Source organism: Convolutriloba macropyga, chromosome 4 (genome assembly GCF_964194025.1).
Source record: "Convolutriloba macropyga chromosome 4, txConMacr16.3, whole genome shotgun sequence".
Lineage (NCBI taxonomy): Eukaryota > Metazoa > Xenacoelomorpha > Acoela > Convolutidae > Convolutriloba > Convolutriloba macropyga.
In genome coordinates, this window is record NC_134471.1 from 30,483,328 (window position 1) to 30,543,327 (window position 60,000).

At 36.4% G+C, this 60,000-nt stretch overlaps 2 protein-coding genes across 5 annotated transcripts; one reads left to right on the forward strand and one right to left on the reverse strand.

Annotated features, from left to right (window-relative positions):
• Nucleotides 1-6,299: 6,299 nt before the first annotated feature.
• Nucleotides 6,300-43,451, reverse strand: LOC142337606 (uncharacterized). The gene is made up of 8 exons (XM_075386954.1): nucleotides 42,218-43,451; nucleotides 41,629-41,763; nucleotides 40,912-41,273; nucleotides 19,937-20,068; nucleotides 19,346-19,570; nucleotides 19,082-19,147; nucleotides 6,885-7,135; nucleotides 6,300-6,599 (listed from the first exon to the last, which is right to left on the reverse strand). The coding sequence occupies exons 1-8, from the start codon at nucleotides 43,242-43,244 to the stop codon at nucleotides 6,383-6,385; spliced, it is 2,415 nt and encodes an 804-aa protein (XP_075243069.1). The 5' UTR covers nucleotides 43,245-43,451; the 3' UTR covers nucleotides 6,300-6,382.
• On the forward strand, nucleotides 7,611-18,748 carry LOC142338383 (uncharacterized). Of its 4 annotated transcripts, none has more exons than XM_075388116.1 (8): nucleotides 7,611-8,177; nucleotides 10,728-10,870; nucleotides 11,113-11,212; nucleotides 13,883-14,032; nucleotides 14,505-14,610; nucleotides 15,014-15,168; nucleotides 15,631-15,698; nucleotides 18,386-18,748. In XM_075388116.1, exons 1-8 carry the CDS (start codon nucleotides 8,002-8,004, stop codon nucleotides 18,652-18,654), a joined length of 1,167 nt encoding a protein of 388 aa, XP_075244231.1. In that variant the 5' UTR covers nucleotides 7,611-8,001; the 3' UTR covers nucleotides 18,655-18,748. The 4 variants fall into 4 exon arrangements, with proteins under 4 accessions (XP_075244231.1, XP_075244234.1, XP_075244232.1 ...); XM_075388119.1 differs by having other exon boundaries at nucleotides 10,795-10,870; nucleotides 11,100-11,212; XM_075388117.1 differs by having other exon boundaries at nucleotides 7,611-8,169; nucleotides 10,745-10,870; nucleotides 11,100-11,212.
• Nucleotides 43,452-60,000: the final 16,549 nt, after the last annotated feature.

The following is a 60,000-nucleotide window of genomic DNA, read 5'->3' on the forward strand; positions in this document are numbered from 1 at the left end:
AATTTCCAATTTTGAAACTATTTCATGCAATTCACCAGTTAAAACCCACCGAAAAGTCTAATATTCCTAAAAGCCCAAAATTTCACCTCTAGGGGTCAATCAGTGGTCATTCGTCCAAATTGAGGGGTCAAGTTGATAAAACTAATTACTGTCACTGAATGTTCTCTCATAGTTGCACCTACTCACAAAATTTCACTAACTCCCACTAGAACACGAGCAATAACCGCGCACACTTTTCATAGACCTCCCGAATGACCCGAAAATTGCCAAACTTAATAACTTGCGAAGTAGTGGTCAAAACGTCTTCGGATAAAGTTTTTTAATAAATATAGGCCGCCACCAACTTGCCTGCCAAGTTTCATGACCAACGGATCAGCCATTGCGAGTCGTTTGCAATTTGAAAATTTTTAACGAGTCGTGGGTGCCGAAACCCAAAAATCCGAGTTCGTCAAAATTGACCGGTGTGGTTATTTTTTGTCACTAACTGTCTCAGGTTATCATATTAATACCATTTCAAAGTCATTCAGCCGCTCAAAAAGGCCAATTTCCGGTTTTCGGCACTCGTGTCGTCCCGTAGCACCGACTTCCGTTCGGAATTTGGGAATGAAAATATCAGCGATCGAAAGCCCTTAAAAAGTTACACTAACCCTCCAAAAATCATAGGGCTACTACCAACACTCAACGAGCAATTCAAATTTTACGTTCCGCAGCACGGGCGTGCGCTTGTTCCGTGCAGGTTGGTTTGGGGTCAAATCCGACCTCAAAATTGGATTCCCCGTACCCAAATTAGTCTATCCCCCAAATTTCAGGTCAATCCGACTTCATCTTTTAGAGAAATTACTATTTCAATTTCAGTATTAACTATTTGTAGTGAAAACTGCCTATTCTTATTTCAAAATGCTAATAAATTTTTCCCACAACTTCCTAAACCCTTCCCATGATCATGCGCTACATTAATCTGGACTTAATACCCATTGCAACCCTTAGTTACCCTTGTATCATACTCGAAAAGTCATTTTGTTGCTCAAAATATCGAAAACCTTCAAATCACACCACTTGCGGTGTTAATAGCTCGGAGTTAGGTGGTCGGATTGGCCCGAAAGGTATACCAGCCTGAGAGGACTATTGGGTGTACATGCCAATAAAATTTGGTAAACGTCCGGTTAATATAACCTCCATGGGGGGCGGGAAACATCCGCTTTGTGGTATTTCGAAAAACTGATAAATTGCCTTTTTATTTACTCTTAATCAACAAAACTCTACTTAAATAACTCAGATCAAAAAAGGGTAAACTGCCGCGCGTCCCTATTATATATGGACAATCATCAGGGGAGCATCCCCACTAATTTTCAAATTCCAATGATGAGCATAACCTAAAGAGTTGAGTGTACCAAGTTTGAAGTTGCCAATAATTTTGCAAATTCTAAATCGCAATTCAATTTGGTTCAAATTGAATTTCCAATTTTGATCAAAGTATCTAGTTCACTTCAAATCTTCTCTCTCTAGTTTTCTTCTAAATTTAAATCACTCATTTGGTCTTTGGCCTGATGCACAAATACAACTTTGCTAAGTAAACGAAATATATCGACAGCTCAATATGTTTTGTTCATCAATTTGTTTGTTTAAGATATCTCACTCAAATCACCTCTCTGGCGCCTGCCAAACAATAACACTAACAAAGTACGCTTAACTCAAGCGCCTAATTAACTTGTCTAATTTGACCTAAATTATATATCTTACTCTCCATCTCCCATGTCGTTTTACAAAAATTAAGGACTACTACACAATGACATTTATAACAAATTGAGGGTATATTATCACGAATAAAATTTATTGATAAATGTAGGCAATACTCCCCTGCAATTTACCCTGGCTAAGTATGGTTATAAAATAGTTCTGGAAAGCCTAGGGCAACTAGCGCTCAAACCCGAGAGCTTACGCCCGAGGCTGAGCTCGAATTGCTAAGTATACGAGAAATATATTCTAACCCATAAAGACCTCAATTTCTAGGAGTGTATCAAAATATTGTTAGAAAATTGAGTTAACCAATATATTTTTAAGAAAAGCAAGAAAGCACGATAGAATCTCAACAACTGTTTGCTGTGCAAAATTTATTCTGCGTAATTGCAGTTCTGTAATTAAAGGGATCAGTTGAAGTGTTCAAGTTTTCTTCAGCTGGGGTACTGCAATTTTGGGCAAACAAAAAATTAATCACTTTTAATTGGCCTTGTGCAATCTCATCTATATGATCGCTTTTATTGGCAGCAAAATTGAGCATAAAAAAAAGAATTTTTACAAAAACATCATGTTAGTCTAAAAGTGTTGAAATTGAAATTTGAATTGCTCTCGAACGAAGTTTGAAGCAATAATGGTAAACGTGTTGGTCCCTTCACGACTCGAAGAGGATTATTGGTATTACACTGGTTTTTAGTACTCGAAGAGTAGCAAAAGCCGTCTATTTTTTAATTGGTGATTTCTATATCAGAGGATGAGTTTTAGAGGAAACCAAAAGCCGCACATAAAAAGAAGCGTTTATGTCAACAAAATCAATCACAGAGAGAAATTCTAGAGTGGTCTTTATTCATTTATTATTCTCCGAAAGAGCGAAAAAGAGAGGGTGTGAGAAAATTTCCGCTAAGCGAGGAAAACTTTGGACCTTATGCGGCTTTTCCAAAGAAGTTTTTCAGTTTTAATTAGATCTTATCATCGGTTAGAGGCGTTGGTCTACAATAAGTAAACAAGTATTAGTGCGTTTTGAATTAATGAAATCATCTGACCAAAATAAAATACTTTGAGAAGCATGTTGAGCTGTTTTAGGCATTTTTTTCTGCCAGACGCTTCTCTCAGCAGTTTTTGTAATCTTCTTCCATTATTTATAGCATCTGAAAAGTATTTAGGTAACAACTAAGTTATTTTACTGGTTTAGATGATCATTCAATTTGATAGATTTTAATTTTGGTTTGCATTTGTTCAGAAAACAATGGGGTGGCTGTAATCAATTTTTGACCTATTTTCGTCGATGTTAATTGTTCTGCCTATTTTAAAACTCAACTTTTGCCAACAATTTTTGTCGGTTTTTTATACTTAGTCTAGAACTTTTGGATAGGTATTGCTACCAAGAATTGACAGCTCAAGGTTATACAACGCAATTATTATTGAATGTTTTCCGGTTTTTAATTGTGCGCATCTTTTTAATGTTGTTAAAGGCTTCACTAATTGGTATTGGGTAGTTTGATGATAGAGCAAAAGGAACTTTGAAGTGATTACCAGAAAATTTATTGGAATATAGGCTATCTTATCCAATTTTTACAGCAACTGGTTACTTTTTAAATTACTTTTTACTATTTTCCTTTTTCCTGGTTTATCGCTGTTAATTACCATTTCTCTTGTTTTCTATACCAAGTAGTAGTCTGTTTTCAAAAAATTACCATTTGTAATTCAAGTTTTCCCAATGAGGGCTTCCTTAGTAAAAATGGTGAAGAAAATTTTTAAGTTGTTTTTCGCAAATATCAATTTTGTGCCTTTCACGTATTAATTCTCATTTTTGCTCAAAAATTAGCTGGCTCGTTTTTGTTCATTGTTCGGTTGGCTGAAGCCTAAAAGAATATTTAGTTCAAGTCGGTCTTCAAACCCAGAGTCCTCTGGTTGACTTGAACTTTGAGTTTTTCCGTACCTTTATTTCTGAAAGTCAACTTCTTTTTTCGAACGTTGCACTTTAACAGCAATGTATATTGTAACGTTCAGTAATTAGGAACTGCTACTAAAATTCTTATAATTAAGGTGAAGTGGTCATTTTGAGAACTTCTGATCCCACATAAGTCAATGCTACCTATCTTAGATACAGATTAACCACCTAAATAACAAACCCCATGCTTAACACGCCACCTTTCTCCTATACATATCCTCTGCCTACCCTCTTATTTCCATCTACTCCTCCTATCTACCACCTGCATACACCCCAACCAATTTACCTTACCTCACCACCCCAGCAACCTAAACTACCACCCTAACCCCTACACCCCTAGGTAAACCGGCACTTTTCCCCATTATACCTGCACCCGAACCTAACCACATTCGTAACTAAAAATTGGTTGTTTCTAACCATTTATTACTTTGTAATTGTTTCTCCGATAAGTCTTAAATAGGTATGGTTAGTTAACAATTTTTATTGCACAATTTTTTGAGTTTTTTCTAAAGGTCTATCGACCAACTTTTTTGTAAAACTTTTCATTGACCGTTTTGATTTTAGGAGTGAATCAAAGCGATTTTAGCAGTGAATCAATGGAAGCAGAGTGAAAGATATCCCAGTTTCCATTAGTTCCACTGAAGCAATTCGTCCGACGTTAGTCGCTTATTTTTCACTTTGAAAAGTTGTTTTGCTCAATGATATTAGATGCCGTTATGATTAGAGAAATGAATGTGAAACTTTAAGTTCATGCTGGTGTGCAAACGGCATATTTTATAATTTACCTCTAAAACACATCCTCTGATATGGAAATCACCAACTAAGAAATCACCGATATGGAAATCACCAATTTGATTCGAGTAGTAAAAACCAGTGTAATACCAATAATCCTCTTCGAGTCGTGAAGGGACCAACACGTTTACCATTATTGCTTCAAACTTCTTTCGAGAGCAATTCAAATTTCAATTTCAACACTTTTAGATTAACATGAAGTTTTTATAAAAATTCTTTTTTTATGCTCAATTTTGCTGCCAATAAAAGCGATCATATAGATGAGATTGCACAAGGCCAATTAAAAGTGATTAATTTTTTTTGCCCAAAATTGCAGTACCCCAGCTGAAGAAAACTTGAGCACTTCAACTGACCCCTGCAATTACAATTACAGGCCAATTAACTATTGGAAGGCTATTTCTTTCCGTTTTGTTAAAAAAATCGTTTCAAATTTTCAGAAAAACTAATAATTTATTGCTTGGTCTTTTTTAAAAGCGGTTAGAAAGAAGCATAAGAACATTTTCTTTTAAAAAGTAATTGCAAATGTTATTGTGCCATTTCGAAGGAGAAAAAGACTAAATAAACTTTAATCGTCTATTATTATTTATTCAAAACTTTTGCACAATTAACAAGAACGCAAGAGATTTAAAGACTTCCTACAACTCAAGTTCATTTTTCTGCCTGGTTAAAGGAAGGCAGAATAGAGAAAAACGAAGAAATGTTCATTAGAAAAGACATCCACCAGAAATCACACTTTAGTGATATCAATTTTTTCGTCAAAAATATTTTTCGAAAACGAGCCTCTGGTTTGTTTCGATTTCAATATTCTAGTTCCATCTCTCCAAATATAATAGAGCTTAGGAACTTTTTGCAGAGAAAAACAAAATGGTACTCATGAAAAGTTGATAACAACCATCGAAAAAAGATTTTGTACTTTATTACAGAAAAACATGGGTATTAAATCATTAAGAGCTCGAAAGCGAAGTTTGTACCAATTAAAATAGTCGTGTTGCTCTTTTTCATGTAATTTTTCGCATGACCAATTTGACAATTTTACTCTTACAGCTCACTTGTTTCAAGTATGTGATTCATAGAAACTTGTACTTATACTATGGTGTGAAGGGCGGTTCTTAGACCCCCCCCCCACCACAAACGAACCCCTCCCCCATCAGCCCCCTATCTACATCCCCCAATCCCCATCCCTGCCAGCGTTCAGGTCGTAAGGGCACCGTGCAGTCAAAGACCTCCCCCTTCTCAATGTTGCACGAAGCCAATCACTCGCTGGTCGTTTGAGAGCATTACCTTTTACTTCATTTTTCATTTCCGAGACATGCTTATATGTCACCGTTGACTCAACATGCTATTTATTTTTTGCTGCCACACTTTCGAACAAAATGTAAGCATCATACAATTGAAGTTCTTTAGGTTCCCTAAAGTGCATAAATAGCGCAACCCGTGTCGTTTATTCTCAACACTATAAAAAAGAAATTATTTGTTCACATCATAGAAAAGTGTCCCGTATTATGATCGGCGGCTCGAAGTTTTGATACAATATTATCATATCGACATTTTTCCGCACAAGCAAAGTTGATTTCCAATAATGAAATATGGATACTTCTACATTCGGTATATTTGATATTTGCAGGAAAAGCCTTTTCTTACAAATGTCTGAAAAGTAAGGCAGTTATTTTCAATTGCTCAATAGTACTAAAATTGATCGAATTTTCCCTCGATTCAAAAAAACTCAGGAAACTTTCATTACAAAAATGAGTACGTTAACTTGTGCTTTGCGTCCCTTAAAATTTTAAAGAGTCAGAGTAGCTGACACTCAATGAAGACGTAGTTAACTTGTGTAAAATATATTAGACTGAACAATTCCTATCTAATCAGTTCAATTTAATATCTGCAACTTAATCAATTGTGTTCTTAGAGTAAAAGTTTATCCTTTTCCTCCTCCTCTTTGAGAAAGTCTCTCACTGGCTGGTCTGACTGGATACACTTGAAGACAAGGAAGTCTTCCCTGCCACAGTAAGAAGCTGCAAATCGTCTCCCTGCATCGGTCGGGTCAGAAAAGGCTAGCAGCTCAGTTGAAAGCTTCCCTCTTGTTGCAAATTCCTTTTTCTCACTGTCCGAAAATTGCTTTCTGAAAGTAAAATAGAGATATCTCTGCATTGCATTTTAAATATTAAGAGCTGCTTCCTGCGAATCGGGATTTTCATTTCAAATAATAACACGGGAAAAAATAACGAGATCAAACATGTTCAAAACTCATATGAATTGAATTTATTTTGATCCGCAGCTTAAGAGGTTTAAATGATACGCTCCAAGCCAACTAAGTTTTAATTCGTGTTCAGAATTCAGAATTCAAGTTGCATCCCTGCCAGCAACTCGGGAAAAAATAAAATGTGCAATATGCGTGCATTATCACCTCAATGCATCGACCATTCTGGTAGCGATGGCCTTTCTTTTGTGCTGAGGTGCTACCCAGATTCTGCTCACACCGCAAACTGCCCTCTCCGGGGTAAGACTGCAGCTCCAGCTGGCCGGACCCGCAAACGAGTCCTCAGAAGCACAGGAATCGTTAGATGCAGCTGCATGACGACGGTAGGCTTTTGCTGGTAGGAAATTTGATGACGACTGTTCGGATGGCTCTTCTTCGTCTATCACAACTCTGTAGCCCTAAAAAGTGAACTTCTTTCAATTCGATAAGAATGATGACATTGCTCTCAAAATTTCCAATTGATGTTTCGATTCGAGTGATTAAGAAAAACAATCATGACTCCATAAAACAGTCCTTTTCTCAGGTGGAAGAGGATTAGCAATATTGATTAGCAATATTCTCTTCTCTCGTGTAATGATGGGTATTAATTTCTTTGGTCAGTATTAATTAGACTATACAGATCATTAGCATGGCGAAAACGCGCTCTAGTTTGTTCGCGCCGGCTTATGAGGGAAGTTCAGAACGCAGTAAAGTACAGAAATGGGTTCAGATCTTTTTTAGTGTAGCCAATATTGCAAAAATTTAGGTTCTTTCCCATTATAGCCCCCCTCCCACCACTATGGTGTATTTACCACGATTGGGGGGGGGGGGGGGGGGGTGGGTATAGTTTATCTGACCACCAAGCTGGGGGGGGGGGGGGGGTATAATGGGAAAAACCCAAAATTTAATTTAGTCCAGAGCAAATGTGACATCCAAATCAGATAGATTTTATAAGTTATATGTTGGGTAACGTTGAGGACAAACTCAAAATCTGTGGTATTGATAACTAATCAAAAATCACGTGCTAAAAGTTGAACAGTCAAAATGTCAGGCAATATATACTCATAAAACTGTTATGTTTCAATTAACCCTCATCCATGAGAATGATTAGCCCCGATGACCTTGCCTAATCCCTGAATTAATTCTATTCTTAGTTGTAATAATAATGTAAATAATTGATCCTCGCTTCACTTCGAGTACTTTATCAGCTTTTGATACCGAGGTCAAGTTGATTATCGTCAACATTATTAATCGACATACTATATCGTACAAAAGATAGATACGGATGATGTACAAAAGGAGAGGAACATCTTCGGGAGGCAATCAGAACCAACAGCAGGACATCATTAGTCCTCGACAGCAACAGATGAAAGACAATCAGCCCCCCATTCAGGAACAGACTAAACGTCGCACCAAAATCAGACTCAGCAAAGCACTCGAAATATTCACGATTGTCATCAGGTTACAATCACAGACATTTAACATCCGATTAAATCAAAATTCAGAAATACCATCATTTTTTGATATTGTGTTTCATTTAGAGATCTTTCTCTTCATAGCCTCCCAGTGTAGCGGGAATAGAGCTCACCTCCATTACATGAACGGGGAGCATAACGTACTGGCGGGGGGGGGGGACAACCGGAGAAGATCCCAGAATCAAAAGGGTGAAAAACTAGATATTTCGTTAACACTTGCGGAAGAGTTAGAGTGAGATTTCGCTAGAGCAACTACGTACGCCAAGAAATTCGGACAAAAGCACGGTCGAAAATTGTTTTTATTATAGATCACCATGAAGCGACAATTTTTCAAACATAGCCGGCAGATTGCCGGAATAGCTGCGAAAGAATAGACCTGCGTGCCATATAATAGAGATAGAAACAGATACAGATCTAAATTGAAAAAAAAATCGACATCGCTCAAAAAACTAGGCTAAAAAACATTCAGCGATAAATTAATCCACAGAAGCCTCTTATTAGGGACCTTTACTGCACATATGAGTTCCTTTGACCTTAAACAAATTCAAAATAAACTTAAGTTTTAAAGTGCAAAAGTCATTTTATTGAGTGAGGTAAGTCACGTATGATCAAAATCTAATAACGCAAATAACCTAAAAACTTTAGCTAAAGCGAGTGAGAAATGACGTCACGCACGCAAATGCCGTTAGTGAGAGGAAGAAGTCATTCAGAAAATTTGACTTTTCAGCTTTGCTGTGTGAACAAATGTAAAACGAAAGAGCGTCAGACGACGAAACAAAAAAACATAGCAGGACAAGTCCTGACGATTAATTCAAAGAATTTTCATTGACTAAACAGAAAAACTAGACCTAGAATGGACTATGAGTGAATTGAGAAAACCATTTTAAAAAAATCAGATCAAAAAAGAAAAAAAACAAAATATCGATGTCAAAATGCCGCATGTGAGCAAAAAAACCACTAGCGAGAAATGAAAATTTAATTCAAACAAAAAACTAGGCTTAGAATGAGCTGCGAATGGATTGGGAAAACCATTTAGAAAAAAATCCGATCCAAAAAATCGTAAAAACAGTTAAAATCAGAGTGAAATTGCCGCATGTGAACAAAAAACCACTACCGAGAAACCGAATTTTTGTTCAAACACCATTTTCGCACTCTACTTTAAAATTAGAGCAAAAAAAATTCACGCAGCAAAACCACTCGCTTTTTCGCTCCATTTCCTGTTTCGGCGTGACCAAAATCACTACAATTTGACTTCAAAAATCATGAAAATGTGTGAACAGATCTTAAAAAAAAGACAGCGCCCCAATACAATTCAAATTCTTTGAATTGTAAAGAGACAGCGCCCCAGTACAATTCAAATTCTTTGAATTGTAAAAAACCAAGAGCACCGCAATATAGCTACGCTCAGCTTACAGCTTCGCAGCTATAATCAAAAGACAGGCAAGTTGCTTAAGTTCTTTTTGCAATCAAAGTGCTTATTGACTTTTTGCTTTCCCTTCGAATATACAAACGTAGGTTTCCATTACTTCCTGATTTGAAACATTTGTATTTTCATGTATTGTTTATCTTCTACGTACGCTCAAAAGTTCAGAGTTCGAAATTGCCGTGAAACACAGAAAAAATTATGTTCATGACAATTTTGCAATGAACTTTGAAAAAGAACTAATGAAAATTACAGAAAATGTTCTATAAAATGTTCCTAAAAAGCAACACCCCCACGTTAAACAATTATGTATAGGCTACTAGAATCTAGTTGAAGTCACAGAATTTTGGCATTAAATCGAGAACTGCGTAGCGGTTCGAGATGTTAAGCCAGAAATTTGAAGTGACTGCAGCAGAGTCACGTCGCGCTGCTTGCAAGTTTAAAAAGACCACATGTTCATGCAGATCAATTTAGGGCTACGTAAATCAGCGCAACCAAAAACAGACTAAAGACAAGTGCTTCTAAAGTTTTGCCATAAAATCAAATATCTATGCTGGAAATTCTGGGTGTTTCCCAATATAGCCCCCCATTATGGTATATTTACCATGATTGGGGTCTATAGGTTATCTGGCCACTAAGCTGGAGGGGGGGGGCTATAATGGGAAAGACCCGAAATTCTTTTACCACCGATCAAAGATGAACTTTTACGACCTTAAGGCATTTCAATCTAAGCCCGTGAATAGCTCAATATATATGTAATATGAGAGCCAAATATCAACATAAAACCGTTTTTGAGGGCAAAAAAAATCAAATGATCAGGTAAAAAAAATTGGTCACGAGAAAAAACTTTCTGTTTGAGAGCATTTAAAAACTGATTATTTTTTACTTTATCAACTAGTTAACCATAAAGTAAAAGTTTCAGCTAAAATTTTGAAACATGAACCAAGAGAATTGGACAGAAAATTAGCGAGGAAAAAAAGCTTTTGAGATTCCGCAAATCGATTGTCTCGACCCCATTCTTTTTATGCCCCCAATTACCTATTGGGATGTTATATAGCACGCTACTAAAATAACACGTCCGCTCGGGGGCGCAAAAGTTAAATGCCCGCTAAGCTGGGGGGACGTTGTAGAAAGAATTGATCCGACGAACGAGCGAACTGCGGCATTGTGTTTGCTTCAGCTGTGGCGAGTGTGTGGAGTTCTTGGTATTCATAGCGTATTGGATACAGTTCAACATACAAGACCCGTTTCTTTGGGTACGCTTTACTTAATTGAATACTAAAAAAACCTACTAATTCAAATTTTGCAGCATCGGAGCTTTCGTTGAGTTCAAAGACGCAAATACGTACAATCAACAGCATTCCAGTAAATATAAAATCTTTTTTAACTCCAGCAATAATTACATTGAAAATTAAGAATAAGTTCGTCTATTTTTTCTCAGTTTAATTTTACATCTATGATTTCTTCTAAAAAAGATTTGCCTAGGCGTTGTTCACAGTTTGGCAGAATATCACAGTGCTCATCAGTCTGACCTTGTACCTGACTTTACTGGCCGTGCTCATGGGAGGAATCAGTGGCATAGTGGGTGCAGCTGCAAAGTAGTACTTATGCCACGAAAACACCAAGACAGAACAAATTGAAAATTAATCTGAGGCAGAACAAAATTATACGCCTATTTCGTTTAACCAAATTACTGCACAACTTCACGCACAAAAATTAGTTCTCCATTAAAAGTACCAAAATTAGTTCCACATTGATTACCAGTTTGTACTGTAGAATTTTGGGGAGTGCGGGGAGGTCGGAGACAAAATTGGTTTGAGAGCAAATGAAAAGCCGAGATAAAAATGGTCAACATTTTATTACTAGTGCAGTTAAAAGTCGACGACTTTGAACGAGGAAAACATTGTCAAAGATTAAGCATTCGATGCTCATGGAAAACATTACAAAAGAAAACCAATCCATAGAAACCCACTTTTTTTAACAATAATTTTACTGTGATTTTCAACCATTTATGACCAACCGCACAACTCAATATTATCTGCGTACAAACTTAACTGTACACATAACCGACTGACGTCCGTCTAATTGCTCTCAAACGACAGGCGAGCGGTTGATGTTGATTTCGGAAGTCGCCTGCTGGACCTAGGGATGCTAGCAGTAGGGGGGTGGGAGTGGGGTGCGCCCAATGGGGGATCAAGCGTCTGGGGTTGGGATTAAGCAATAAGGGGGGCGGGGGGGGGGGGGGGGGGGTAGGTGTGGTTGGGAGGGCTGGACGAGAAGGAGGTCCAAATCGCTTTAAATTAAGAGCTGCTCAGCCCCTTAATGCCCTCCGGACTTTACCTCCTTATCCCGTTTTTGAGGACGAAAAGTCAAAGTCAAAAGGATTAGACAAAAAATGGTCAAGCGAAAGAGTGCATTAAAAAAACCACAAGACAAACATATTTGCTACAAACTTCGTATAAGAGTATTAAAACAGCCGATTCAACAAAAGAAAATTAGGTGCCAAATCCCAAAGCATACATTTTTTCAAAAAAACTGCACTTCATAATTTTATTTTCTATAAGCACACTGCTCCGTTCTGTTAATCCATTTAATGCGATCAGAATTAATGTCTAAATAATTAAAAAAATTGCCCTCAAATGGTTTTCAAGATGGTATTATGAAAAATTTAGAAGCTAAAAGTACAATTTTTATACATCTCTATCAATCTAATCCAGCTACATCTCGCTTAGGGGTCATTCGTTGAATGCTTTTTATTCCTATCGTTTCACTGTGATATTGTAAATGATGAAGATGTGGAAATACATAATAATGCTAATTAAAAACATACCCGGCAGATTGCCGGAAAACAGCCGCCGTTGATTCCAATAAGCATGATTGGGATTGAAATAACAGATGATATTGAAAAAAAAAAGATTTTCGTACAAAAACATTTTTTTTAAGTCCAATTTATTTTGATGGCATTTCGTGGTTGAACATACTTCTGTTTTAGAGAGAGGCTACAGGGGCTACCATCAATAACAATAAGCATTAGAGATGGTAAATAAGACTTATAGGAACGACGTTCAAATAGCGGGCATCTAAAATTGGGCTTTATGGGTTTATCCCGTTTCTATTTCTGACATCCATTTTTGTACTAACTCTGTTCATTTTGAATTGCTTTGCTGAGCAACTGATGTTCAAAATCACTTTTAGCAGAATGAGAGAAGAGAGAAACTAGCCTAGAGAAGTCAAAAAGATTTCACACAAAATGTTGAAAAGGCGGCAAAATGAGGTAAAGCGAAACATTTTTTTATTCGACGAAGTAAAAAAACATAGCAGGACAAGTCCTGACGTACAATTCAAAGAATTTTCATTGACTAAACAGAAAAACTAGACCAAGAATGGACTATGAGTGAATTGAGAAAACCATTTTAAAAAAAAAATCAGATCAAAAATTAAGAAAAAAAAAACAGAAAATCAATGTCAAAATGCCGCATGTGAACAAAAAAACCACTAGCGAGAAATGAAAATTCAATTCAAACAAAAAACTAGGCATAGAATGAGCTGTGAATGGATTGGAAAAACCATTTAGAAAAAAATCCAATCCAAAAAATAGGAAAAACAGTAAAAATCAGAGTGAAATAGCCGCATGTGCACAAAAAACCACTACCGAGAAACCGAATTTTTGTTCAAACACCATTTTCTCACTCTACTTTGAAATTAGAGCGAAAAAAATTCACGCCGCAAAACTATTCGCTTTTTCTCTCCATTTCCTGTTTCGGCGTGACAAAAATCACTACTCCAATTTGACTTCAAAAATCATGAAAATGTGTGAACAGATCTTAAAAAAAAGACAGCTCCCCAATACAATTCAAATTCTTTGAATTGTAAAAAAAATAGGAGCGCTATAATAGCCGGCTGAGAAGATGAGGGCGGCTATTAATAAATTCAAATTTAAAAAATCTGACACTACAAAATATATTTTCTTTTATAACTATTCATAGCTAAGACTGGAAAAATCAGAGCGAATAATCGTTTTGATTTCATTGTTTTGGCAAATTTTTCCCTATAATTCATGTTTTAAAACCTCATCGTTTTGGTAAATTTTTCCCTATATTTCATCGTTTTGGCAAATTTTTTCCTATAATTCATGTTTTAAAACCTCTTATCTCTTCTTCAGATCTCATTGAAACTTTCATTTCTCCATTGATATCATTAAACCATTTTGTCTACATATGAGATTGCGGTGTGAAACTGTCTTGAATCTGTCTTGACAACATTTAAAGAAAGCCAGCTGCCGTGTTCATTAGTGCCATCTGCCACCTGGAAATCTTTCTCGGTTTGCTAGAGTTTGGCCTGATCGGTTCAATTCATCCAACCAACAGGCTCGATCAGGCCGCCATAGCACACTTAGAGGCTACCATCAGCACATTTAGGTATCTGCATCTTATTTTAAATATATTTTATTTCACGAAAAAAAAGTTTGAGGGAAATTGGAAGCAAAAATGAGTATTCGCGCACAAAACTCGCAGAATTGCTCTTGGTTATCACAATTGATGAATCGAACGTCTATCAATTGGCATAACTAAAATAAATCAAGTTTGGTTATTCTGCGATTAATTCGATATGCTTTTGCTACTTGATTCTTTGTATTTGCACAAATTCTACAGTGCGAAATTTGCCAAACACTTCCCGAATCTTAAAAGTTTCTCTTCGCCGAAAATTTGATGTTTTAAAAAACTTCCGTTTCCTAAATTACATTTCTGATAATTCTGAAATACAAAAGTAATACAAATCATTTAGTAAATGGTCATCATCGTTTACAATGATAGCAAAAAAATACCAACGCTCAGCGGAAAAATTATCCAATGTCAGATAAAATTAATGATACGTGTCATTTTAATTCAGTGAGAATGATACAGATAATGCCGATCACCAGCTGTGGGCTACAACTCAGATTAAGTTCCAGTGCTGTGGGGTCAACAGTCGACAAGTTTGGAGAGACGACAATCCCGTAAGTACAACTTAAAACACCCGACTACCCTTTCATTCATGACCATTTGTCTACATTTCCCAACAGCCAAGTAATTATTTTCCAATTTCAATATAGGTGGCTAATAACTAATCAAAACGTTTTGAGACATCGGTCAAAACTCCCTATGTCACAATTTTCAGTGGTTCAATTTATTGTTCAATTGAGAGCTTTTGTACTTGTCTAGGGAATATTGCCGATTCATTGATCCAATCACAAACAATCTGAACCTCCTTATAAAGCGTTACTAATAAGATAATCAAGGTTGAAAAACAAGTCATAACGTAAACTTTTTACAAAATACAGTAAACTGAGACCCCCTTTACCGAAATAAAAAATTTAATGGCACAGAACGGAGTCAACAATTTTTGTTAAAAATTGATAGGTGTTCACTCGAAGCAAAAAGGAGGACTCGCAGATGTTCCCCATCTCCTGCTGCAAGGACCTCTTTCAGACATCCCCTGTTCCCCTTTCTAACATTCAACTCAAAGAACAGCTCAACAAATATTACAAGGCACTCCAGCAGGAACACAGAGCCCGGTCAGTACGAGAGGTCTAGGAAATAGGTCTGTCTGCGCAGATAACCAGGACAAACTACGCAGATAGGCAAAAACTTTTTTGGTTAAAACTGGCTGAGATTTGTTCTTACAATAATAAAAGAGCCAAACTCCTTTTCCGTTTGCTCAAGTGTTATCTCCAAATGCGAGTGGTTTGTTACTGGCTTTATCGGCTAACCAACATTACCGTTGTAGTAATTCGACTCAATTTTTTGCACGTTTTTCCAAGTGCGGAGTAAGAGCCACAAAGTTCAGATTTCTACTCACTTAAATTTTACGTTATTTAGAAGACAATACAGCAAATTGTGTGAGAAAATCCGGTGGTAGCACGAGTGCTTTTCCAAACGATATTTCTATTTTCTATACTTTCAACCAATCAAAAACTCCAAGATTGATACCTGGTTCCATAATGTTTTATCTTAATCTAGACTTGGGATTGTTTCAGGTCGAAGCGAAGTGCATTAATAGCCAGCACAACACCACTCATTCCGGCGTTCATTACTTCTACTTCAAGTACAACTTCTAATATATCATTGTGGAGCAAGAGGAACTTGCTCATTTAGGGAGATCTATTCAGTTTACTCGCCTTTTCACGTTTCAAATTCGTTTAAAATGTATACTTGCAAAACATACAAGTATATTGCGAATAAGTATATTTTATAGATAGCTAACAGACCCAACAGCGTAGCTCCAAAAATAGTTCAAAGAGCTTAAAACGGATTTTATCACTATCAAAACTGAAAATAGCAGCACAGTTCTTTTTTTTTAAGAAAAATGTTTGCTCAGATATATTTGTACATTAAATTATTATAATCAGCATAAGACAACTCCTGTTATAAAACTTTCTGGGATTTGACAAATAGAAACTGCATTCAGCTCACATATTTTGCTCAGAACTTTATTTAAAAAAAAACAAACCCACTAACGTCGGATGAATTGCTCGGGGGGGGGGGGCAATTTAAATTAGGGGTGTAGCATACAAACTTTTTTAAGTCCACAAACTCAGACCTCATAGGTTAAATCCCGCGACCTTCAGGATAGCAGTGAGAAATCTTAACCACTAAGACCAAGCGTTGATACCCAAACGCTATCACTTTTATATTAGCAACAATTTTTTTTGGAATGAAAGCAATTGAAAACACTCAAAATAAAGTAATCCTGAATTCACTTGAGAAGTTCTAGAACAAAAGCGCAAAAACGGTCGAGCAAAAATTTTGCATTAAAAAAGACCAACACGTTTACAAACATACCCGGTCCCGAAGTAGAGGTTCCTTTAGTCCTCAGCCAACGATTCAGGGAATAAAATGAGCGTACCAATCGAATCTACTACACTTTCAAACAATAACAGGAAAGATAACATGAGAAATGCCAAATATGAAATCCGGAAACATTTTTGATAAAATTTCATCCCAAAACAACTCGCAACAAAAAACCTTCAAACAATTTCGTCCAACCGTTTGATAAAAAATAAGAGAAATGCTACATACAGAGAACACCGAGAAAAGGGAAAAAATGAAACAAAATTGTTACATAACTCCAAATAAGCTGAAATGCTACCAATCGACTGTTATTCTGGGAAAACATTTATAAGTTCTTCTGGTCGCGCAGTGACTACGCAACCTTAGTTAGAAAAACGCTAAACAACAAAGGCAAACAAAAAAAAATTGGAAAGAAACAACAGATTTACATAATTTATTTTTTCAGTAAAAATGCGATGGATAAAACATTGAACTGTCAAGTCTTAGCAGCAAATCCTATAGAATAGGTCTAGCTTAAAAGCTGAACAAGAGAAGCTATTGCCAACAGCTTAGTTCTGAAAAAAAAAATAGGCAAAAAGCTTAAAAGACGAAAATCGGCAAAAATTTGATTAAATTTACATTTTTTAGACAAACACAACTCAAAATTAATATCTATTAAATCGGAAGACCTCCCAAACCACTTAAGTAACAAGTTGAATAAAAAAAACTCCCCAGATGCTATCAAAAATGGAATACGATAACAAAAAATGCTAAAAAAACGTCCAGTAGGGCAAAATAGAGACTAAACGTTAATCTTTTTTGTCGGATGATCAAAAGGCTTCCGAACTAATTAATGCTAGTTTAGATAATTGAACGTTTAGTCAAAATTTCTTTTTCAAGTGTACCACCCTTCCTTCAGAACACAAACTTTTTTTGTTTGATTACCTGTTTTTTTAAGTTTCAGTCGGCCTCTAATTCCCCCGTATTTTGAAACGATCCATGAAGAGACCTTCAGCTTTCCCTTAATTGGACAGAGACTGAGGCCTAAAGTGTCAAAATTTCCACGTTGTGACCTTTTCGATATTCGATTAGATACATTCGATTAGATGCATTAATGTAAAATTTGCAGTAGCTACATCGAGAATCTAATTACATTAATTTTATGGAAATATTGGACGATGATCCAACTTCATACAGTAAATTCAGCAGCTCTTCATAGATTATGATAAAAAACAAAAGATAACCCACCTAGGTTGCATCAAAGTTCTCTCAAACGACAGGCGGGTACCAATTGCGCCGTACTTTAAAATGGGGAGGGAGGATAATGTAACTGAGGGGATTAAAAAGTATCACAGTTGATCAAAGACCACTACTGTGATTTGATATTAAACCAATTTTTGCGCACTTTTGGTTTGACTTTTAGTAGTAAACTGCCGCGAATTAAGTTAAGTGCTTAAATTCAGAAAGAGAACAGTTCAGATCACACAAAGTCAAGAAATCGGCCTGGATAAAATTCACTCTAAAAGTCAAGCATCAGACGAAAAATCGCCCAAGCTAAAAATCGGGTAAGAAGACAAACAGGACTAATATTATTGCTCACAAAATCACTAGAGAAATTAAACATTTAAGCTAATTTTTCTTAAGTTTTTGTTTCTTTCATCCAATAGTCGTATTTATCAAACTATGCGTTTTTATTCCAATGAAAATGGACTAATCAAAGCATGTGTCTGATTTGGAAATTACGGATATGTTCACATGGAACGATTACGTTTACTGATTCATCATGAAAGTTTTGAATAAGCCAACAAAAAATAGTTAAAACGGGATCTTTTCTATTTGCCCCCCCCCCCCCCCCCGCTTAGTGGGCGCATATTATTTGCTCCAATTTCAGGAGATTCATCAGTGCACCGATTTACAAATGATAATATTAGCGCAAGTTGTTCTTGATTATAACTGAACCAGAGCCGGCAACAGTTCCCTCTAGTGCCTCATTGTATGGCACAGATAGACCAGTATGCTTGCGGAAGTACACAGTGGAGGAATCAGACTTGCACTTCTTCCAACCAGGATGCAAAGAACCATTTCTCAATTGGTACAAGAAAGAAATGGATTATATATTTGAAGATCTCTTTATACTTTCATTCGTTCACTTGGTTCTTTTTGGACCGTCTATGGCCTTGTTTATACTGTATAACAAAAATTATGACGAGGATGATGAAGATTATATTTAAAACAAAACCATACGTGAGACAAATTTTTATGTATATTTTTACTTCAGATTTAATTCAAAAATTGTCATCTGTTAGCCATTTTTAATCAGTTAGCATTTCGCTAAGAGAAAAACGAATGATTTTGATTAAAATAAAATATATCCACGAGCAGGCCATTAAAGTCGACTTTCTCAAAAATCGCCTTTTATTTGCACAAAATCATATTTTTTTGCATGAGCAAATTCTTCGGCCCCAGCTCTTGGGTTAATTGCCATTTAAGTTTATGGAAATGGCTATAAAATTTTCAAGGTAAACATCAATTTATCGCCCAAATAATGAGGGCAAATTTATGAGAATTTTTACTATTTCTTGAAATTGGATTTCATTTCAACGATTTTAAGGAGGGTCATTTTGGCTATCAGCAGTTAATAAAGTGAGTTATACTTACAAATTTAATCTCTTCAGCAAGCAAATACCCAGTCAGGTAGTTATCTCGTGATATGAAAACCAGAATCTGAAACAGAAACAAATCTTAAAATCATAATCAAGATCTCCTTTTTCGAACCAATTGGAATCGCATACAAATGATGAAAAATTGCACAGTTTACTTCAAGTCAGCAGCATTTAAACGTAACTTCATGGATGCTTTTTTGAACAAAATCAGGTTAAAAGAGTTCAACCTATGCGACATGTAAAACGAGTACATCAATACCTTTGGGCTCAATCTGTCTTTTGAGTCTTCCACGAACCCCAGTTCCACATCCACCCTTTCTCTCAATTCACTCACTACTCTTTCCAAGTGCGAGCAGTTGCTTCTACTGGTAGCCGAAGAAAATGCACCACCTTGTGAATTAGGGAAAGTTTTAGTGTTGTAGTAGTCCACTTGCACAATGCAGCCATCTTCAAATGCATCCACAACTGTCTCCTCGCCCTTCAACTGCAAACAGAAAACGCGCTTTCCATTTTTAAGCCGAAAATCAAAGCGGTGCACGTTCATAACCAATTAAGAATTTATTTATGTCTCCAGAAAGCAGTACTGAAGCTGGGTCGACAAACCGTACTCTGCCGTATCGCTATTTAAAGTTGCAAAAAACGTTAATTCGGTCCAGGGTTTATCTTGTGGGGTTTTATTTCATCAAAAGGTCGTTGAGCTTCTTTTTTGATTCATGCATAATCAGACATCCTCGTTTGCTGTGTTCTTAAGTATTGAATAGAACTGCGCTTTGCTTCAATATGCATGCTTTCAGCTGACAATACAGAGTAATGACGAAAATTGCAGATAAGAAAATTGATCTTCGGTTACCGTGTACTTGAGCAGCCGGTTCTTTTTGTTGTGAAACCTCTCATGCAACTTCAAATCATCGGGGTGAGAAGGAGTGTATACAAAGCCGCAGGTCTTGCAATATTTCGCACCAAAGTCACTCTGCCCAAAATCCTACAACAGCAAGCATTTAGCGTATTATATCACTTTTAAATCTCCAAAGTATATATGTCACGCCCCTATTTCGTCCCTCATAGTTACGTGATGATATTCCTTAAAATATCCATAAAAAATTGCTATAATATTCATTTAGTTTCAGGGCCATATAGAGCTAGTATTCCCATCTAGGCCTGTAACCCCTAATTTGTTTATGTTTATGAAAAACAACCGCAGATTGACAGTTTATTGATAAATATATCAAGTGCCTAAAAGCCTCAATATTTACTTTTTTGAGTTTCTTGAAGATAAATTCGCATAGTTAGTAAATAACTTCATAAGAGATTATGTACCTGGTGAAATTATTATTCTGATAGAGTAGGTGCTAATACGGAACTTGTATATGTACTTAAAAAACATCAAGAGACGTACAAAAGCCGGAAATTGCCCAACTTATAGATCAGTAAAAATTTGCGAAGGACCAACACAACTCAAGGTACAGCCCTGCGGAACCCACGATCATCAGAACACCGGAGAACCAGCCTGACAATCAGTTGATTAATATCTTGAAAAACTTCGATAGAACTAGAAAACTTCTCGTTATTAATTGTTAACTTATTTTTGCTGAAATAATTAAAGATTGAACTGGATAAACCTTTATAAATTACTAAGTTAGATCAGGCTTCCTAAGAGCATAATTGCAAACGATTGAAACTCTGGAACACCAGGCAAACTAGTGGATATATCGCACATCCGAACCGCTCAATAAAAGGCTATCACTAGCTAAATTTATTCAAAACACATCTGCTAAAAATCGCACTGTGAAACATCTAAATAAGTCCTTGTAAAATGCTGATTATACAAGTTAATTACCTCCAATATTAACCTCAGAAAACACCATGAGGAACACGTAAAAATCAGTGCGTAACATGGTGACAGGAGTTACTAGCTGTTTCCCAGTTTTAGCGGACCAAAATTCCGAATAATTCTTTGATAAATTCGACATTTTCTTTCTTCTTTTGACACTTTCTTTATCTTCTTCCATTTCATTACCTTAAGAACCTTCAATCAGCTTCCAGCACTTCCTTTCCGAGCAGGACGATAATGCAGAAAGCAGTAACAAAGGAAAGAATGGGTGGAAACTGTGTTTGTGTCTTTGTGGACAAAATGCAACAATAATTCAAAAGTGCTTGAGTGAACGACAACTGGAACAAACTCAACCACAGCCGTCACAACGCACAAAAACGACACAGGGTATTTGCAAACGAGGATATTGTGAGTAAATGAATTTGTAAAATTAATTTTGGTGCTTTATTTATGTCAATTTATAAAGAACAAATTCTCCCCGCTATTAATAATTGCCGCGCTTCCCCCAATTTTGTTGAACATATTGAAGGAAATAACATCAACTACACACAAAACAGTAACAAAACGCAAGCTCAGAAAGTAACCGCTTTCTCTTCCGTTTATAAATCCATCGTAATTTATGTGCTAGATAAAGATGATAAACGTGTTGCAATTTATTGGACAGCGAAAATTTTAAATCAAAAAGCTCGCGAATTTGGCCTTATTCGTAACAAACTTCAATCTGATAGAGATATTAACCTTGAAAACATCATTACTGATCATCAGATAATATCAGAATAAGCTAAATTACTGAAACCATCACTTAAATATTAACTAAAAGAGGGCAAAACCTAAGTTTAAACAGAATAAAACAATTATATTTAATTTCCCCACCCAGCTCCGGATGTTAATGAATCAAACAGTGAGTTCGATCATTATGCTGTTGCCTATCTGAGTGCAGCTTCCACAAGGCCTGTGCGGTCGTGGTCCCCACGAATTTTCCCAGACTAAGGGGCACTCTTTAGAGGTGAGACCTCGGCGGCCCATACGGCTTCAACGATATAAGTCTGACGATTCGACCGGAGCTTTAGGAATAGGTTCATAAGTATCCCATCTTTATTATTTTCTGACCGAATGGTTTCAGTAGTTTCTTTTTCTGATCTCTTGTGCTACTCATTTAACTTCTTTATTGCTATTAATCAATTAATCTCTCCCATTAAGTTAAGTGTGCTATTTAATACTTTAGAACGAAAATAAGACTGATTGAACGATAATAATATAATCTAAACGGGTAAAAAGCAAAATGGCAAACGCGCAAATCAACATCACACCCTTCTCTGGATCAGAAACGGACAATTTCAACGAATTTGAACAGTTAATAACAGGTGCAATTGGAGTTGCAGCAATCACAGCCGCGCAACAAGCGAATTTTCTGCATTTACATTTAAAAGGAGATGCTTTAAGATACTTTCTAACCCTACCAGAGGCTACCAGACTAGTTTTTGCGGATAGTATAACAGCTCTAAGAAATAGATTCACAAAAGACGACTTGAGAGAGATCAGAATAATAAAGTTGGAGAACCAAAAGTTTAATCCAAAAACTGATACAGTAAAAAATTTCTTAGTAAAGTTGAGAACAGAAGCAAATAAAGCATATCCAGCACCCGAAATAGTAGTAGCGGCAGCAGGAGGAGGTGATGCTGAGGCTCGTAGATTTGAAAGAGAGACAGCAGCAAGGGAATCTGCCCTTGAAATGTCAGAAAACAGGAAAAATGAACAAATGAAGCGCTTCTTCATTAAGTCTATACCGAACTGGCTTAAGCCTAAGTTGTTAGAACGGCCAGATACTAACACAATTGAACAATTATGCACCTTAGCTAGCCAACAAATTGCAATTAGGGAGATGTGTAACAGAGAAGAGTACTTTGACGATGGATTTAACGAAATAACAGAATCAAATACAGATAAAATGTTAAAAGCAATAACTACTATCTCAAATAATCAAAGAGAACTTGAGCAAAAACTTGATCAGAGCACCTAAAGAACAACGCCCAGTAAACACCTTCACACCACATTACCCACAACAAGTCTACAGACAAAGTTATAAACAAAATTTTCGCCCCCAATATCAATATTATCAACCAAATTACCCTCAATATCAGCCCAATTATCGTCAATTTCAGCAAAAATATCGGCCTCAGCAACAGTATGCCCCCCGTGCTAATAATTACTGAGAGTTTAGACCACAATTTAATGCCCCCAGACCATTTTATCATAATGAACAGCCACAAACTCGGAATCATTGGACTGAACCTTCAAATAGCCCCCCATTTGTTCATCCAGCTTATGTTAATAGACCAAATTATCGGTTCCCTACTAAAAATACCCCTGCAAATCTTCTCCGACAGGGAATAGTTTATGATAGCCCAGCGCCAGCACAAAACCGATATAGTAGTCAACAAGCAAATCAGTTTAATCGTGCAAGTATTCCTCAAAATAGAACTATGGGAGGTGTGAATTACCCATTTAATCAACAAAAAAAATAATAAAGCCACCCAACTTTAAAAAAACAAAATAAACATTATAAAAACTCCGTTAATTATTATAACGAAAGCACGTCTAGTCCTAGTTTAGATAAAGTAATAGAACTAGTTTATAAAGAAAGTACCAAAAAGCGTAGAAAACGCAAAAGAAATAATAAAAATAAAATGAATAAATCTGTGCAACTCCCAACACAAGTACCTCAACCCACACTAAAGCCAGTAGCACATGTTCAACAATTATTTAGCATTGTCCCACTTTTAAGCAGAACATTATCCTATGTTAAAGTTAAATTTAATGGAGAATTAAAAAGACGCGCACTAATTGATACAGGAGCATTTGCAAACATGATAAGCCGCGAGTTTTACAAGGAACTTCAATAACAGTTCAATTCAATAACAAAAATAGAAAAGCCTGATCTAGATAAAGTTAAAAAGGCAAACGGAAATAGTTAAAATTGACAAAGCAATTCAAGTTACATTTAAATTGGGCACACAAACATTCACAGAAGATTTCCTTGTTTTAATTGTCACAACTCCTGTAATATTAGACAACCCATTCTTTGTTAAAAATAAAGTTAGCATCTGCCCAGGACAAAGCTACATTAAATTCCCTGACCAAACTCTGCAAATAAATGAAATCAAGCCAGAAAAGCAACCCAGAAGGGTAGTAAAGCGTAAAAAATTCGGAGTTTATACACAAAAAAAGCAAGTATTACAACCAAATCAACAAGCAGTACTAGAATGCAAGCTTCAGGACAAACTAGAATCATTCACTGATCTTTGTGGGGTAATAATTCCAAACGAAATCTTTGAAAAAGATAGCGAAGTAATATTAACGTCCTCTAAGTAAAGTTGCTGAAAAAAATATTCTTTGTATCTATGTCCTCAACATTTCTGACCATCCAATTACCATAAATTAAGGCGAAGAAATAGCCAGATTCTCATTCTTAACATTAGATCAAGCTGAAAAGTTGTTAGAAGTAGTTCCTCAATTAGCTATTGTAACCCCTAATTTGTTTATGTTTATGAAAAAAACCGCAGATTGACAGTTTATTGATAAATATATCAAGTGCCTAAAAGCCTCAATATTTTAATTTTTTTGAGTTTCTTGAAGATAAATTCGCATATTTAGTAAATAACTTCACAAGAGATTATGTACTTGGTGAAGTAATTATTCTGCTAAAGTAGGTGCTAATACGGAACTTGTATATGTACTTAACAAACATCAAGAGACGTACAAAAGCCGGAAATTTCCCAACTTATAGATCAGTAAAAATTTGCGAAGGACCAACACAACTCAAGGTACAGCCCCTAGGAACCCACGATCATCAGAACACCGGAGAACCAGCCTGACAATCAGTTGATTAATATCTTGAAAAACTTCGATAGAACTAGAAAACTTCTCGTTATTAATTGTTTTATTTTTATGTAACTTAATTTACTTTTAATGTAACTTATTTTTGCTGAAATAATTAAAGATTGAACTGGATAAATCTTTATAAATTACTAAGTTAGATTAGGCTTCCTAAGAGCATAATTGCAAACGATTAGAACTCTGGAACACAAGGCAAACTAGTGGAAATATCGCACATCCGAACCGCTCAATAAAAGGCTATCACTAGCTAAATTTATTCAAAATATATCTGCTAAAAATCGCACTGTGAGACATTTAAATAAGTCCTTGTAAAATGCTGATTATACAAGTTAATTACCTCCAATATTAACCTCAGAAAACACCATGAGGAACACGTAAAAACCAGTGCGTAACAGGGTGACAGGAGTTACTAGCTGTTTCCCAGTTTTAGCGGACCAAAATTCCGAATAATTCTTTGATAAATTCGACATTTTCTTTCTTCTTTTGACACTTTCTTTATCTTCTTCCATTTCATTACCTTAAGAACCTTCAATCAGCTTCCAGCACTTCCTTTCCGAGCAGAAAGCAGTAACAAAGGAAAGAATGGGTGGAAACTGTGTTTGTGTCTTTGTGGACAAAATGCAACAATAATTCAAAAGTGCTTGAGTGAACAACAACTGGAACAAACTCAACCACAGCCGACACAACGCACACAAACAACACAGAGTAATTGCAAACGAGGATATTGTGAGTAAATGAATTTGTAAAATTAATTTTGGTGCTTATTTATGTCAATTTATAAAGAACAAATTCTCCCCGCTATTAATAATTGCCGCGCTTCCCCCAATTTTGTTGAACATATTGAAGGAAATAACATCAACTATACACAAAACAGTAACAAAACGCAAGCTCAGATAGTAACTGCTTTCTCCTCTTCCGTTTATAAATCCATCGTAATTTATGTGCTAGATAAAGATGATAAACGTGTTGCAATTTATTGGACAGCGAAAAGTTTAAATCAAAAAGCTCGCAAATTTGGCCTTATTCGTAACAAACTTCAATCTGATAGAGATATTAACCTTGACAACATCATTACTGATTACCAGATAATATCAGAATAAGCTAAATTACTGAAACCATCGCTTAAATATTAACTAAAAGAGGGCAAAACCTAAATTTAAACAGAATAAAACAATTATATTTAATTTCCCCACCCAGCTCCGGATGTTAATGAATCAAACAGTGAGTTCGATCATTATGCTGTTGCCTATCTAAGTGCAGCTTCCACAAGGCCTGTGCGGTCGTGGTCCCCACGAATTTTCCCAGACTAAGGGGCACTCTTTAGAGGTGAAACCTCGGCGGCCCATACGGCTTCAACGATATAAGTCTGACGATTCGACCGGAGCTTTAGGAATAGGTTCATAAGTATCCCATCTTTATTATTTTCTGACCGAATGGTTTCAGTAGTTTCTTTTTCTGATCTCTTGTGCTACTCATTTAACTTCTTTATTGCTATTAATCAATTAATCTCTCCCATTAAGTTAAGTTAAGTGTGCTATTTAATACTTTAGAACGAAAATAAGACTGATTGAACGATAAGTATATAATCTAAACGGGTAAAAAGCAAAATGGCAAACGCGCAAATCAACATCACACCCTTCTCTGGATCAGAAACGGACAATTTCAACGAATTTGAACAGTTAATAACAGGTGCAATTGGAGTTGCAGCAATCACAGCCGCGCAACAAGCGAATTTTCTGCATTTACATTTAAAAGGAGATGCTTTAAGATACTTTCTAACCCTACCAGAGGCTACCAGACTAGTTTTTGCGGATAGTATAACAGCTCTAAGAAATAGATTCACACAAGACAACTTGAGAGATCAGAATAATAAAGTTGGAGAACCAAAAGTTTAATGCAAAAACTGATACAGTAAAAAATTTCTTAGTAAAGTTGAGAACAGAAGCAAATAAAGCATATCCAGCACCCGAAATAGTAGTAGCCCGCAATATCAAAATTATCAACCAAATTACCCTCAATATCAGCCCAATTATCGTCAATTTCAGCAAAACTATCGGCCCCAGCAACAGTATGCCCCCCCGTGCTAATAATTACCGAGAGTTTAGACTACAATTTAATGCCCCCAGACCATTTTATCATAATGAACAGCCACAAACTCGGAATCATTGGACTGAACCTTCAAATAGCCCCCCATTTGTTCATCCAGCTTTTGTTAATAGACCAATTTATCGGTTCCCTACTAAAAATACCCCTGCAAATCTTCTCCGACAGGGAATAGTTTATGATAGCCCAGCGCCAGCACAAAACCGATATAGTAGTCAACAAGCAAATCAGTTTAATCGTGCAAGTATTCCTCAAAATAGAACTATGGGAGGTATGAATTACCCATTTAATCAACAAAAAAACTAATAAAGCCACCCAACTTTAAAAAACAAAATAAACATTATAAAAACTCAGTTAATTAATATAACGAAAGCACGTCTAGTCCTAGTTTAGATAAAGTAATAGAACTAGTTTATAAAGAAAGTACCAAAAAGCGTAGAAAACGCAAAAGAAATAGTAATAAAAATAAAGTGAATAAATCTGTGCAACTCCGAACACAAGTACCTCAACCCACACTAAAGCCAGTAGCACATGTTCAACAATTATTTAGCATTGTCCCACTTTTAGGCAGAACATTATCCTATGTTAAAGTTGAATTTAATGGAGAATTAAAAAGACGCGCACTAATTGATACAGGAGCATTTGCAAACATGATAAGCCGCGAGTTTTACAAGGAACTTATTAACACAAATATCAATTCAATAGCAGAAATAGAAAAGCCTGATCTAGATAAAGTTAAAATGGCAAACGTAAACATAGTTAAAATTGACAAAGCAATTAAAGTTACATTTAAATTGGGCACACAAACATTCACAGAAGACTTCCTTGTTTTAATTGTCACAACTCCTGTAATATTAGGCAACCCATTCTTTGTTAAATATAAAGTTAGCATCTGCCCAGGACAAAGCTACATTAAATTCCCTGACCAAACTCTGCAAATAAATGAAATAAAGCCAGAAAAGCAACCCAGAAGGGTAGTAAAGCGTAAAAAATTCGGAGTTTAAACACAAAAAAAGCAAGTATTACAACCAATTCAACAAGCAGTACTAGAATGCAAGCTTCAGGACAAACTAGAATCATTCACTGATCTTTGTGGGGTAATAATTCCAAACCAAATATTTGAAAAAGATAGCGAAGTAATATTAACGTCCTCTTTAAGTAAAGTTGCTGAAAATAATATTCTTTATCTCTATGTCCTCAACATTACTGACCATCCAATTACCATAAATAAAGGCGAAGAAATAGCCAGATTCTCATTCTTAACATCAGATCAAGCTGAAAAGTTGTTAGAAGTAGATCCTCAATTAATAAATGTAGCGAAAATGAGTGAAAATTATTTAACAGAAATATATCAACTAATTCAAGTCACAGATACGCCAAAAAGAAAGGCCCAACCAGCAAAGTCGCCTCCAGAATATGAAAAATTGTGGTTCCCAACGCCTGAAACGTGCCCAGATCCAACAAATTTGTCGCCCTTGCAGAGAGAAATATTTGAGCAACTGCTCAAACTGCAAGAAATGGAGAAATTAGATCCAAAGGGTAATAATCAGGATAAAATCACCTTTTTGAGCAAGTTCCGTGGGAGAAATCGGCCCTTAACGATGAGCAAAAAGCTGTAGTAGGCGAATTATTAGTCGAATTCAGTGAAATTTTTGCAAAACATAGATTTGACGTCGGATATAATACAGATTTAAAAATAAAGTTAACTCCAGAAAGAAGCATACCAATTTATGAGCAAGGACCTCCAACGCCTGTCCATCTGAGAAATGATTTGCAAGTAGAATTAGCATTAATGCATTAATATGGACTGATAACAACTTTGTCTCAATCAAGATATAGTAGTCCGCTTTTCGCTCAACGGAAAAATTCAGGAAGACTTAGACTATTAATTGACTTGAGAAAAGTAAATCATTTGCTGAAAAACGATTATGTGAATAAAAATTTCCCAATTTCGAACATGAGTGATGCAATAAATTACTTTGCCGGGAAAAAGTTGTTTACAAAACTTGACTGTTCTCAAGCATTTCACTGTGTGCAAATGGCAGACGATGTATCAGTGCAACTGCTAGCATTTAACTTTGCTTCGAGAACTTATGCTCATAAATGCCTTGCCCAAGGATTGAATAAGTCAGTAACTGGATTTAGCTCTTTCATTAAACATTATTTGGACCCATGCCTAGCCTCAGGAAATTGTACCCAGTTTATGGATGATATTGGAAATGCGGTAACAAATTTTGAACAATTGGTACCCTCTTTGCGAGAAATATTTATCTGCATAAGTCAATCCGGACTGAAATTGTCACCTGAAAAGTGTGAAATAGCAACTGATACAATGAAATTTCTGGGAAATACTATTAGTGCAGAAGGAATATCACCTGAAAAGTCGAAAATCACTAAATTCCTCGATAAATTCAAAATGCCAAAAACAACAAAGCAAGTAAAGCGATTAATCGGTTTCACGCAATTCTTCAGAAATTACATCCCTAACCTAGGCGAAAAACTAATGTCACTTTACAAGCTCCTGAAGAAGGATGCAGTAATAGAAACCACAGAAGAACATGTAAAGGCATTAGAAGTAATAAAGAAGGATCTAATGGAAGCAACAAATGTAACATTGCGATTGCCAAAACCCGGCTTGCAGTATGTAATTCTTTGTGACGCTAGTTACGACTGCACAGGTTTTTTTACTAATGGTGGAAGACTATGTAAACGAAACTGGAAAGAAAGAAAAGAAAACATACGCTCCCGTATCGTTTGGATCGCATTTGTTTAATGCAACGCAATTAAAATTTTCAATTTATTACAAAGAGTTCCTAGCCTTGTACTATGCACTGGATTACTTTTCGCACTACATTTGGGGATCAAGTAAACAAGTAATTATACTCACCGACAACAAAAGCCTTACGCAATTCTTTCAGTCAAAAGTAATACCGCCATCTCTTTGGAATTGTTTAGACAGAATACTTGCCTTTAACATAGTAATTGCTCACATTCCTGGACGCGTTAACTACTCAGCAGATTTTCTCTCTAGAATGGAGACCGATAAAACAGCGACAATGTCGTTAAAGTTAACAGATAGAATTCCAGTTAGAGAAATAGAAATAGACACAGAAGCCCAGAATCCTGACATTGAACTAAATGTGTTATTTGATATTGAAAATTTCGATGACAAAATTAATAGTGCTGAACTTGACGTCCTTAACAAACTTGGAGTCTATGAAGATTACAAAAAAAAACAAAATAATTTACCAATCACAGAAAAACAAGGTCTATTAAAACTTAAGAGAAAGCAAGAAATAAATTCAATTGAGTACCCAAATCCATTAGATGAGTTCCCAGACCTTACAGACAACTTAATTAGCCTTAACTTAGCAGAAGAGCAGCAAAAGGATGCAGACATTAGAACAGTTTTAAGCTGGATTCAACAAAACAATCAACAACCAGACCTAAAGTATGCTTCAACCAACTTAAAAAAGTATCACAAACATTTAAATAGATTAATTCTTGAAGGAAATGTCTTATACCGGAATTTTTATGATGATACTGGAAAAGTACTTCATAAACAATTCTGTGTACCTAAGCATTTGTGGAAAGAGACTATATATAGGCCGCATAATTTACAAACAGCAGGTCATTTAGGCACCAAAGCAACAATTCAAGAATTTAGAAAGCGATTCTATTACCCAGGTTTTACCGAACATTTCATTAGTTTCATCAAAAATTGCCTCACTTGTCTCCAATTAAACAGAGTTCCAAAAAGCCACATTACACCAAAGTTGCAACCAGTCAGTTCACTACAATCATATCCAAGAGATATGCTCCAAATCGATTTAGTAGGCCTCCTAAAGTCCTCGCAATCTAAAGTCCTCGCAATTGGAATAGATGTTTTCACAAAGTATCTATTTGCAGTCCCACTAACAAATGGATATGCCGACACAGTGGCCCGAGAATTAGTAAAGGTGTTCTTTCAACATAGCTACATTCCTCAAACGATACTTCGTGACTTAGGAACAAATTTTACTTCAGAATTAATGTCAGAATTAGCAAGGTTACTAGAAGTAAAGTTAAAACATGCCTCAGTAAAGCACCCTCAGACCATTGGAGCAGTAGAACGATCTCACGGACCACTGAAACGATTATTGAAGCTCAATACTGAGGAACAATGGAAAGATTGGCATAAATATGTTCCATTAGCAACATTCATAATACTTCTTATCATTCAGCGACAAATTGTTGCCCTTCAACTTTATTCCATGGCAGAGAACCAATAAAACCCCTTGATATTAGATTCTCCAGAAAAGTAATGGATGCAGTAGCAGTAAATTCTGATTTTGTAAATGAACTGCAAGATGCCATGATGCAAAAGTTCGGAGAAGACAAAGAAAAACTAACGACTGCATACTTGAAGCATAAAAAGTATTATGACCAAAAAGCCTCAGCGAAACCCATTCCGGAGAAATCATTCTGTTTATTTTCAATCCCAAGCTATTAGAACAATCAACAGTAATAGCTTCTCAAGTTCAGAAATGGCTACCGCTGTATAAAGTGCAAAAAGTCCTTACTGACTCTAATTACATCATTCGAAAAGTAAACACGAATTACACACAATGTGTTCATCGCATCAGATTGAAACCAATTAAACCGAGTGAAACTCCTGAAGACCTCAAAGTCATCAACCCTACAAACTTTCAACCTGATCCATCGAGAATACAACACATGGAACCTGATCTATTTCAAACATATCCCAGAATTGATAAATGAACAAGAAAACGAGTTACAACAGTCTAAGAAAGTGAAACCAGACCCAGACAGAAGGACCATAAACGTCCCCCTAGGTGGACCAGCAGCAGGACCTGCAGCAGCACCTCCAGCAGTACCACTGGCCCCACCAAGGGTAGTAGCACCAGCAGTTAGACCACGAACAGCACCAGTCCATCTTCCAGTATTTGATTCTTCAAGCTCAGATGAAGCAATTCCAAACTTATTTGATGAGAATAGCAAATTAGATGAAAATCTAGCTGACCACAACCTAGATGCTGAACAAATAGCAAGAATACCGGTTGATCCACTAATTGCTGATGAAATTCGAAAGCAAGAACCAGAAAATCGTGTTCCTCTACTATCATCCTAATCAGATGATGAAATGTTCGCATCTGCTCGACATTCTCAACCATCAATAGTACCATTCGACATTGAATCGCCTCCAGAAACACATGAAGAACAATTTGCGTTAACTGACAGGAAGATAAGAGCCCGACCTTATAATCCTAAACTAAAAACAGAGAAAAGTGCATTCAAACCACTAGACTACCAACAGCGGAAAAATGTACGCGGATTTAAATTAGATAGACAAATAATGTTGCATGAAGAACCCTTACCTAACCAACCAAGTTAGAAAATCAGGCAGTCCTAGACCAAAAATGCACGAGCTAGATTGGAGCAAGAAGAAAAACGTGAAGCAATAAAAGCATCAGCACAAGCATCAAAACAGTCAAATACACCCAGTAGAGAGACAAAATTAGATCAAGTTAGAGCTAGTATAGCAAAATATTCAGGGAAAAAGTCCAGCAGTTCAGCAAACAAACCAGTAACCAGATCTCAAACAAAACTCTTCACCAGGCTCATCAAACCAAAACTTAAATCACTTTAGTCAAGAAATCAATGCAACATATCTTAGTTCGCCAACAGATATCTTACACCCTCCACACTCTTTTGCACTCTGTATATCACCAGACCTTGCAATGGCAAAGGGATTAGCCGGACAAGTCAAAAGCTGGTACTCAGCAGCCCCAAGTGCAATCAGACTTAGATATCCACCGAATATTGGCTCAGTTTTAATATATTTTGACCCCTATTTTGAGCGTTATAACTTCAGTTTAGTTACCAAATTTAGATACTACCACAAACCCACATACGAATCTGTATTAGCAAGTCTTTATGAAGTGAGACAAATAGTAATAGATGCAGGAATTTCACACTTAAGTCTTCCGAAACTCGCCAGTGGCTATGATAAATTAGATTTAAACATCATTTTTGAGCTTATATGTCAAGTCTTCGACCCTCTACCCATAACCATCTACATCCATTAGTATGTACAGACCCAGTACAGTCCAGCAGTACCATCTATTTGCCCCAAAAGCCCAACAAGCCTGAGCAACTTAGCCCTAAAGCCCAAAAATCGCCCAAAATTCGAAAAATTTCGACCTTAAATCCTAGTTATTTTGATATATCTCAAGAACTACTTGTCCGAACATGGATTAACCTACTGTTCTGAACAGCCCTCATCCAGTAAAAGCGATTCCAGCTATAATTGACCCCTTTTGACGCGTTCTAAGTACCAAAAACAGCCTAAAATTGACCTTCCCAAAAATCCTAGGTTCACCTCAGAAAAACAATCATAAAATTGTGAAAAATGCCCCGATCATTCCAAACTTTTGCCCCATTTGACCTATTTTATAGCCCTAGACCATCCTACTGCTCACGCTTGACGTCCCAGTACCCAAAAATCCCGTCAAAAATCAATAAAAGTTGAGTTATGACAAAAATGCCGAACCCTACCAAAGTGTGTTAAAATTAATTAAAATGTAGTGTAAATTATACCCCAAAAATATGTCAAAAACTGTCCCAAATCCCTCCAGCAGCTCAGCTACTCCCAGCTGCCACCCGCATGTTATAACCTCAAACAACCATAAAAACCCAATATTGCCAAGTATATGTTGAAAAATCACGAAAAAACAAAAACCGCTTCTGCTTCAATCCTACGCTTCAAAAATTTTGTCATTTTACTCCCCACCTGACCCGATTAAAGCCACCTATACCCCCTACAAGCCTAGTGCAACCCCCCACTAGCCTTGTAGTACCATAAAAACCAGTCCCAGCTCATCCCAGTATCAACCATGAAGACTTAAACCCATATAAGCTCTGAAATTGCCACAATTTTGTCAGAAAAAATTCAGTTATTTCCCACTAAAGTCAAAATTATTAACTTCTGACAGCAATTAACCACACCATCAGCACACCTATATCTCTTAGAATTTGCACTCCCAGCCCCCTAGTGCCAATACAAGTTGAGAAAAGACTGCCAAAGTAACGAAAATTACAAGAAATTGAGTGTAATTACCGAAAGTGACCAAAAATGCATCTTAGTACCCAAATATGTTGAACCCAAAAATTATTGTTCATTCAGTTAGCCCTACTCATGAGCAGTCCAACCATAGCAATATCAATCATTTTGAACAAGTTCTTCATAGCCTCATAGCCAATAACCTATCCCCTATCTGAGCTTTTTCAAAAAACCCAGGTTCACTGCAGCAAAAACGTTATAACTCGTGAAAAAATAGTTTAAACCGCCCGAATTTTTGCGCTGCAGGGTTTTTTGAGCCGATAAAGCGATTCAATATTTTTGAGCTCAATCGAAGCAATTTAAAAATTGAGTGACGCTGGGGCCCTCAATTTTGGAGACTTTTTGAAAATTTACGAACATGTTCATAAAATCCAAAATAATGATCTAAAACCCAATATTATTAGCTTAAAACATCCGTATGCTCAAGCTCTACACGCTCATATTAAAAATATTGAAAATTCTTAAGTAAAATGTTGAAATAATAGCAAAATACTGAAGCCTACCAGACTCTTCTCAAACTCGTCAAAATAGAACCAGAATTAGACCAGAAAAATAGTACAAAATAGCCTACTTATGAGCCCATATCCATTATTCAGTCTCTCTAGTAGTTGTTCAAGCCTAATAAATTGATACAATCTCACAGAAATGCATAAATGTTGAAAAAAAAGTAAAAATCGAAATCTGAACATCTTTGACCAAATTTAGTCCAAAATTCTAATGTGAAAAACTCAACACAATGACCTCAAACCATGCATCAAACTGCACCAATAGCTGCCACCAAAATAGTACTCACTAGTATGAACCTCAGTTACCGTCAAAAATCAATCATCTCCAATCTATGTCAACTTATGCACCAAACATGACGCACCTCAAGTAAAAATCTAGCAAATTCTACAAAAAAACTGGAACAAAACACACCTTAATCACTTCCAAAGCTACCAAAATGCTACTCCTGATAGCCACAGATATCAGTACTAACAGTTAGCACCCGATTTAGGTCACTAGATCATCACCAGACCGACACATGTCTTGAAGAAGCTCGAATAGTGGAAAAATCACGCCTGAAAATTAGCATTTTGGACTCAAAAATCAATGTTCTGACCCGATAAATAGCTTCAAACCCTATAATTCAGTAATATACATTAGTAATAAGCATAGACAGTACCATTTTAACCATTCAATACCGATAATGTATGAACAATGACTTACTCAGCCCGGAATTTCATAATTCAAAAATAGCCAGGTTCAGATTACGAAAATAGTCATAACTTTGCGAAAAATGCTCAAATTGCACCAAATTTTTTCACTGCAGCGTTTTTTGAGCCACTGATGCGATCTGCCAATTTTGAGCCCGATTGGAGCAATTTAAAATTTGAGTGACGCTGGGGCCCCCGAATTTTCGCATTTTTCGTTTTCTCAAACATGAATAAGAAGTTGACCAAAAAAGTTCCCTAAAACCTGAATTTATAGCATAGTTGTTCCCCACCAATGTCTACCAAGTGGGCCAAACCAAAAAATTTGCCCAAAGTTCAATAAAATTTGAAAAATTCACATATATACAACACCATTCCTGATGTGGAAAAATGACCTAAATTACGAAAAAATTACATGTGAAAATTAGTACCAAATACTCTTCCAAACCAGCAAATTACACAAAAGGGCTACTAACAACCAGGACAAGTACCTAGAACCATTAGAACCAATTTATCACAAGTATTTCACAAGTAAATTTAAGTTAATGCTCAAAAATGAAAAAAGTCACTATATCACCATTCTTGCACTCTCACAAATATGCATTATATAGCTACACACTGCCACAAAAACATTACCACATGCTCACATGCTTCACAGTTACTAGTTCCACCAGTACAACCAAACATAATTGTTGCAATCCAAAGATATCTCTGAAAAACTTGCCCATAACTGAAAGTACATTACATGATAATCAAAACAATTGAACTGAAACTAGTTAATTTCCAATTGCGCACCCTTCTCACTTAGAAAATTCAGGCACTAACTGTTAACACACGCACCAGACAACGCAGAAAAGCACTACTATCATTGACACTACTATCATCGTCACTACTATCATTGACATTTACTTATTCTCAAAGTCTCACTAATTGTCTTTTATCCCCTACTTACGTCCTCAATCTTCCCCACAAAACAAGTTTGATATATACTAATTACAATGATATTAGTAGCACCTTATTAAATATTAATAGCACCAAGTATATTAGTCAGTATATTAAGGAGAACTAATCCATACTACAACTACAAGTCAGTTAATAAGTTATATAAATATATATAAATAACAAGTTATACTGCCGTCTCCTCCATTTCAACTCCTCCCTTAACTTCCTGATCTTCAATCTCTTCCCTCTCCCTCCTTCTTCCCACACATCTTCCCCTCCTTCTCCTTCTCCACGTCACAACAACCCCGAATAATATGAATAATATGAATACTAATAATAATATTGAGTCCCCGTCCCAACCATCTTCTATACTATTAACTATTACTGTACTATTAGTAATATTGCACTCTGGGTGAACTAAATGAGACCAGTGAACCCAGTTCCTTGACACATACCTGGTCCCGTTGTTGCAGCATCCCGGAGTGATATTATTCGGGCGGACAGTAATATTAAAGCACATTTTGATATCAGAATAATCTAAAACTCGAAAAAACATGTAAAGACTGCATGATTCGACCCCCCCAACCACCATCCCCATCATCACACACCCACCATTCAATCGATGAACTACACTTCAACATGTTTAAACACCATATTTAGTAGTAATATCAATAAACACACACAAACACACATGATATAAAAGCAGAGTACACCTGAAACAAATAAACACCACATAAACAAGTGCCAAATTGAGCAAATTAGAACTAGAGGCCTGACTACATTAGGCAAATGAGCATATAAACACCGGAAAGCCAAATAGAAACCAGTTGAACACCCAGAAGAGCCACATCAGCAGAAGATTGTCCTGAAACATAGTTGTTACTATTGAAACACGAAAATGTTACTTACAATAGTGATAAATCTGGTACTTATCGGCCCCACTTTTGAGACCCCGACTAAAACAGAAGAAGCGCTGGCTCAGGGAATAATCTTTCACAAGGAAGGAAAGATCTTAATCACCGAGAAGTTCATCAACGCGGAATTTTTAGTACCATTTCCTCGTTACAATTTCACGATACGACAAGTAGAGACTCTACTTCTTGAACTCCCAAAGAAATGGATAACAGTCAGAATTTTGCAACATGACTTACAGTACCACGTATCGCAATCAGACAGATGTCTTCAATGTTGACTGGCTTTACTCGAAGATCCTCAACGAAACAATCGAAGCCGAACATGAAGTCTTTAAACTACGCAATGAGACCAAAAAACTCCTCACCAGAGTCGAAGAGGACCCCAGAAACAGACAAAAAAGAGCCGCCCCGCTTGCTATAGCAGCCGCAGTCGCTGGAATTGGACTCTTCGGTCCAGGAATAGCAATGAGCAGCGGAGGATGCGGTGGAATCACAGGAATTTTCGGCTCATGCCAACGAACGTCTCAAAATGCTGAAAATATCGATAGACTAGCTAACAGTTTTAATAGCCTTTACGACTATGTCATGGAAATCGGCGCACAAACAGATGAGAAATTCTTTCTAGTTGCCGACGAACTTGCAAAGGTTTATAAAGTTCAAAACGAAATGCAAGAAAACCAGAATAGAAACTGAAAACTAGTTGAGGAACAATTCGCAATTGTAGACCATAATCTGAACGCAATAGCAACCTGCATGGAAATTCAAGAAACACAGCAACAACTGAACTTTAACTTTGACACAGCAGCATCATTACTTCTTACTCTTTATGCAGATATTAAAAGTTATCGAGCAGCTTTATATTCTTTCCGAATTAATGTTATAAATGCAATTCCTACTTTACTTGACAAACGCCTTCCAATCTCTTTAGTACCCCGCAAATCGTTGATAAAGATCCTTGACGCAGTCCATGATAGCCAAAAGAACGCACCAGATCGTCTAACTTTGGCAATACACATGACTGACATTCTTTCGTATTACGATGCAAAACTCGTACAAGAGATTTCAACAGTAGAAGACGGACTTTTACTGACACTAGCCATTCCCCTAGCCTCTAGCCAGACAGTGTTTGACGTTTATCGTGCAAATGTAATCCCTATGCCCCAGAAGGACTCTGTAGACGCCTTACAATGGATGATAGAGGGAGAATACCTAGCAATCTCAGGTCAGATGGAAACAACAGTACCGACGAGACCCCAGTACGACAACTGCCTTGGATCGCCACCATACCGAATCTGTCACGAGACAATGGAAACCCACCTTGGATTCTCCTCGTGCCTAGCAACCCTTAAGTTTCATCATGCCATTACAGCATTGAAAGTATGTGACACAGAGAAGGTTGTGTTACCCAACCCCGAAAGAGCACAGAACCTTGGATACGGAATTTGGCTCCTAACATCAGCTTCAAGTGATTTTAGCCTAAGTAAGATTGGTATGGACGATAATGGCCGACACACCAACATTCCTCATAAAGGTTGTAACATCTGTTTAATCACATTAAAATGTGGACATACAATGTTCAGTGACCACATTAAAATTCGAGCTGATTTACAAAGTTGTCAGTACCTTCCCGCGAAGAGAAACAATGTAAAATTGCCAGATCCACTTGCACATTTAATTGACTCAGTTCCAAACATCAACAAATTTCCGAAATATGAATCAAGCACTGAAGCAAATCTAGATTTATTGAAGAAAGTTAAAACAGAATTCATTTACTCCAAACGAAAGTTATCAACAGAATCACTAGATGACATAGCAAAGCCCATTACCACTGAAATGAAGTCATTCAAACCAGCATTAATTGACAAACTTGAATCATATCTTCCGATCAAGCTTTCTCTTTCGCTAACAGTCATTGTTTTTATTGGGAACTTAGCCTTACATATTCTCTTCATGTGCTTATACCAAAGTAGCTTTTGTGCGAAGAATTGTACCAAATTTCATGAAGCTTAACGGAACCAATGTACCGCTTAACTTAGTAGTTTCAGTACCAAAACATCTGAAAGCAGATGTTGTTACAAATCTAGCCAAACACCTCAAGCAACCGCCAACAGTCATCTCTCCAGAAGAACTTGGAACCCTAAAACGACAACGACGAAATTCCATGCCTGCAACTTCTACCATGTCACTCAACACCATGGACTGATTCAACACAGACGATGAACTAGAAAACCAAGCTCAACCCCGAGAGGAACGTATACTTTGAGCTCTTGAAAGTCTTATATAGTTCAACAAGTATTAATCCTTCAACTGATTAAGTATCCCTTCATCCATTAAGTTTTCCTTCTAAGTGCTTTAAATCATCAAACCAGTGCTTCAATCCCAGAAATTAACCAGTGCTTTAAACCATTCATTCAACCAGTATCCTTCTACTCCTTCTCAAAGTTTAGAGCCATTACTTAACGAAATAACCGTGATTATTTTCAGTGCTAATTCAATGTCTTCTCTTAACCTTAACTTTAACTTATGTCTCATGCTTTCCTTCTGAAATAGCGCATCTTCATCACCCTTAATGTTCCTTCAAAGCTTTTAATCTTGTCTTAATCCTCTTCATTATAACCTTATCTCATCTTAAACTTTATTTCTCTTAACTTCCTTAATTGTTTTTCACTTAAATGCTTTCGTTCAAAAACTCTTTTCTAAGAAAACATAAATTGGGTGGCTCCAACAAAGACATATGTATATCCTCATACTCGTGCAGATTATATGTTTTATAGAAAATTTGTAAAACCCCAGTTCCTTCTCAAAATTTTCATGGAAATTTTTCATAAAGTCCGGTAGTGTCACGCCCCTATTTCGTCCCCCATAGTTACGTGATGATATTCCTTAAAATATCCATAAATAATTGCTATAATATTCATTTAGTTTCAAGGCCATATATAGCTAGTATTCCCATCTAGACCTGTAACCCCTAATTTGTTTATGTTTATGAAAAACAACCGCAGATTGACAGTTTATTGATAAATATATCAAGTGCCTAAAAGCCTCAATATTTACTTTTTTGAGTTTCTTGAAGATAAATTCGCATAATTAGTAAATAACTTCATGAGAGATTATGTACTTGGTGAAGTAATTATTCTGATAAAGTAGGTGCTAATACGGAACTTGTATATGTACTTAACAAACATCAAGAGACGTACAAAAGCCGGAAATTGTCCAACTTATAGATCAGTAAATATTTGCGAAGGACCAACACAACTCAATGTACAGCCCTGCGGAACCTACGATCATCAGAACACCGGAGAACCATCCTGACAATCAGTTGAATAATATCTTGAAAAACTTCGATAGAACTAGAAAACTTCTCGTTATTAATTGTTAACTTATTTTTGCTGAAATAATTAAAGATTGAACTGGATAAATCTTTATAAATTACTAAGTTAGATTAGGCTTCCTAAGAGCATAATTGCAAACGATTAGAACTCTGGAACACAAGGCAAACTAGTGGAAATATCGCACATCCGAACCGCTCAATAAAAGGCTATCACTAGCTAAATTTATTCAAAATATATCTGCTAAAAATCGCACTGTGAGACATTTAAATAAGTCCTTGTAAAATGCTGATTATACAAGTTAATTACCTCCAATATTAACCTCAGAAAACACCTTGAGGAACACGTAAGAATCAGTGCGTAACAATATATTCACAAAAACCCCAGATCTCTCGCACAAACTAACATCAAATTCATTCCCAGAGAAAAATTGCTCGTTTGTTTGTGAACAGTTTAAATATCTAGTTTAAATTCTTTAAAGAGTTCCTCTTACCAGTACTAATTGTTTCTCATCATTCGCAAGACGTTTCATAGATCTTCGGATTCTCTTGTGCGATCCTGGGTCAGCAACCAAAGCAGGATGCAAATGATCAGCTCCCTTTTCATCTTTGGATTCGAGGAGCTTCCGCTTACGGGACGTTTGGACATCTCTATACTTGTCTATAGGAGGTGCTGAGCACGTCAACAATTTGAAAGCATTTGTAGGTTCCTTTCTAAGTGGAGTATTCTGAATAGCTGCAGTATTTTGTGCAGGGCTACGAATTGATATCACTTCCGTACTCCCAGATGACAAACAAGGACCGGTGGGGATCGGACTGTAAGAATCAGAGGCAAATTTTGTGAACTGCTGACCACCTGAAAGACCAAACTTGCCATCTATGTACTTACTTAGCTGCTTTAATCGGGAGCTAAGTTTCTATTAAATTAAAAAACTCATTGGTTTTAAGCTTACGGACTTGCCAATTGAATTCACCCCTCTATCAGTTCACCCAGATATTAATTGTTTACATAATTGGTACAATTGAATTCAGAATTAGGGAATTCGAACATAGGTTTTTGAGATTAAAATTGCGGTGTTAAATGAATCGGTGTGAAAAAAAGACGAACGGCATTGATGTAGATTATTGGAATTTCTATGACTAGAAAATGAACACCATCATCAACGCCTCTACCAAAATTGGCTGCGTTTGTTCTGTGAAAGAGCACTGACCGAATAGTTCTTTGTAAGATGCAGCAGGAGCCGCATTACTTGTGTCTGGTTGTCTGCCCATGAAGGAATTAAGTGATGGGCTGCTCTTCAAATCGTTCTGAGTCAGCAATCTTCTCACCTCTCCAATTGATAGCTCTGTCAACGAAACAACCTTGATAAAACGATTAAGGATCCAATGATATAGTAAATGCAGAAAAATTGAAGAGCTTAAACTGCAATTCACCAAAAAAAAAACATTCTGCGTCGTCATATTTTAGGAACATCTTAAATTCAAGATGATTGTGCACATGACATGCTACAAAAACATGACCACCCGCAACCTCTGGCTAAAATGTCTGGTCTTCAACCAGAAAAAGCTTGAAAACATCAGATAGCTGAATTCACTAATCTTTACTCTAGTGTGTTATATTTTGAATTATTGAAACAAACTTTTCGGCTAAGGTCGCAGCATCTAAAGCTCAACATTTTGAGTAACCCCATCAAACAGCAAACATTAATGATTTCAGGTGGTAGCAGATACAATAGTCCAGCTTTTCATGCAACAAATATGGAATGTGAACAGCAATTTAAACCTATTAAACATGCTTACTATGACTCTTCGTAGGTGAGGTAGTGATAATTGAGGCTTCTCGCTCCTTAAAATCCTTGAAGTCTCGAAATATTGAATCAAGAGTTGGAAATTCATTTCCCGTCAGTTTCTCGATCTCATCGATTATGGAACCATTTTTGATATCATTATTCGAAATGAGCGGATTTAAAAGCACGGGAACTCTTCCATTTGGATTGAAATGGAGAAATGGGGAAATAGCTGGACTCACTGACAGCTGTGAATTGAAAACAAACTCTGGATCAACCAAAACTTTAGGTTTAGCTCGAGGACTTGAATTGTTCACAAAACTAGAGTTCGGAACCCTTCCGAACCTCGTGCCTTCGTGTTCTGACCTCGATTCAGTATGCTGGTTTGACCTTTGATCATTTTTATGGTTTTCCAAAGAATTAGGAACAAATTTTTGTGGTACAGGTGACGAAAAGTGCTCGACAGATTCCAAAAATTCGTCCAATGCTGATTTTGGTTTTATGTCCTTCCTCGTGTCTACTTCGTCAGAATGTTTCACATATTTGTCACATTCACTTAAATTTACTTTTAAAATGTTGGCTGGCGGCTTCGTCTGAGTCGAGCCTATAACACTCCCCTGGGGACATTTCCGAGCTAACGAGATCCTTGTAAATTTTGGCGCATATTCGCTTTTCTTATAGAAGCTCTTCACAGATTTGTTGTCAGGCGTTGTACTTTCGGAGATAATGTTATCCCGCTGCCCACATACTTGCAATTTTATAACTTTAACAGGAGACGATGGAAATTTCAGCTGCCCGCCAGAATCAGTAGTAGATTTCGATATTTTTATTTCTTTCACGGTTTTCCCTTTAACTGCTTCTGAAAGAACTCCTGCCAGAGCGTCATGAGGACAGTGAATGATGTCCATTTTGTGAGCTGAGTTTTGACGGACCGAACCGCTCCGACAGAACAGCGAGTTGGATGACATTCTCTTTGATGGAACAATATTAGAAACAGCTGTCATATTTGGACTTGCATTTCTGTTGCGAGATGAAGCCATCTTTCACATCGGACCGAGCAGTTAAAAAAATTTCTCCACAGAATTCAAAACAGATTGTTGTCAATTGTACCTCTTGAGAAATTTCAATACATGAAATCCCTGAATAACGTTGTAAACATCGTCCATATCTGAACACAACCAGCTACAACTGAACGCAAACGACTAAAATTGAATACAAAAATTTCAATTTAATTAAACATTAGTAGGTCGGCAAAACATGGCCGGCAAATTATCGGGAAACAGCCGCGATTGATCTTACAACCCGATGTTGGGATTGGAAGAAATAGAACAAAAATAAAGAGATAAAATGACGACAGCCTATTTTTTCTTAGTAAAATAATAATGAACATAGCTGGCAGATTGCCAGAAAATAGCCGCAATAGCTTCGTAGATCTGTAGTCTCAAAAAACAGCAAAAAAGAGACCAAAAAAATCGTCTTTTCATTGAAGGCTGATATGTTTTATTTTAAAAATCATCTGGGATCTATTCTGTTTCGCCCGCGCCTCCCAGTGTGTTTTAAGCCCCCAGTTGCAAATTATAAGTTGTTATATAGCACGTTACTATGTAAGAAAATAGCACGTGCGCCTGGGGGCGTAAAAAATATAAGCCCACTAAGCTGGGGGGCCGAAACATAATAGATCCAAAATCTGTATAAGTTTTTGCTGCCTCTATTAGCTGCTCTCAAAAAACCTTCATTTAGAGTGACACACACCCGTTTGACCTTATCTCTTTGAATTAAAGTAATTAATAGTCAATTTCAAAGTGAGGAAGTCATTTTTGAGAGTGAGGTAAGTCAAGTGTGACCAAAAATTTAATCAAGCGAATGAACAAAACTCTCTCCATTAAGAGCAAAAAATGACGTCACACACGCATTTCAGTTGGAACTGCATGAACGAATGAACAAAAAGCAGATTCGAAGTGGTTATGACGTCATATGGTCGTAACAAAAATCATGACGACGAAATAAAAAAACCAAGAGAAGGCCAAAAATAGTCCCAGCTATCGCTGTGCGGCTATTAATAATGACAATAATAAAATAAAATTTTGAGCACAGTTCATTGGTTTCCACCCATTAGTCAGTCGTTTCAGTTTGACGATTAGTTTTGTAGGAATGTTGTAATTCCCGCATCGGCGTGGGAATCTCCATGTGCTATTGTTCGTCGGGGAGTAGGCTCGTTCGAAGTAGTTCCAGTAGATATCAGTCAGTACGAATAGTGTTAACAAGAGTTCAGATTTCGTCAGGAGTTTCAATAGATTCGATAAATATGAGTCTTTTCCGTTTCTGCCCCCCCCCCCCCCGCCTAGTGGGTGTATATTATTTGCACTCCCCAGACGAACGTGCCATATTTTCACAATGAATTACTGTGAAATGACAAGTGCTCTGTAATGAATCGTGCATACCAGGGATTTGGAAAAGTTAATTGAATTGCAATAATTGACAATTAATTGATTGCAATTATTGATTGCTCACTCAAATTTAATTGCATTAACTGATTTTTATTGAAACGACCCAATTAATTGCCCAATAATTGGAGAAGTTTGAAACAGCACACTGCCCAGTCTGAAACCTTGAACTAGAAAAAAAGACTACAGATTTTTGTCGCAAAGTAATTCGAGATTTTGGGGTAAAGTATTTTTCGTGATGAAAAAAATGAATGTCTGCAAGAGTATAACCATATGCGTACAATTTTGGGTACAGTCAAGACTAAAATATAACAAAAAATTGAGAAAGCAATTATCGGGTCTTTCCCATTATAGGCCCCCATGAAATTGTAGCCCCCCATTATGGTATGTAATATCCGTGCACTGTTTACGGTTACGGTGTGGGTTGGATGTTATTCTTAAGCACTTTAAACCTCGGAGATACTGAGGAAAATTTTCCAAGTTTCAGACTTGAATTTAATTGAACAGATGTATATGCACAATCAGTTTATTACAAAGTTAGAACTATTGCTTGTAAATATTAGAAGTTTTGTGAAGATGAGAAATGTAAAGCAATTAAAGAGAGGCAGCTCGATTGTGTAAGGTTTTGTTGTTAATATGTTCTTTGGTTTCAGTCCTATCAATGGTTAGTTAATCTTAGATTATTTTTACCCATTTTTCGTTAATCTCTATGGGATTTTCTCATAGTTATTTTCTACCGCACGGGTTCCTGTTAGTTAAACTAACAGATAACAGGTTTACCTGCTTGACGAATCCCGTCATGAAAAAACATTCCTTGACGTGTCCCGTCAAGATGATATTCCATGATGATTCCCATCATTATTTCTGATGCTTTCTCTATATTGTTAAAATCCGGTTTACAATTAGTAACCATCTCTTTTTGTTCTCCTATTTGTTTGTGAAAATTTCGAATTATGCGTTTAATATGTAATTTATGAGCATGTCATACATTATGGTTCACTATACTGCCTCCCTCTTAGAAAAATGTGAGTGTTCCACTCACTCACACAGCAAGAGTTTCAAATGTCCATTTTCGAGTTCATATATTCTTGTGCTTTTTCAATGCCGTACTTGTCATCGATATTACGCGCCTCCTCGTCTTCCATAATTTTCTTTGCTTGAAGAATGATTTTGAACATGTCCTCACGACCACCCTTGTCCGGATGACAAAGCATTGCCAACTTTTTGAAATGTTTCTGGATAATACTGGTTGTGGCCCCCTGTGGCAGGAAGAGAAGTTCATAAAAGTTTGGAGTTGGACTGAACGGGCTCTGCGCGTTGATCGCCTCCAGACTCCTCTGTATGACCTTCTTTGAGGTTTGCTCTGTTTTTACTCTACCCCTTAGCTTTCTATTGTCTATCTCGGCATTCTCCAACTCCCGAGCTAAGCACTCCCGCTCACCAGAGCGATACATTACCTTGTTTTTGTTTCGGCTCTATTTGTAACCTCCTCCAACTCTTTCTTCAATGTTTCCACCTGCCTCCTGCAGGACTCCCGCTGATTCCCAGCGTATTCAAGTTGCCGCTTGTTCTCCAGCAATTGATCACCTAATCTTTGACTTTCAACTTTTAACTGCCGGAGCTCCTCTTCAAGCCGAGCCCCGGCTGTTCCCAGCATTTCGCTGTTGTCAATCTTCTTTTGTTGTTCCTCAATTCTGTGTTGCATCTCACTTAACTCCCCAACGCTAATTGCGGCTCTATCCACTATATTGGGTGGTTGCAGCTGCGTCAGTGGCACCACGTACCTTTTGTTTGAAGTTACTCCAACAATCCGATACACTTGGTGCCTGACTATCGACCTGACCTCGAACAACTCGGGTAAATAGTAGCAATAATCACCAACTTTTGGTTCTGCCATTCCTACATATCATACATGTAAATTAGTCTAATGTATCAATCTCAATTTCGGCTATATCTGGTACAGATTTTGCCTTTTTTGCTTTTATAACTACGACGTTTGTTTCACCATCACACCGTTCGACTGTCCTTTTTCTTGTCACTTTTTGTTCCTTTGAACGTTGTCTTAGATGATGAAAATAACCTAGTTCCCCCATTGGGTTAATGGCTTGCAGTGCAATTACAGGAATGGTGCCACTGCGTAGCATATTGATTGAAAGAAACACGCGTACCAAACAAAATATGACTTTAGATCCAATAAAAATAGTCATCAAACTGATGGTTATTTCCCTGGCCACATGCCAGATTTGTTTCACTTCTTTACCCAAGTATTCAAAAATCAGCAATTCATGCCACTGATTAATGTACTTTAAGTCCGAGTTGAAATACTCTAGAGTCTCATGCTCATATAAACCTCCTTGTCCCAGGAAAACTTCTCTTCCTGTTATCGTCTTTCTCGAATGCCTTAACTTTTGAGCCCTTTTGCTAAGTTCCAGGTCCATGTCGTTGAAAATTCCTTCCATTGGCGCCGAAGTTGACCAATTGACGTTAACTCTATAATTAGGCATATCATTGGGTTTTTCAATTAATTGTATCCTTCGCCCATATGTTATCCATGACCCATTCTGCAATTCGAGAGCGTTCGGGTACATGGGGTTGCAATTAATCAGTGTGAAATTTCTATAGAATACTCTAGAAATGGGGTCCATGTATCTAATTACTTCTGAAGTATTGTCAGAAAACACCCTAACTGGTACTTCCTCCGTACAAAACTGATTTTCGACAACATGTACGATTACTTTAGCGCACCTATGGACATAAAGTATTCCTCCCGCTCTTTCTGCGTGTGTACCCAGAGCGTTTTGTTGACTTAAGAAAATTTGGTGTGAATTTCCGTTAATTGATGTCCCATCTCTGTCGCCAGTGTAATATCCGTGCACTGTTTACGGTTACGGCGTGGGTTGGATGTTATTCTTAAGCACTTTAAACCTCGGAGATACCGAGGAAAATTTTCCAAGTTTCAGACTTGAATTTAATTGAACAGATGTATATGCACAATCAGTTTATTACAAAGTTAGAACTATTGCTTGTAAATATTAGAAGTTTTGTGAAGATGAGAAATGTAAAGCAATTAAAGAGAGGCAGCTCGATTGTGTAAGGTTTTGTTGTTAATATGTTCTTTTGTTTCAGTCCTATCAATGGTTAGTTAATCTTAGATTATTTTTACCCATTTTTCGTTAATCTCTATGGGACTTTCTCATAGTTATTTTCTACCGCACGGGTCCCTGTTAGTTAAACTAACAGATAACAGGTTTACCTGCTTGACGAATCCCGTCATGAACAAACATTCCTTGACGTGTCCCGTCAAGATGAGATTCCATGATGATTCCCATCATTATTCATGATGCTTTCTCTATATTGTTAAAATCCGGTTTACTATTAGTAACCATCTCTTTTTGTTCTCCTATTTGTTTGTGAAAATTTCGAATTATGCGTTTAATAGGTAGTTTATGAGCATGTCATACATTATGGTTCACTATAGTATAATTACCATGATTGGGGGGCTTTAGGGTATCTGACCACTAAGCTGGGGGGCTATAATGGAAAAGACCCCAATTATCGATAGAACGTGAACTTTAATTGATCAATTATTGCAATAATTGATTGTTACGTTTTGCCAATTAAATTAATTGATTGTAATATTTTATCTCTAGCCAATTAATTGTAACTCAGTTTTCCAAATCCCTGGTGCATACTGCACGGGGGGACACAAACCGAAAAGATCCATATGAATTGAGCCTCTAAACGGAGGGACATAAGCGCAACACTAGAACCAATTCGCAGTATCCTGAATAACGGCGTTTTCCCCGAGGAGTCAATAAAAACTTTTCAGCGTAATTTACAAAAAGACAAACTGACAAAAACTAAAAATTGCATCTTGACATGAGGGAAAAACCGGAAACTAGTGGGACAGAAATCAGGAGCTCTGTAGAAGATATTTGGCCTGTGGTCTTTTTCTCAGCAAGAGGATTCTCTCATTGGTGGAAAAATATTCAAAAAGAATGAAACAAAACCGTGAAAAACTGTCGCATTGTCAAGAAGAACCCTTGAGTGAAAACGTCGACGCAGTTAAAGCTTTGAACAGAATGAAGATGGAGGGATCATAAGCGCAACACTAGAATTTATGAAGGCAAGAGAGGGCTGTCGCCCGCATATCACATCAATTCCGGGCCCGAGTCTAAACCCGAACACCAGAAACATCCTGAAAAACGTCAGATTTTTAAAAGAAAATAGCAGAAGCCTTAGAAACCGGACAGATCTAGTACTGTGGCACGATACGATTAACAGCACAACAAAAAAACACAGATCCAACAAATTCAGGCATTGTGACCAGGACAGGTTCCGTTTTGAAGCTATTGTGTATTGTACACGTAAGGGAGCCCCTGATATTGTAAAAAGTTTGCTGAAAACAGGTATTTTGGTAATCCAGGTAACGAAGCACATTATTCCCAGACAAAAACAGCGTGATTATTGATGTTTGAAGCAGTACAAAGGATTACATCAAGAGGCTGCACTAGAATTGAAGACTTTGGACATCATTTGGCGACATCGAAGGAACTTACGCAGTTTACTGAAGCAGGCAAAAGGTAAACCTAAGTTGGGAAAACAACAACGTCAGGCAAGAGCGAGCCGAAGTTTGAACGGGGCCAATTTTTTACTTACGAATTTGTTGTCTGTAGATCAGGTGAACCTTGTGTAAATGACGCCACTTCTGCAACTCTGTTGGTTGAAACTTGTCCTGAAAAAAACTGAGAAATTGAAGACTTTTCTGGATCAAATAAAAACTTAGAGAGTTGGGAAAATGAAATGGTAAAATTAAATTTCTAGAGAAATGCGTTGAAAATGAGGTTATACCCAACTTTCTAAAATTTTTTGTACCAAAAATTGATAATTTCTCTGACCATGCCGTACGTGGTTTTCAACTTAGGCTACTTAAAACGGAACTAAACAAAGCAAGAGAAAATAAAGCGAACCTTGACGCAAGGGCTGACAGTAGTAGGAGTGAACTGTGTCAGGATTTGAACAAAAATCCTGATTTGTGGCCTTCAGGATTTTCGTTTTGTGGCCTTCAGCATAAGCTTATCTATCCGGAAAAAAAGACTAGAACATAAACAAAGGTTGGATGCAAAGTTGAAAAAATTGTCTTTACTTCAAGGCAGTCCCTTAGAGGATCAAAATTTTGATTCCATAAGAATACTTGACAACATTACCAACTTTTATGAAGGATCTCCTGTCCTACAGCCCAAAACATCCAATCCGCGACAAATTCAAAAAAGTGCACTTTTTGGCAGATATAGACAAACTGGTTCGCTTGCTCCCAGAAAGCTGAACTGATGGTGAGTAACTGTGTGAAATTGAAGCCTCTGCAAAATGATACGCTAAAAATGTCGGAGAAACACCCACCGCCAGAGGGCTGTGAAGTTGGCAAAATTTTTGAAAGATAACGACATCGTGGCTGGACCTTTTGATTAGGGCACGGGATTTTTTGTGATGAAGAGGCATTTTATATCACAAAGGCTGGCGGATGTTCTTGATTGCATCCATTTTTAAGATATTCATGGTGCGGGGGATAACATTGCTCTGAAGATTGAAAAAGCCGTCAACAGCTCATTGCTTGATATGAAAAAGAGCTCTTCATTGAGCAAAAAATTTTATCAAAAATTGCGTTAAACAGGAGGACAACCCGCAAGACTTTATGGCCTAGCTAAAGTGCACAAAAATAGACTTCCTTTACGCCCGGTGTTGTCTATACCGGGAAGTAGTTATTACAATTTTAATAAATTCCTCACGCCACTTTCTTATAACATTGAGGTGCTAACAATGTTACCTCAACGCACGGAGAAAACCAGAATCCAATAAATTGGGGACTGTGGAGAGCATGGTTTCTTTTTCTTTGGATCCGAAGAGCCCATATACAAATGTCCCTGATAATGAAGCAATTGAAATAGCTTTGAGGACCCTGTACTCTAGTGACCATGCCCTTGAGATGTCAAGATCGACTTTTTTAAATGCAATGACAGATGGTTTTGTCAGGTGTGTGGCTAAGCATTGGGAGCATCTCTTGCATTAATTCTGGCTAACATTTGTATGAAGTCATTTGAACATCAGATCATGAAATCAGATCAGACATGAACATCAACGTAAATAGCTGCAAAGAAAGTGATTGCGAGTGGTACAAGAAACCAACCGATACGGGATTGGTTTTGAATTTCCGTAGTTGTGCACCATTCAACATAAAAAGAATATTGTAGAAGGGTCTCTTCACCGCGTTTTTAGAAGCTCTAGCACATGGCAACATTTTGACAAAACTCTGAAGGAAACTGAAAATATTTGGCTGAAAAATCAATACCCTGAAAGTTGGACTTCCAAGATAATAAACGAAGCTTTACAGAAACTCATAAGTAAACCTCAATTGAAAAACGATGGCGAGAAAGTACAACTGATGGGACAAAAATTTCCAGCGGAAGATGTTAAACAATTATTCTTCCCGCAGTATCGAGGAAACGTCATCCTGCAATTGAAGCAAATATTGAAAAAAACGTGCAAATTGACAACCATATTTACGACGCGAAAGCAATATACTTGCCTACCAACCCTGAAATGTAGTTTTGATAGCAATATGAAGTCTCTTGTGGTCTACGAACTCAGTTGTTGTGGATGCAGTTCCACCTAAGTTGGACAAACGTGTCGACATTGGGCCACGAGAATTTCTGAGCATCAAAAAACCGATTCACCGGTGGGACAACGTGTAGTTGAATGCTGTGGGGTTATACCGGCCTTTTATTATAAGATAATTGGTCAGTGCCAGGATAGCGAAAAACTTATGACCATAGAAGCTCTACGCATCAATAGACGCGGGCCAAAACTAAATATGTGGGACGAGTACGAAAGTGGGGAAATAAAACTGAAATGTTAAGTGCAGAATGCATGTTCTGCCTAAAAGTTTTTGAATTGCCATGCGAGCAACATTATATTGTGGATAAAAAGAAAAATCTCCTATTCAAAAATCATCTAGAAAAAGACTCATATTAGAAGTTTTAAAATTCTTTCAAAATTTTAAGAAATTTTAGGTTTGAAACCTGTGAAATTTTTAGAAAAATACGAAAATATAAATAGATAATCAAGACACGTTGCTGTATAAATGCATATTTGTAGATATTTACTTAACCAGTTTTAAACTTCTGACGATGCAAGTTATTGCCAAAACGTTCGGGTAACTTAACAATTTTATATCGACTTTTAACACCCTTTAGAATACAGACGGTACGCTATAAATGTAAGAGAAACACAAGCTGATAGAGGAGTATCAAAGGTGGAAACATTTCCTAGAGAAATTTTAACTGAAACTTTTGGTAAATGTAACTGATTTTGTGTTACAAAGACTGCCCCTAATTTTTGTGGGTGGAGACAACAAATCACGAGACAATTCTCAACGTAGAAAAAGATTGGTCAAACAAACCACGAAACAGAACAAAAATTAATTATTGCTATAACTCTCAAATCTTTTACTTTAAAGGTCAAGAATAATCCGCTTAAAATTACTCATTGCCCTAAGCACAAGCCTTAAAAGAGGTTCATTGAGGCACTAAAGATAGAAAAACAAAGGATAGAAAAAGTTGCAATTGCATAATTTTTCAAAGTTTCTAAATTTTGCAAAAATATTATGTTTGAAACCATTTCTGTTACCGGTTTCTCGAATCCTTCAAGCAAGACATATGAAAGAAATTAATTGAAGCTTAGAGATCGATATGACCACGAAATGGCAAGAATTTCCAAATAAATTGAATTTTTCAAACTTATAATAATGTGTTAGAGCCTTTCATTGTCTTCAAAAAGTAACCAGCTGCCCAAATTCAGACCAGGGAAAAAATTTTCACAACCCGTACAGACCGATAAAGTCGGAATATGATATTTTTCAGAGTATATGAAAACATTCACACTAATTCACAAAATGAAGAAAACACTTGATAATAAAAAGTTGAATTTCATTCTATTGACATTGGCTACTATGAAGTAACAAGATATAAAACCGCTGATTCGGTTTTACATCCACCGGGGCTGGAAATACTTAATAAAACTCCAAAAAATATTCCATAAACTTGAATGAAAAACTCGAATAAAAAACTTGAGAAAAAGCAAGTAAAATATTGCTAAAAATTGCGCCATTCAAATCATGAAATTTTTATTGTCCCTATAAACCATGTAGTAATTTACTATCGAACCCTAGAGGAGGTTTCTTGGCCTTTGGGCCTATGTAATTTGAAAAAATGACGAATTTCAAAAAAAACTAAAGAACTGCAAGTTGTATAAAAAAAATCTAAAACCTGTTTACACTAAAATGTCGAAAATTATTACCGCTAAAAACCAGGCTAATACATATTATCGAACCTTTGATGAGGTTCCTTGTCCACTCGGTTGGACAGAAAAACTAAAAAAACGAATTTTTAAGAAACATGGTAAAAATTTCAACTCTTATCTAAAAAATAGATCAAAACTGCGTATTGGAAAAATTTTGAAGACGAATTCAACAAAAACATTTTGGGAACATTTTATCAAACCTTAGTGGAGATTTGTTGGGACCGGGCTGAAAAACACAAAAAGACAAAATATCTAAAAAAACTCAGAAAAAGTTGTCAGAAATTATTATAGGTTTGCGTCTTCTTAGGTGGAATACTTTAATATATAGCTAAGAAATGACCATAAGAGCAATAATGTCTTGCAAAGTAACTATTAATTTTTACAAACCTCAAGCTCAGACTGGTTTAAAAAAAAGTTGAAAAAAGTAAAAAAAACGCAAAGTATTGCAACATTTTGGGCAAAAAAAAATCAGAAAGTAACCTTTTTAGCATTGAATTACCGCTTTTCAAGTAGCTTCACCACTTCAAGCAGGTGAAGAACAACTTAATTTCGCTAAGGATCTCTAACGAAACTTGATGCTTGCTGTTGCTGCTCTTTACCTGTTCATCATGTTTTGAAAGCTCAGAGTCATGGAAAGAAAAGGTGTAAAAACATCTTACAAAAAAACATAGCACTAAAAGTCACGAAATGCAATCTCAAAAATTTGAGATTTTTATCCCTTAAAGGTAGATAAACTCGAGAAATATAACAAAAGCTTCGAAAGAACTGAATACGTAAAATTTAAAAAAAATTCCAAATTTCGCAAGGAAATCGAAAACGCTTTTTTGTCTCTGGAAGTCTGTCATGTAACCCATCTCTACGACCTAAAAAATTTTGATGGCCAATAAAGACTGTTAAACTCAGAAAGTTAAAAAAAAATTGAAAACAATTACAAAATTTAACAATATTTTGCTAAAATTCGTGATATTAATATTTCATTGTCTCATGAGACTATCCAGCATCCTAATTTTAAACCTTAAATAGTTTCACTGGCTCATAAAGATCGATAGTTTTGAAACTTGATAATAAATTTCAGAAAATTTGGAGAAAAAAATTAAATTTTACCACAATTTAACTAAAATTCCTGGTATTATAAGAATGAAAACAATTTTCCTGCCCCTAAAAACTATGAAGTATCATACTATCGAACCCTGAAGGATGCTGTCTGACCGCTGAGGCAAAAAAAAACAAAAGACAAATATTTCAGCAAAACTTGAAAAAAGTAGCTAATTTTATCATTCGTGAAATTGAAATGGTGCAAACTAGTTCATTGCTGCCACCAGAAACAGCGCAGAAGCCTATCATCAAACCCTAGATTAAGTTACTTGGCACCTAGGGCTAAAAAACCTCAAAAATGGGGAAAAATGGGGTTATTATAAATTTGCATGTCTATCTTTCGAATATCAAAAAATATAGCTCTTAGAATGGCCATGAAAACCAATTATTTCCCGCAAACGACCTTTATCAACTCTTACAGCCTCAATTTTAGATTGGTCAAACAAATTTTGAAAAATGACAAAGAAAGCAAAAAAATGCAACTTTGTGGATCCCAAAACTCCTATAATTGAACTTTTAGCCTCTAATTACAATCTTCCCAGTAGATTCAAAACTCTAAGCACTTTTGAGACTACTAAAAGTGGCTAAGGGCCTTTAATGAAACTTGACACCCAGTGAGATTTACCCGTTTAACCCATTTTGAAAGCTGAAAGTCATGAAAAAAATGTGTGAAAACATCATAAAAATAAATACAGAGTAACAATACAATCAAACTCTTGGTTTGTGAAATAAATTTCATTATCAACAGGCGCACAGCAAGTGCTTCTGTTATGGGCTGGCAGAAATTCACTCAGAAAACACAGCAGCGCGCCCGTTTTTCAAATCTTAAAAATATTAATTATCATTAATAAAACAATTTTTTGACGCCACCTCCGGGAGCTAACATCAAAACTTCGAGTCTGGTAGCAAGACAAATACTTGAAACTCTTCATCTTCAGGCTAGTGGGCAATTGTTGTTGTTTTCATTTTGAATCCATTTCGACATCAATTTGACAGCGGCTATTGAAGCTTTTTATAACGCAGCCCGAAATAGTTTCATATCATTAGCAAAAACTCAACTCTCTCAGATGCAAAGCAAAGGAAATCAAGAGTTAGTGTTATCCTCTGGCAATGCGTGGTACTGAGATATGCAATTGTAAAATAATATGCTTATGAAAATACTGTAACCCTTCAGTAAAACTGGCCAAAGCTCATTTGTACATTTATTATGTGGGAGCTAGCACCTCTGCACACAATTACTAAATTGCAATCTAATCAAAACACAAAAAAAAATTGTATTCCTGAATGTTAAAAGTTTATATTCTAATGTTGCCTTATCAGAAAACCAGCGAACCTGCTCTGTTTTGTCCTTATTCCGGTCTTTATTCTTGATAGTCATTATATTGTTTCTGTCTATGTTTCTGCAGCTTGATTATCGAATTCTTTCTGCAAAATTCCTGAAGAATGAACAGTTTAGAATGTTAGTGCCTCCAGATGGCGAGGGTCAGAACACAATTTGCGAACTAGCTGAACTGCTTATAAGTAGAATCGACAATATCTGCAGAGAATTTTTGTTCAGAAGAAGCTGAACGATGAATCGTTTGAATGGACAGGTGGATTTTACCGAGCTGTCTGGTCTAAAGAACAAAATTTCCTTAAAGAGAAAATTTTGGAAAACAACGTCTGCACATGGTAAATAGCTTGTAATTGCGGCTGGTGCAGAAAAGAGTGGATTCTGTTTTAGAAGAGGAACTGGGAGCAACACGCAGCAGCGGAGGCTGCAATTTCACAGTAGCAATAACAAAACTCTCCCAATATTTAGGGTCTATGAATGCAAGAAATATGAGAAATGATATCACAAAAATGTCAAAATATAAGCAAGAATTAAAAAGAAAAAATTGGAGAAATTGTTTTGAAAAGCTTTTAATGTAAAAATACACCAAATGAAAATGAAAACTATTTTGAAATTTGGTAGATGACATTGGTTGCAGAGTAAATGACAACATGATCAATTTTCTTCAATTAGGAAAGATTTTCCATCAGCACATGGAGATCTTAACGGAAAAATGAATGGAAAAACGAGAATCCGTTTTTCTAGATATAACAGTCTAGGTTGACGAACGATAAAAGTTTTATGTGTTACCAAAATCGATCCAAAAAAATCCGAGTTTCAGTAGCAGCATAAAAAAACTTTAGAGTGTACTATAAATCATCTTTTTTATCTAAAAAAACGGCAGCAAAGTTGACCACGCCCTAAAAAAAACAACAGAAAATTGTCGGAAATATCAATGTCTAGAAATTTTGTGGACGGGCCCTGTAAATCAGTCGATTCAAAAGTTTTAGGTGAATCAAAGAAAACCGGAAAAGGCAACAGTGGATAGGCAATCAAAAATTAAGTTGAACCGAATGAGATGTTCATGCTTTTTCTTCAATATAGAAGTCAAATAAACATTAGACTATAGAAGGTATAGAGAGTAACGGATCTCACAATGATCTGCTCAACATGGAGCTTTAAAACGTGCTTGCCATCATTGAAGTCAAGTTTTGATCCGCATCCTAAATTGCTAGTGGTATACGATAAATTAGCTCGATACAATTTCACCTACGTGGGACAAAAATTTGAGCATATAATGTCTCTTAAGGCAGAACAACAAAAATAGACACATCTGCAGGTCACGATTTAAGCGAATGTTGTAGTGCCACACACGCGTTCAATTGGCGTAAAATTGACCAAATTAGTGTTCCAAATTCTATTGACTCTCGAATATTACATATAGTGCAACGAACGCCGTTGCCAAACAAGCGCAATGAGTGCCTGTGCCAAGAGCTTACATTAAGTTAGTATTCATGAATAGTCATGTTGCTTCATTCAATTTTTACGTTTTAGCAAATTAAAACACTGAAACATTCTAACCCCAGCCGAAATGGTAGAAAGTCACAGAGAACATTAAAAAGCTTAAATATAAGATCCTGAACCAATATTAAAGACCTATATGAAAACGATATTTCGTTTTTACGAAAAACAATTAAACAATTTTCCAAGAAACTCTAATTTCACTGTTTGCTTTCACATTTTAATTGAAATCTTTTTAATTTTAAATATTTTTACTAACTTGTTTCGACTAACTTACATTATTTTTAATATCTTACCCGATGACACCAGATATAGCTAAAAAATTATTAAATAAAATTTCAGTTGGTTAAATTCTTTGACTACTAACTAGCAGTATTGAGAGGCCAAAGGCGGCTATTAAATAGAAGCTGGCGGCTTGTAGAAGCTAACGGTGGCTTCGCCATCTTGAAATAATCTTTTGATAGAAATTTTAAATGGCATGGGGTATATAAGTTTAAATGTAATGGCTGCCAATCTATCTATAATGGCAAAAGCAGCGGACATGTTACTAGTACATTTTCACAGCGCCGCATGTTGCACGGCTGAAAAATCAGTGACATTTGACGCAGTCTATATTAATTAGCTAAAAACACAACGAAATCCGCGCGATGAAAACCGGGTCAGGATCCGACCTTGAAATATTAGCTCAAATGCACAATTCGAAAGTCGAACTTTATATTTTAAGGTCAATTTCTTTGCACAAATTTTCTTGCTTTTTTCACACAAATAAAAAAAAGAAACTAAAGATTCCATTGCAAAATTTTGCTGTAGATTTTTTCCAAGACACCCAATCTGTCTTATGAGAAATTTTCCGAAGCTTCTTGAGTCAATGGTAGTGCGTGGAACTTCTTTAGCGTTTTGTTGTACACTGAGGCTTTTGAGTTCAGCAATAATAAGCTTGTCCGTTAGGGCCAGCCGCTTCATTCTTTTAAAATCTTATAATCTAATTTCTAAGATGAGAAGTGGATTCAATATAAGAATTAATGGTTTTAAAATGTAACTAGTTATTTTTTTCTGAAAGCACTGAGTTTTTGTACTTGCATTTATTAATTCTTGTCCCGAACTCCAATAACCCCATCTTTGTCAGATTACCTAAATAAAAAAAAATGTTCTGTTCCTATTTAGCAGGTTACTATGTGCAAAATAGCTTATGCGTCTGAGGCCTAAAATTATTATACGTACATGGCGGGGGCCCAAGTACCAATCTGAGTAAACCAAAATTGTTTCCTACAAATGCAAATTCTTTATGTATTTAAATGTATGCTGTCATATATGTTTCGGTATGAGTGTATTTCGTTCATGGTCCTATGTGTGTTTGCGATCGGTTGAATCTTACTGTAGATACGTGAACAAGACGATACTGATTCCAGGTAATGCAAGTTATTAAGCAATTTGAGGCAGAGATCCTGCACTGGAAAACACAAGGTACACTATGAAGCACGTCCAGGACAAAATTTTAAAGACACAGCATTCGTGGCCAGAATCCACTCATAATTGCGGAGCTAACTTTATTGACCACCTCAAAGTATCAAACCAATATCTTCTTCTCACTTTGATTGCTATGCTTTGTCGAAGGAATCAATTATCATCACAACTGCTGCTCTCATTTTACTGAATGGTACCAAGTTTTATTGGACATTATATGCTGTTTTGCAGTTGCATATTGTGATATCTTTCTGCAAGGGAAAATAGGTACAATTTTGTTCATTTTTATCAAAAAATTTGTTTGTCTTTACTTGGACGACAGCCTCTCTCTTTTAATTGCAGATGCTCGAATCGAATCATCTCAATGTTCTACTCAACTCAGAGAAGGTGAAATGCTGTTTTCAGATTGCGGAACATGTATGCATATCAAATTCAGAAACATGTGACACAAAAATGATCACGATCTCGATCAATTTTGTGTCACATGTTTCTGATATTCAATTTCGATATATCAATTGTCAGTATCTCATTGGACATATAAAAATTCAGGCATCAACTCAAAACAAACAGACATCGAGCACCCGTTCAACCATGCGAACGCCAAAATAGAAACTATCCACCCAATTCACTGACATAATAGTTAACTGGAAACCTCCCGTCTTCACAATTAAGCTAGGCCTAAATACAGCAAAAGTCCATCACGGTATTCTCATATATACTCTGACTGAATGTTGTCCGCTGACTGAATGATGCGCTATGAAATTTACAAGGGTAGTGCTGCACTAACTTCTTGAGAGGTCGAAAGTGACAGAGATGCATGAATATTGATTGATAACTTTATCTAGAAGGCTTAATCTTTGGTTCAGGAGCAAATAGAAAGACATATTAATTGAGGCAATGCATGTCAAAAGGGTTTACGAAAACCAAAAAGTGAAAGTTGATGAAATTGAGCTTTTTTACAATTGGGTGTAGATTTTGGAATGATTAAAGATGCTTTTGCCCTTTTTGTATTGGAAAGGACGATGCTCTTTTAACAATTAAAAAAGATTGTTAGAAGCCATATATCGCTAGAGAATTCATAAGCTTATTGTCCAATCGCACTCGATAAACGAGCCAGTTTTTCAGACACTTGGCATTGCCGAGGTCCAAAAAGCTAGTAAAGGTAGGATTATGGTGAAAAACATTAGACGAGATCTTCAATGGGTGGGGGAAACGGAGAGCTGCAACTTGGGCAAGAAAGTGGCGTCAAACACGCTATTCAAGCTGACTCGTTCATGAAGAACATACCACCAGTATCCTTTTAAATGACAACACGAGGTCATTTACCTGCGTGAAAGTGTTCTTGCTCTCGAAAAAAATCTGTAAACGAGGTCCGCTAATCTATAGGCAACATCAAACATTTTTTAAGGCAAAATCAAACAGCAAAGTATAGCGTGGGCTGAATTTTCTGCTCATTGATTTGCGTGGGAAACTCATATTAAATCAAAAAGATACGCTGAAGACGGAAAAATAGCTGGTAGTGTAGATTAATACAAACTGTACTAGATCATTTTAACTCAACATGACAGTGCATTTAGCTATAATAAAAATACATGTAAATTAATC

Bases quoted from the DNA above. Each gene is read 5' to 3' on its own strand.
- LOC142338383 (XM_075388116.1), top strand. From the start codon at position 8,002: ATGATGTACAAAAGGAGAGGAACATCTTCGGGAGGCAATCAGAACCAA. The intron at 11,213-13,882 runs GTAGTACTTATG...CAACATTTAAAG, and splicing joins ATAGTGGGTGCAGCTGCAAA to AAAGCCAGCTGCCGTGTTCA. The intron at 14,611-15,013 runs GTAAGTACAACT...AAAAATTGATAG, and splicing joins TTTGGAGAGACGACAATCCC to GTGTTCACTCGAAGCAAAAA.
- LOC142337606 (XM_075386954.1), bottom strand. From the start codon at position 43,244: ATGGCTTCATCTCGCAACAGAAATGCAAGTCCAAATATGACAGCTGTT. The intron at 20,069-40,911 runs GTAAGAGGAACT...TTGCTGTTGTAG, and splicing joins ATGAGAAACAATTAGTACTG to GATTTTGGGCAGAGTGACTT. The intron at 7,136-19,081 runs GTAAGTATAACT...TTCACTTTTTAG, and splicing joins TTGCTGAAGAGATTAAATTT to GGCTACAGAGTTGTGATAGA.